This window comes from Sylvia atricapilla, chromosome 3 (assembly GCF_009819655.1).
Source record: "Sylvia atricapilla isolate bSylAtr1 chromosome 3, bSylAtr1.pri, whole genome shotgun sequence".
In the NCBI taxonomy this organism is placed as follows: Eukaryota; Metazoa; Chordata; class Aves; order Passeriformes; family Sylviidae; genus Sylvia; species Sylvia atricapilla.
The window spans coordinates 70,001,358-70,062,305 of record NC_089142.1 but is presented as its reverse complement, the minus strand read 5'-3'; the positions used below and the strand labels follow the sequence as shown (position 1 = coordinate 70,062,305).

Here is a 60,948-nt window from a genome sequence, read left to right as displayed (position 1 = left end):
GTGCCCTATCCCAATTAGCAAGAACAGGCACAAAAGAGCTTGAGAGGTGGCCCACTGTATAAACATCACATGATTCACTCCAGCACACTGCTGGGAAGAGTTTCAGTTTCAAACTGAAACTGAAACAGCGGCATCTATTTCTTTAACATGTATCTCACTAACTGCTAAATGGAAATGCAATTCAAAGGCTTCAACTGTGGCAACTAGCACACCTAACAAATCCGGAATTTTTTCTCCCATCTTTCTAGAACATTACCCTATTACTATAAATATCCCGTTCACTACTCCCTGGGCACATTTCTGAAAACAAAAGACTAAAGAAAAATACTTAGAATTGGCTAACTTCAACAAAAAACCTCCACCCCCTTACAGACAGCAGTTTAACCAAATGGAAATATTGCCATTAAAAAATTATTATCTGAATCTATGTGGCTTTTTATTCATGCACTTTCTAAAACCATACCACTAAATTTCCCTAATATCCATTACACAGAGTTATTTACAATTGTCTCCAGTGAGTACTTTTCAGGCTACAGGTCATTAAAGAATAAACTATTTATCACAAATATCCCAGGTGTGCTATTTGGGCTTTATGATTAATTATATATACTCACATTATCCCCTCTGTTTCATAAATGCAGTAACTAAATAACTTTATGCACATCATAAATTTTGAAATCTAAAACACAACTGGCATTTCCTATTATTACATTCCATTATCACATGGTCCGGTCTCGAGACTTAACATTAATTTTCTTTTCAATATTCATGCATGTAAAACCTGGCTTTGCAAAAGCCTGGGAGAAAAATGGTCCCTAAGTAAGCTACAATACAAATTTGCTTCTACATTAATTCTTTGCAACATAAAACCATGAAATTTTATTCTTGCAGTAACTTTAACTCACTTTAAACCCTTTATTCTATTACTAGAAACTATGCAACTGCCTTTCTATCTCTCACCTAACACAGTGTAGCAAACAGAAGACAGTTAAACAAATAGGCAGGGCAGAGCACATGGACAAGTGTTACACACCACACAGTGAACAGCAGCAGTCGCATTCACATTGCTCCAAAAGAGTGTCCCTTCCAAAGGGATGGTTGGGCATTTCAACAAACAAAACTCCCTCCAGATCTGGCTGGTTTACAAGGGGGCTCTGCTGAAGAAGTGCAAATCTTTGTCCCTCTCCTAAAATAGTTTTCACGTACCAGGATGAGCGAGCCATCTGCAAGGAGAACCAGGAAAGGATGCCCACTACCCATCATTACCCCGTGCTGTGGAAAAAAGCCAGCTCAAGGTAAGATGACAGCTACACCCACCCCCTGAATCGGCTGCTGAGAGGCCTCACACACCAGAGCGAGCACTGGCTACCAGCAAACTCCCAGGAAAGCTGCTGGACATTCTGGGAGGTGCCAGGAAAAACAGTCGGGCAGCTGGGAGCTGCCAAGGGCTCAGTAGCTAGCAGAGTTAGGGTCATCCCAGAGGTAAAATGTCACCTTTGCCAAAACTGCAGGGTGTTACTATGGGAACATATGCCATAGCTTGCAAAACTGCAAAACTGGTCCACACTTCCAGGTGGAATTGATGCATAAAAGGAGACCGTCAATTCTTCAGCATACAGGAAATGCCACCAAGTCCCAAATGAAATAATGGAACCGAGTGTGCTTCTGGATGCTCTTTACCAATGCTGCAGACCACCTGGCTGCCCCCAGGCTTCTCTTGCTCTTTTACCACCTTGACTATGGGTACATTTTTCTTTTGCAGGGCAGTCAGCTCGACTCAGTGACAGAGTCCATTCCAAGAAACCTTTCTAGAGTGGTTTGTACATGCTGAATGAAATCAGTGGACTAGCTCTCAGAAGAAGCCATGCTGCAAGGAAAACTGTCAAAAATGCACTATATGCCTATGCTATCTTTATCAGCCTTCCACCCAGTCACTACCCTACTGTTATGTTATTTAAAGTGTGGCAAATTTACAATGCTGCAAGTGCTCTCAGATCTTTCCCCCCCTAATTCATTAAATTCACAAAGCCTGAAGTAGCTCAGAACATGTACCATTGCTCAGCATTACTGTGATGCCTTAGGAAGGCTGACTGCAACAGAGACTGGACAGAGGTAGAGAATAAAGCAGGTGTTTATTGAAAGGCCTTTAGGATACACCTTGAGCAGGACATGAGCCTGACTAGGACTACACCCAAGGTCACGAAATGGCTGACCGGTCACGAGGTCTTACATTTTTGTAAGTTTTGGTCCATTTGTATAGTGGGTTTGACTGTCCAGTTACAGTTTCAGGTTGTGAGGTCTCATCCTCCTTGTTCCTCCCTTCAGTCCACCGTTTATGCTTTTGGGTCTGAAAGTTGTCCCTGGTCTTCAGCAGGGAAAGGATTTGTTTTGTCTTCACGTACTCTGTGAAGAGAACTTACTGCCACTTAATATGAGGCTCAGAATCTGAAAGCCTAGGCAGCACAGAATCTGAAACACATGAAAGCTAAAATTTAAGGCATCAACTGAACTTGAGTTCCAACTCCTAGGGCTTTAAAAATACCACATGGAAACTGGTCCCAGCCCCAAACATTTTGCCCAGTGATTTTATCCAGCTGTCACTCGTCAAAAGGGAAAGCAGAGACGCTTCGTTTGTGTGTGAGAGACAATCCATTCAGGCACCGCACGAAACTCACGAGAAGAACAGCTGCTTATCGTGTGCTAGACAACAGAGGATGACACCGGAAAATAAACCAAGTACAGAAAAGCGCATCAGGCAACCGATGCTTTTTATGTGATGCTCCAAATGGGCGACCGAGAGGCTCCGGCAGCGCTGACCTGCGGACGGAGGTGTGCCGGGCCCGCGGGGCGGGACAGCCCCGGGCGGAGGGAGGGACACGCGGGGCCCGCCCGCGGCCGGGAAAGCGCCGGGATCGCTTCCGGAGCGCGACCTTGGCGGGCGGCAGCGGGGGAGCGTGGAGCCGTGCGCGGAGCGCGGCCGTGTGCGGTGCTCAGGGCGGCGGCCGGCATGGCGGCGCCGACCATGGAGGAGAGGAAGGCGTGCTGGGGGGCCCGGGACGAGTTCTGGCGGTGCCTGGACAGCCACGGGGATGACGCCGCCCAGTGCGAGAAGCTGCGCCGGGCCTTCGAGTCGCGCTGCCCGCAGCAGTGGGTGAGCACCGGGCGGGACGCGGCCGCTCCTGGGGATGGAGCTCCAGCTTCCCGCGGCGCTGGGCAGCCGGGAGGCGTCCGGAGAGAGCCCTGCCGCCGTGTCAGGGCTCGCTTGGGTTGCACACTTCTGGCTGGCTGGGAAAGGACAGCTCCTGGGCCAGCCCTGACCGGCAACTGAGAAAAGCGGTGTTGAGGCTATAGTACAAAGAGAAAGGAAAACACGGTCTCAGACTTCCGGATAAACACACAGGGTTATGATTTTAATTTACAAAAAAACAAACAAACAAAGTTTTAGAAAATACTAGAAATACTGTATAAGTACCCAGAAATTCCTGTTTAAAGGCCAGTACAGAAGGGAGCTGCCACACAGGGTGTGCATGTGCATGGCATTTTTAAGACTGGCATCTGATAGCTTGTGCATAAGAATACCTTTTTTGCATGCAGTGTAATTCCACAGTAAGGCACCTGCCTGCATGTAACCCATTCATGTGGTTTTCATGAGCTCAGCCTGTGCTCAAGCTGTAACTCTTTTAATAGGCAGTGCCCTTTAGTAAGTGGTGTTTGAGGGTCAGAACAGTCCTGTTGCAGGTGGTAGACTGAAGTAATTTAAAAAGCCTGAGTATCTTCACAGCTGCTTCACTGACACTTGGAACAGAGCAGTCTGCTGGTTGTTCTCTCTGGGGATGGTGGGCTCATCTGCAGTGCCTTGCACTGTGCACATCGGTGGTTCTGGACACTGAACTCAGAGGTTACCTAGGCTGTGATACCATAGAAAAGCTCCTGGACTTACCTTTGCATCACAAATTATTTTTGTTCAAAGCAGCAAAAAGAGAAAAGCATCTAAGGTCCTAATGAAGTAACAGGGTGGTGAACTTAAAAAAAGCTAAAGTTCACTTTCACAATGGTAAAGAACCCCCAAAAACTAAACATGCCACCCTTTAGTCTTCAACAGAAGAAACTCTTAACTAGTGCATTAAAATCCTCCTGAAGTTCGGTGAACAAAGACTGTTTACATAAAGCCCCTTCCTCTTGCTAGTTTTTTAATGAACATCGTTTCTCTTTCCAAACAGGTTAAACACTTTGACAAAAGAAGAGACTTTTTAAAATATAAAAAGAAGCTTGAAACTGAAGGGTTTCAGCCTCCAGAAGCTGCTGGAAAGTCTTAGGAACTCTGCTCTCAAATCAAGTGAGAGTAACTACAGAAGGAAGAAGCCAGAAAAAGCAACAGAAGCTGCTTGAGTGCAAGAACTGGTAATGTAGCAGTCTCCCTGAACTGCAGACTGCTCTTCTTGTTGCCAGGTCTCACGTGTCTGCTAAGAAAAGGGGTCATGGACAGCTTTCTGATGTGTTTAAGTCAAAGAAATATGGTGTAGAGCTGTCCACAAATTTAAGGGTTTGAATGTGTAATTACTAAAATTGTTTCACAGGAATAAATGACTATTTAATACTGCAATGTACATATTCAAAAGAAAAAATGAATGTTTTTCAGTGAGACAGCTTTTTTCTAAAATAAAAAAGTCCATTCCAACTTGCCTTTCTTGTCAAAAGCAGTGGGTTGTGAAATAAAATTTGTAATTGTATTTCAAAGTATTTTAAAATACAGTTTAAGTCAGATATTAATTTATACAACAGTGGTCATTAGAAGACCTAAAGCTATCCTTTGCATATGATGTGTAATTTTCTCTTTTGAGTATGCTCATTTTTTATAAGCAATAGGATTTTTTACATTTGTGATAGGTTTTCAGTCAGTATCTCTGCTAGAACTGTGTCCCGTTATTTCTCAAAATTCTCACATTGTGGCCTTTTGTAGAATGGGATTACCTTAGTCATGCAGCTTTAGTTAAAGGTACTGACTGTTTACAGCAGGATTAATAAATGTGATTCCAGAAGGCATTTAAACAAAGAGCAGCATTGAATGTAAATATGTAAGTGAAAGTGCCTTCCAAAAATCATATAATCTATCATATATAGCTAGGTGCTGCAATCATTCAATACTATGGCTAAAGGCATGACTTCAGTTTCAAGTGCAGTCACTGAAGTGCCTGCAGTAAAAATCCTGTGTTTTCAGTTTGGGATTGTTCACAGTACTGTGCGGACGTTCGGCAGAAAAAACACGCCACACGCAATATAAATATTATTTATTTCCAATGCAACGATTCAAGGAGGTAAAGTCTTAAGGCATTTAGAAGTCACTCTGAACACTACAGAGAACAGAACATGCAAAGTTAAGAATTCTCGTTCGCCCTGAGTTTGTATCTCATCTATTCAGAATTTCCCATCGTAGCACCGTAGGAAGCCGTCCAGCTGTACAGTAAGGCACAAGGCTCTGGGCAGTTACTGCTGTTGTTTTTGCTTGATCACTTGTTGTCGTGTGTACTCCCAGATCAGCAGAGCTCCACTCACGTGGACATTGAGGGACCGAATAATGCCCTGCTGAGGAATTTCCACACAGACATCCAGATGGTGAATCAGGTTGGCTGGGATTCCTTCATGTTCATTTCTAGTAAAGAAGAAACAGTAACTTGTATCTGAGAGAGGGCATTTGTATTCCAGAAAGCAAAAAATGCACATGTCAAAACAGCATCCAAACACCTTTTGACAAATGGTGCATCTGCCTGTGGGGTAACTGGTGACAAGAAATGAATTTTTTAAAAAACAGTAAGACATTACAAAGAAAACATGGAGAGATCTGACTTAAGTTTTGATGTAAAAAACCTGGTGGAAGACTCAGTTTTCAGTTCACTAGTCCAGCAATTGCTGAGCACCCAGCATAAAGACCCTGCTTTTGTTTTTAAACAACAAATATAGTGAAATGACCATGGTATGAAGCTGCTGGCACAGCAGGAAAGCTGAACTGCCCACTTTACATTCAGGTCTTGGCACAAAGGAATGTCAAAACTGAACACACCAGAGGATACTGAAGTTTACTGGTAATTAAAACTACTGTTTTTAATTAAAAGAGAACAAAGTGATTATGAATGCTCCATTCTGAAGACAAGCTATGTATAAAAAAAAGCTGGAAAAAACCTTTGTCTTAAGAGGACAGCCAGGCTATTCTTCCTGGTCTCACTCAGTAGCCCTGCAATGCCAGGAGCTTTCTCATTTGTGTGTGCTTTACTGCAGACTTTCTATCCTCAATGTATTTTATGTATATATAAATAAAAAAAAATATATATAGCAAACAGATACAGATGTATATCTAGATGTGATACAATGTATCGGTCTTGAGCTCCCCACAGCCCACACACGCAGGGCCCCACATAACTAAACTGAACAGATGGTACCTTTAGCACTCCTCTAGCATATATAGAAAAATACAACCCATGCTGTTGCTACCTTCACCTTTATTAAAAGGTGTTATTAGAAGGTGTATGGCTGGGTTACTAAATATGAGAAGGGTCATTCTGTAAATATCAATTCCTCGTGGTCCTTAGCCCATAAAGCCAAGGACTGCTCTTTCCATAATCCTTTCCCATTCCAGAATCACCTTTACCAGTGTCACTTGGTTTTCATATGACCAAACTCTGACTAGAGAAGCTCTGACTGCAAGAGGTAGATTTACAAAACAGTGTGTGCTCTTTCTTACCCCAGCAATAATAGTGATTTCTCTGGGAAGCAATATTCTGTAAGATCAAAACTTTTAGCTGTCTGCTCCACACCAATAATAGTGTAGCCTTCCGTTTTTTTCTGCTCTAAATAATCAACAAGCTGAGATGGTTTCACCTGTGCATTAAAAGTAGGGAAAAATATAAAAATATTTAAATATCACCTTTTGTAAACTTATGAAGTTACTGTAAACAAACCCAAACAATTTACTTGGACACTTTTTAAGATGAATGACTTTTATCCCCCAAAGACTCTATCCATATACATAGCTTTACATTTTAAAAGCTCTTCAGCAGTAGCCGAAAAAGTTATGTAATGCCACAAAATACCCCCACCAATACAATGAAGAAAGATGTAATGACAGCTCACATAATCAGTTTATCACAGCAATAAGAAATTGCAAGTATTTTCTAAATTGTTTTTTATACGGTTGACCCAAAACATACAAGATTGAGTGTCAGAAATAACAGCAGTAGCTTCCATTAAACAAAAAGATAACATTTTCAAGATGAAAAATGTAAGACTGAAGGATCCATCTGACAAACTGAAGATACTGAGTACACTTTTTAGCCATTAAAATGTTTCCATTTACCTCGACAAGGGGTAGCCACTGTTCTGCAGAAACACTCAGATGCTGAAACTGCTTATCCTGTATATAATGAAGACTGCCAACAACTAGTGCAGATGCCCCAAATATTTCACTTGTACGACATAAACCTACAAAAACAAGAAATAAAGTGATTTTTGTGTAGAGAATAAACACGAAGCCAGAACACCAAGTGAAAATTACAAAGAATACAAAAGAGAAATGGCTACATTAGTTATCTATATTTAATTAGTTTCAGGTCTTCCAAGCTACACCTTGTTCCATATAAATTACAGGAAAAAAAATGTTATGTAACTTAGCAGAAAGAGAAAAATTAGAAAAGCACTGTGTCTGACAACATGCTCTTATAATACTAATTACACAAAGTAAGAGGTTAAGTAAGTGTCCAAGCCTTAGCAAGGATGGATGGTTTGACACATCCACACACAAGCTTAAGCTTTAAATCCAGTACTTGTTGAATGAAAGAGGATGACACTTAACAGCATTATAATGCAGACAGCACCAGCTTGTGGGCTTTTCATTACTCACTGCAGTTACTGAAACTGCTAACATCAAACACAATGACAATAAAGTATTTGCAGGATTTATTATGTCACAGCTGACAGATCATGAAGGCAGTCTTACTCAGGAAATGGGACTCTGCTGTCCAACAGATTTGAGAATCTTGTAGGTTTACAAGATTGGTTCAATTGTTACAGAAAATAAATGAAAACAAATAATTTCCTTTGCATACACAGTTGAAAAATGCAATTGTAGAAAATATAGAATCAGCAAGAAACTGAGCATGATTTGCAGCAAAATTACACTTAATTAATGCATACTATGTGTAAGTACTGGGGTTTTTTTCTGAAAATGTAACTGTAGAAGACCCCTTTCTCCGAAGTGGGTTAGGATTTTCTTTAGCTACCAGTTTTCTTCAGGATAATGATTTATTCTTATGAGCAGTACTTAAATAATGTTCTAATTATCAACATAAAATGAAATTAACTTCTATTATTTAAGTGTGCTCCAAGGTCTAAAATAGAAGTTTGAAAATGTGCAATCAACCTTACCGCCTAAATTGGTAGGTTTATCAATAAGTGAAGCCACCACAATCAATCTGCTGTTTGATTTGCCAAGTTTAGCAGCACGATCCTGAAATGCTGTTTCCAAGTCTAAACTAGGAGTGCTGTTCTTCCAGGGTATAATCTTTTTCTGAACATCAGTCCACTCTGTCTGGTTGTCTGCTTCAGCTGAATGTGAACCTGTAACAACAAACTGCACGTTCATATGGATATGCAAGTGGGAGTGAAACTAGTGCTTCAATAAAGAAGAAAATCCAAATTGTAATCCTGGAGATACCATTCGTCATCTACTATTGCTTTATGGGACATGTTCTGCTCACACAGATACAAGTTAACTTCAGCTGAAAACCAGAGATCAGGTTGAATACACAGATGCACACGGCTACTCCATACAAATAATTAAAACTGATACCGACTTGGCTATACTTTACCCATGTCTTGCTGGGACCAGTCACTTGGTTTCAGATCACGAAGCTCCGTTCGGGAATGGCACCACTGAAATGCTGCTGGCAAAGGAATGTCAGTGAATCTGTCAAATTTAGAGAGGGGCATCCATTCATCTTCAGCGAGCTCCGAGAGGCGAGGAAGAGTGTAAAATATCGTCTGCAACGCAACACAGTGTTACCAGCACAGAGTCACTAAAGCAAGCAGAAACAGATAATGAATCCTTGGTAGTTTAATGGAACATGTCTATTATCTAGCCTCCTATGCTTTTAATACTTGTTTTTTCTTGGTACTTAATACAGCTTACCAGTATGTCTCTCAATATTCCTAACATCACTTACAGTGCTATCCAAAACTTCCATAAAACTAGACTTATTCTCTAATTAAACATTTCCTGAGGATCTGCACTGATTACTGTTCTGAAAGTCTAGAATACCAAAGAATTAACACTATGCTTCTCAACACAAGGGTATAGAGAAAATCTTGTAGGTTTAACACCAAAGAGTTTTCAAATACTCCTACAACTTTTTAGTAAAGGATGCAGATTTATTTAGTGTCGAAAGAAAAATAGTTGAAAGCATTAAAATCTTGTGGTAAAATACAGCTCAGCACAACGAATACATCTAGCTAACCATGATTTGTCAACGAGGAAAAAACACACATCCCAAGGGCAAGACTGAGTAAGTGAAAGATTTTAAAACCCAGACTTTTTGTTTATCCCAATGCACCCTTCAAGACAAAGGTGAAGATGCACCCTGAATACATTTAAATGCTTCAAAAATATTAGACTTGCTTTGTTGGGTTTTTTGCTCCTGTTCAGGAGGAAACTTTCCATTTTACTTTCCATTATTTAGCACATTTGTGTTCACAAAAATATTTCACAGAACATCAGTTAAAAGAAGAAACTATTTCTTCTGTCAAAAATGGCACTGTTTCTGCAAAAGCATATATCCCATCCATATCCATGCTTTTCTTGTATTTTGAGCTTGGTTCTGTCTCTTCTAAAGTAATTCTTTGGGGTTTTAAACTAATAATAGTTGATAATTTCATCCCATATTAGAAGCTACCAAAAAGGATAAAAATACAGCTGTAAAACTAGACAAACACTGTGGTCTTGGACTTACCTCTAGACTATAATCCTCAACTGGATGAAATGTTGCAAAGAAGAAGTGATCTTGGATTCGCTGCCTGTTCCTTCTGGCATTCCTGGAAGTGAAGAAAGTAATGTAGGATACATTAAAAAAGCAACATGCTGGATATTTTTAAAAATTCAATCATAAGATTGGCATAAAGCAACCTAATCTATTTACTGTGTATTGTATAAGAAAGAAAATACTTCAACAATTAAGGGCCCATTTTTAAAAAATGAACAGCATTAAGAAAATAAGCTTTATTTATGTTGCAAGAAAGGCCCAAAACACATCACCAAATTCTATGATCAAAAGGAATTTGGCAAGTAGTATCCCATGGAAACTGGACACTAGCCTATGGTTCAGTGTCAGCTTTTAGCTGTGAAAGGTAAGTCAAGACTCTTCCCTTTGCTGCTTTTTCTGTATTGTGTCCCCCCATACTAACTTCTTTTAAAATAGAGATTAAAAAAACCCATAAAACCCCATAAAATTATCAAGTGCCATTTTAGAAAATTTAACTTGCTACAAGTGTCTCAGAAGAACAATGCTAAGCTGTAAAGAATGTTACTAACCCTGTGCCATGCATGTTTTCCACTTGTTGAAGGCTAGATTCAATAACTGGCGTCAGAGCTTCAAATTCTTCCACATGCAGCATTCTGCACATACCCCAGATTTTTTTAAGGGCAATTAATGCATAAAGTCGAACACTGAAATTATGGCTGAAACACCACTGCAGAACAACTATGAGGGCTTTCTTCAGAGCTGGCTTCTAAAGAAATAAAGACAAAGAAGCTTCATTTATGTTGTTTTAATGTACCATTCAGAAGTTATGAGTGGGCCAAGAAAAAATTCCTCAAAAGATACGCTTTTGGAAATCACAAAGCTTTAAAATTATATTGATTTCCTTCTTTCCATCTCATCAGAACAAAATCTACAGCCCCACTTGTTCTTTGATAATGTATTCATTTATTTTCAAAATCATTGTTCTGCCTGCAAGGAAACTTCTACTTACTTCTGATTAAAAGAGCAGGAAGAAAAAGAAACCCAGGTGCATCCACATGTTTGCTTAAAACTGGAGTAGCTATTCTAAAAAATTTCGCAGGTAATCAGGCTCTATGTATCCAGAACACCTGCTAAGTTAGCTAATTTTCCTAAGTCAAATATTTCACAGAGGTGACAGGAAGAGTTAGTGTTTTGCATAAGAAAGGATACCTCAGTAGGAAGTAGGTATTAAAGAGAGATTTAAACCATTTTGGCAGTCTATTTGCAATTCAGAACTCTGATATGCACTGGAAGTGAATAAAGAGCAAACACTCTTCAGAGAAATGTACCTTCTCTGAGGTATTTTGAAGAATGATGTCAAAGTGGGCCAACACTGATAAAAACGTGCAGATGCTTTTCTTAAGCTTTTCTTCATCCTGAAGTAAAAAAGAATGTAACAAGAGATATGCATATATAAAATGTTTTTATACGTTGTGCATTTTCACACCACATCCGCACATGCAATTATATTAACACTATTAAAAATCTACATTTCCACAAACAAATTTATGAAAATACGAGGTCAATATGATTAGTATTTCATTTCTCCTAGCATGTTATTTGCTTTTTACTAACACATCAATCAGAATGAAGTTTATAGTCGTAGAAGTGAGCTAAAATTCAATCCAAGTTCACTGAATTCCCCCAGGAATGGAAAAGGTCAGCACCATTCCACAGCCTCTTGCCTGGGGCTCCTGCTATCCACAGGTCAATCTGCAGCTCATGCTGCAGCTGCACACTGAGCCACCTGCACTAAACGTATTCCTCAACACCAGGAGAGCCTCTGAAAATGCAATTTCTATTCCTGTTTCATAAATCTATGTGTTTTCCGCTTGCTCTGATGGTTTGAATGGCCCCGCTGTGATTTACTACATTTGTTATCAGCATGAAATCACTTTGATCAACAGGTTATCATCTACTAAATTGACAGCAATTCCAACAGGCTGAGCTTTTGGAACAAACTCTGAAGTAGTCAACTCTTCTCAGTGAACCCTTTCACGACTTTTGGGTATCATCACTCAAACCCTGCTTCAGTTTTAAGATCTCATTACAGAACTCCACTGTGAGAGAAGTCCATATTAAAAGCTGCAAATTGAGTATGTATAATGCAGATCATGTTCTCACTGACGAAGCGACGTGACAAAAAAGACAAAGGTGGGCTGTGGAAACCACAAGTAACTTAGACCTTCAGACTCAGGATCCAGGGTGCCCATGTGATGGCTCCTATATTGGACTACTCTGACTCACTATGCCAGCTCCACTCTGCCCAGAATAAAACATCATAAAAGGAAATCTCTCAACAGGAGGAATCGACTTTCCTTTGGCCGTTTTTAGGTCGCAAATTTCTGAGTGTCTCAGAATATTGCTCAGACTCGCTTTCAAGTTGAGCTACTCAACAGCCCACTGTCTCATCTTTCAAAAGGAAGACTGGAATACACAGAAAATAAGATATGGTATGACAAACTGTACCCTCTGTTCAAATTACTCTTCAAGTGAATGCCAAAGGTCTTACTTACATAGCAAAAGCAACCCCAGAATTTTTCAAGGAATTGGGGGTACTTATGTAGACTCAAGATAATAATCCATTCTATGAAGTATTTTACAGATGCCTGATTATTACTGAATCCAGCCTGAAAAACTCTGTCAAGGGTTCCACACAAAAAATTCTGAGAAAACAAAATTAGGCAATCCTTTAGTATATTGTTAGTTATTTCCATGAAGAAAAAAAAATTAAAGAACATTCTTTCCTTTATCATAATATTATAAATATATTTATTATGCTAATTAAAACATTTTAAGACCATCTAATTTCTTAATTATACTTTTCAAATATTTTCTTATAAAGCGGCATTGATGAAAGTAACACTTGTCATTCTCATGGCTGTTCATAAAGCAGCAATGTTTTTACTAAACAAAAAGCTTTCAATCAGATAGTCAGTACAAACTTTTAGACAGCTTTAACAGGAAAAATCTGGCCTCCTAAAATTCACAAATCGAAGAATCAGTTTCCAGTGTCCTCTGGAAATGCATGATAAATCCATGACTTCAGACTGAAAAAATAAAGCTACAAAAAACTTCTACGACACAGAACTTCCACATCAGCTACAGGTTACGTGCCTTTTATACCCTGCTCCAATTTAACATATACAGCTTCCATGACCCCAAATTAGGTCTTGAAAGTAGGTATTTATTTATTTCTTTTATAATGAATAGTAAAAATACCTGGTTAAGCTTTGGGAGAAGAACCAAGAGTGTCTGCCACACCCGGTTTTTAATTCTATGCTGCAAAGAGTTTGCATAATAGCGTGTTTTAGATCTGGATACCACTTCATCCTGAAAGAAAATTAAAAGGTTTATTGCCTATTCTTCCTTTAAATTTGAATACATGTAAATACACTTTTCTGTACTAAGAAAGCAGCATCTACCACACAGCTAAGATCAGCACTGGACATAAGCTTAGGAAAAATTATTTACTTAATTTATTAAGAATTAAATTATGACGCTTATAATTAAATAATAAAAATAAGCAAATATCTTCCAAAGCGCACTTTTCCCCGCTTGGTCAATCTCACAACACAAATATTAATCGTTTTTCTGCAGTACTTAAATGAGAGAAATGAGGGACCCACCCATTCCCAAGTTCTTCAGACAGAAGCAGGATTCAGCAGTGCCAAAATGGATGGGTGATGTTCTAATAGCAGCTGCAGTAATTTACCACTGACTTTAGGCTCCTGCCAATGCATAAGCTGCTATGACATAAATGAAAATTGGACCCCAACCTTCTCTATTATTTCTGTCTATAAAGGTATTCTAAGGAGACAATAACTCAATTTAAGAGGTAGTCTGCAATTGTTAAAGTGAAATGCAGTGCTTCGGAATGCAGCCTGAAGGAGACTCTTAATGGAACAAGGGTACAATTTGGATAATTCTCCAGGAAGCCAAAATATCCACTAAAAAGAGAGAATTGCCAAAAGGCAATTTTTACTATTTTGGTTGAATTAACTTCTGTCTCATAACAAAGAAAGGCATTATTACTTGGCAAATCTAGAGAGGCTACACAAACAACCTTAAATGCATCCTGTAAAATTAGTGCATGTTACAAACTGTATACTAACACTACGTTTATATACCAAGAGAAATTAATTTTACCTTATCAAGTAGTTTGATGAAAATGTCTTCCATAAACGTTTTATGAAAGCTATTTGATCCATCCAACAAGCATAAAAATTTAACAGCACAAATGCGAATGTAGTGATCGTCTCGATTTGTACTGTAAAACATTAATAAAAGTAAAAATCTAACTCTACTTGTTTAGACAAAGATAATTCCTAAATTATAAAAAAAAGCACCAAACATCATCTTGATCATACAGCCATCAAGTTGTCTGCAATGAGACAACAGGCAAATATGCAGAACTGGAACTTTAAAATCTGTTTGTTGTTGGTGATGAAAAAGCTATTGAGTTCACAAGCTGATCCTACCTAGAGTTCTTTAGTAACATCTAGGTGTTTAAAATATTTTTCTATAGAAAAAGCTGTACCAGAAAGGTTTTGAAATTTTGTGCCTATAAACTGTAATCTTTTAACAACTAATTTATGCTTACAGTTTGGTCAAATATCTAGTCCCAAACAACACTTTATTCCTATTAGTTGACTACAGACATCTAGAATAATAAATGGCAAAAGTAAAATTAATGACATTATAGGTTGTGAAAGCTGCAGACCATCACAAGAAGATATATGATTACAAAAAAGCTCTTGGGAGAAAAATACAGTAGTGAACTTTTGCAGCTGAACTTTTTAAAAAGTTTTATAAACTACTCAGGTTTTATAAACTACAATATTTCTGAAAACAAAAATTTCTGATCTTTTTCTCTTACTTTCTTCCACTGAGTAAAAATGAGAGTGAAACTGTACAAGAATTCAACAATCCAGCAGCTAGCATACCCATTTCAAAGGCTGGAGGCAGAGCCTTTGGGCATGTACACATACGAAAAGGGCTTGCAACCAATGTTAAAAAGCCAAGTGCAAAATCTGGCTGCCTTAAAACTTGAGCTTCTTAACTGTCTTACTTACAATGACAAGGTATATATTAGCTCAGCATCCTAAAAAGTATTACTTTATTGAGGTGAGACAATGAGGAAGTAGTTATTTCAGCCACAGTCAGATTAACAAGTGAGATGTATTTTCCTGAAGATGCGTTTATCTACAGTTTGTATTTGAGTTATGAATATAATGTATGTTGTGATTGTACGTGTGTATGTATATGTGTACATGTATATGTGTACATCACATATAAAGTGATGTACAACCCTTTCACCAGAATTTTAAAAGGTTATGAATATATTCCTTGTAGGTCCCTTCCAACTCATGATATTCTATGACTGAGCTGACTTCAGAATCAGTCTTTCCTATCAGAGCATCAACCAAGACAGACACAGTTCACACCAAATACTGTAAGATGTATCCTCAAAAGCATTACCTTTCTATAACAACATTGGCTGCACATTTTTCTCCAAGATTTTCTATGAAGGCATGCACATCCTGAATGTGTCTTCAGAGATGAAAGAAGACAAAGCAACAAAATTAGCAGAATAATGCACAAAAGCCGTTTTCAGCTTTTCAATAGTTATCTCAAAGTTTCAATGAAAAAAAAACCCCACACAAAATTGTAAAATAAAAATCACAAAGATTTATTTTTTATACCTTTGATCTCTCCTAAATACAGTTCCAAAGACACAAGCCTCAGTGATAAGTTCACTATAATTTCCAGCATTTAAGAAAGGATTTGTCAAGGCACTTCTCTCATCAACAGTGGAAAATATCCAAGACTGACAACAATGACTAAGGACTACATTGAAGACTCCAGTCTTTGTAGTGGACAGATCTATGAGCTTGAAAATTATCTGAAAATAAGAAATAAAAGATTCAAAACCTAGTTTTCAGAAGTGCCAGATCTATTAGAATAAAATTGCAGTGATGTCTATTTTAATAGGTCTCACGGTCTTTTGCATCCTATCTCTGGCTCAGGTTAATGTTGTCTTCAATCTATTTATAATTCCCTGATTATAAGAGCAGGTGAATGGGCAACAATTGGCCAAGTATATGCTTATGTTAACAAAACCCAGAACTGAGCTTTGCTTAAACATTTGCTATAATGCCAGATACCTTAAACAAATCCCTTGGTAAGTGGAACAACTGAGCCAGGGCTTATTTCATGAGCACAAACCTAGTGTTTTAATCAACTCTTACCAATTTAGGAATAAAAATAAACATTAAGCATTTTTTTTTACATAAGTAGCCACATCAATAGTTCTGTTCTTTAAGGAAGATTGCATTCATGTCAAAGTTCATATTTAAGTTAGAGTGCAAAAGTGTCTCGGTATCATTTATTTTTTGTTTTTAAGGAAGGCATAATTACAATATTAGGAAGGGCTATCTAAAGCTTCTCCAAAAAGAAGAAAAATTAAACAAAACAAGAAAAGTGGCCCCGAAGTATTTCTTTCCCTTCCTTAGGGTAAGTGCAAGAATAAATTTCACTTACATAGTAAATTTTTTTCTAAGAAATTGCAAGCATTTGGGAGAGGGCAGGGAGATGCAGAGTGAACAGGCAAGGCTTTCTAAGAATTCCTTTTTGGACATCAGTTAGAGCTGTCCATGAAAATGTTTTTTTTTTCAGAAGGTGTAACAGCTCTTAATAGACAAAACTGCTTCACTTCCCTGCATTGAAATGATAGTTTTGATAATGGGACAATTCTTTGACAGGAATGCTGGTTTTATAGGGAAAGTTGTTCTGAATTGCTAAGCATTAAAGCACTAAGAAGCTCATGAAGAACTTAAAACTCAAATACTGCAATGCAGTCTAAGAAACACTTGCTGGAAAGAAAGCTTTACACTAGAAGCATGCGGGGCTTTTGACAAGAATTCAAACCTTTGGTTTTTTTCTAGTGTAAAGACAGGCATTGTAACTCTCCTAGTAATTCCAAAACTGAGCTATTGTTTCACCTGTAGGGAAGCAGCACAGCATTTACTATGCATTTCTCAATCCTGATTTTTTTTTCAACTGTTTCACTTACATAGTAAAAGTTCAGCAAACACAAACCAAATTTAAGATATCTAAGTTCTAGCATAATTAACATAGGAATCATCACAAAGGAAAAAGAAGAGTGCAGCAGAAGAAATTAAGCTCAAGAACACAGTGCTCCTGGTACCTTCTGTGGAAGCCCTTCTCGATACTACCATAGCAGTATTCCCTTTTTTGACTAAAAAATAGCCCTTTGTTCCACCCCTTCCAACTATTAAAAAGACAGAGTGCACTGTGGTAGACAAAATTAAAATTGTGGTTCTGTGACAAATCAACATCAGGCTGTTCCATTTTTTCTTCTCTTTAGCTACAACTACAAAGCCATTGCACAGCGGGTCAATGGCAACAGGAACTGCCAAGGACTGGAATAAGAATATACATAAGTAGGCACTTGCTTGGGAACTTTATCTTCATTTTCTTATGAAGGGGCAGAAGGTGGCTCGACCAGATGCCCTTTGTTGAGTATAGGAGACCTTCATTAGCTCCTTGATGCCTGCTGTCATGGTATGTCCCACTGCAGACAATGGGATAGCTGTCACATGGACTCAACACTCTCAACATTGGCAAAACACAACTCACATCATGACTGAAATACTAATGCTGAAGTTAAGGCAGTAATTCTAAGAATTAAAACGAGTTTTAAGATCAAGAAAAATAAAATACTAGCTATGGCTCATTAGTTATTACAACACTGAGCATACAACTAGATGTTACAGATATTCATTAAAAGTAAAAGGCAACCAACTTCTACAACAGAAGAGATAATTTACCATCTTTACATATATATCTTGTTTTGGCCTGGGCTCAAAGGGAGACTACAAATGCAAAGTGTTAAAATTAGAGAACAGTAACATTCATTTGAAGCAAGTTTTTCAAAAAAACAAATGAAAAAATAAATGGGACTACATTTCAAGGTATTTAAAGCTAATACAGATATATCACAGCCATTTTTAAAAGCTATGAAGTGTCCATTTTTCTGTATTTTATTAAAAATAATTTTGGCGTGTCTGGGCTGAAAATAAATTTGAGCCATTTGCTATTACTTACAGCTATGAATGTGACACCAGGACAGGGTTACTTAGGATGACCTCAAATCAAAACTTCAACCCCTTCTAGTGTGATTTTTGTGCTAAGCCCAAAGCAGCACCCGTGGTAGTAAATTTCAGCAGACAAACATACTGGTAGATAATTCACAATGTATTACTGCTCTAGGTAAAGTCTTGCACTCACTGTGGACTCTTCTGGACAAATATTTAATTAATGCTTAGAGGAGGAAAAAAAAAGAAAAAGTCTCCAAGAAAGATTAGGTAGAAAGAAATAGCTAATAACTTTACAGTGTATAAAGCCAATAGGAACCAACATCCCAGTGCTGACTATGGTTTTCTGGACTTAATCAAAAAAAGAACACTATGTCATAGGCAAAAACTCTTGGGAGTTCTGGCAGCTGCATAAATCTTACAAAAGAAGAATAAAGATTGTATTTTTTTTCTTCTTAACTCTGAAAGCAGGTCTACCATGCAGTATTAAACTGAACTCTACACAACTCTGTGTTTTTTATTTTCTACACCTGGTCCATCAGAGGAAAAGAAGCCTTTAAAGAAGCAGTAAAAATGTTTTAGTCAATAGCATCTACAAAATTTTGAACTATTCTAACTTTTCATCTAAGATAACATTTTCATAAAGAGTAAACTATTAGAAAAAGGCATAATTTTCCCAGAATAGTAATAGTTTGTGACAGTTCAGGTGTCAAATCCTAAACAAAACACCCAAGAGGAATCATTTTACTGTTTGCAGAAGGCACTGAACTGTCTAAAAATCAAAGACACGGTACTTTTCATTTTCTGTGCCACAAGAACAAATAATATATTTATCTTCAGTCTTATTCTCAGGTCTTTTATCTTAACAGTCTCAAACCTGGGCCTTTTCAGAAACAAAAAATTTACAACAATAGCTGAAGACAAAACAAAACATAAAATACATTTTTACATCCAGACAAAGTTTATGTTCCCTTCCCAAAAAAAAAGAATTCTTGAAACTGACCTCTTTTATTTTGGTATATGCTTGACCTTTTGCACTTGCAGCAACAGCTAGAACCTCAGTATCAAAGATGAACTGAACAAAGGCTTTTAGATTGGTCCAAAATATTAGCTGTGTGTTGCTCAAAGAGGATATAATTTTCCAAGTCAAATCAAATGCTTCTATGCAGAGAGCCTCTGATGAGTCCAGAAGCTGTAAATAAACAGATAAAAAAAGTTATGTTTAACAAAAAAAAAAAAAACCAAACCCACCCAAAAAACCTATTAATACCGTGCAGGTTTATCTTTTACCTTGGGAACAAGGACTTTCATGCAGTCAAACACAGGCAAAACTTGGTCTGAAGGAAGAATAGACAGGGCTTCTAATCCAGACTGTAGAATTTCTTTTGACCTTTCAACTGTAGATAGTGACATGACTGAAGTTTCTTCATGCCCCTGAGCCAGTGTTGAAAATGAATTTAAAACGAAACGGAGGCAAATCCACTGGTCACGAACATAGCGAGCAACAATCTTCCCCCATCCTTGAGATGTTGTTTCTTCACATAAGCTGTGCAAAAAACACTTTTCTTAAATAAATAATTGTGGTAACTTTATCCTGCACATTCCTACTCCACCAGGAAGCCCCTAACTGTACAAACTCACTGTACTACTTCAAGTTACTAAGATTTATACAGTTCAAGGCAAGAATGGACAAGTACATGGAAATCTAAAGATGAAGTGGTTCTTAGAAGAGAAAAATCAATTATGGGCTTAGTCAGACACATTACTCAAACACCTCTGAGAGTATTCAGTGGAAACTTCACAATGTGCTGGCTGCGTTTTTTTGTTACCCAGGTATTTGGGTTTGGCTCTCTGGCTTCCCCTTCTGAACAGTAAATAATTTACATTTAAACTTGCTCGTGTACATGTCATGGCTTTCTGCAGTGTATATATATTTAATCTGGCCTAAGGGTAAGCAGCGTTCATAGTCAGCTCTCCCTTCACAGAACTAGAGGACTTAACAAAAGAACCTTCAGCCTGATCAATGACAACTGCTTTAATGTTCTAAAACCTGGATGTTAAGACAAAAGAGCAACTGAGTGAACAGTGTGTGTACAGAATTCCTCCTTTTTATCTGAGCAAGAAGTTGTCAACAAGAAGTTGTCAACATCTTAACCACTGCTTCACATTAATCAAGTTTATTCTAGAGAATTACTGAAGCTTTAGATGTACCTATTTTTTTCTTCAGTGTAAGATGGCTTCTTTACTACTTCATTGAATTGAGAAAAGGAAATGAATTTCTTCAGAGCATCCACAGAAGGCAGAGGTTCCAGGTGAGCTTCCAGCTTCCCATCCATTATCTCACATACAGCTGCAAGTGAAGCCATGCTAGCTACTTTTCTAATTTGTTCCTTAAGTTTTGGCTCCTAAGTAAAACCAAACAATACATGATTGAGCACACACCAACTTCTCACAGGATACAAATAACATACCAATACTTCTAATTATCCTCCTCTTTGCATCACCATCATAAGGTAGCAACTCTGCATCCTTCTGTATTTTCTTCCCCTATGCCTAACACAGTTTGGCTTGGGCTGGGTCAGCACAGTCACTCACAAGTTCCAAATTAGTCACTTAGGCATTAAGTGCAGGCAGCTTGGCTGTGATGGAACACTCCTATCTTGCAAGGTAATAGCTCATACGCCTTGCTGGAGAGCAATTAGAAAAAAAGATGTGGGTCCAGTTAATCAGAAACCCCACAGCAGAAATTCAGAATGTGACACAGTAGCTCCTCCAAACACCCAAAAGATCACAACCATGCCATGGTTATTTTGTGTGATAAACACATATATTCAAAGAGGCATGAAATTTCAGTTCACATTTAAAAAAAAGGAAATAAGCATATAATGCCTCCACAGTAAGGAAACTTTGATGTTATTTAAGTATCTCCAAGTTACACTTGGCTGTCTAGAGCACAGAAAAGACTTTTCTCATCTGTTTTCACTCAGAGTTTTCTTCTTTCTTCTCAAACTGAAAAGGTACCATATACTGAAAAAACCATCATGAAAATATAATTCCCCTGAATTCAAAGTAAGTTGATAAAGGCCCCCAGTGAGCACTAAGTTTGAACCAGAAAATGTTTACTTTGAAACTACTGGAAAAAGTATGTAATTCACATAAATGAAGGGAAAAAATAAAATTAAGTATTGATCTTTGCACCCCTAAGATGCAAACCTAGCTAATCAAATACAATCTTTTAAAGATGTTATAAACTGTTCTTGAACAAAACAATAATACCAAATAATAAGACCAAAGTTTATACACTGCCCAACAAATCTTAATTTAAATCTCATTTTTTTTATAGAAGTTATTAATGTTTCTTTACCTTTTGAAAATATATCTATTTCAGATATAACAGCCTAACACAGACCTATGTGACAATCCACATAACTACATGAAAACACCAAAGCAATGCTGGGTTCTGGAGTTTCTTTTTCTCTATATGTTCCAGATTTGAAGTCAAAACCACAAAAGACATTTTCATTTGTTACTTGATCAGTAAGATTAATTCACATTTGAGGAAAAAATCTATGAGCACACAGTACATAATTAAAGTAAGAATTTTATTTTAGCTATACAGACTTCTAAAGAATGCAATATAAAAAACCAAAGTACTAAAAATCTTAGCTACAAATATTACACATTCATATTACACTGCAAGATGTGTTAGGTAATATATACACACATACACATTCACACAAACTTTCATTTAATTTCACATTATATAAAATATTATCACACATTATAAATATCACAATAGAAATAAGTAATTGCATATTAACTAATGTTATAGTATGTCTGTAAAATTATTAATGCAAAATCTAAATATTATATTGGCATATATTTTAATTATTACTTACTGGCCTGTTTTATTTTAATATTTATTGTTGCAAATAATGTTAAATTACCTTTCCAGAATTTCTCTCCTGAAGATTACGAATAGACGCATTTATCAGGGATGAAAGGAAATTCTTGATAGATGCCATTTTCTTCCAGTTGACTTTCAAGCACAAATTCACTATCTCTGGAATTAAAGCCAAGTACAGATCACAACGCTCCAGGTCACCAACCTAAAAGTGAGGAAACAACCACAATCTGAATCAGTAAGAGGAGGAAAATCAAACTGGAAACCAGAAAGGAAACTACTGGTAACAATGCCAGCAGAAGGAAAACTACTACTGTCATTGCAATTGAACAATTTTTAATTTGAGGGTTTGTTTGGGGGAAGTTATTAACTTCTAAATCTTAAAAATTGACTTTCAGATGCCATTCTCCTGATTCAACTCTAACTTTCACTTTGTTTAAAAAGTCTCAAGTTTCTCTGGTATAGAAACTTAAAAACTGGGCACAGCACTGAGCAAATCGTGTAAGATAGTCAAATAAGATGATAACCAGGCTGAGTACTGAAAGTCTCCAAAACGCCTAACAACTTACATCCACAGCTATATAGGGGATATTATGCAGTGTATGATGCTCAGGATTTCTTACTATATGATTTCTTTAGATTTAAAAAGAAACAAGAAATGCAAACTACAGACACTGAACACTACTTGTGAAAACACTTTTTTCCTTCTTACTGTGGGCATTCAAAACAGTTAACAGAAATCTTTCTATGCAAATTGACTTTCTAGGTGTTCAAAGATTGTATACGAACTTTAGGAACACTGGTAAATGAAACTAATAAGCAAATACCAAAGTATGTCTCATAATCATTACTTACAGTGCTTAACTCATTGGCAGTAAGGCGTCGGAGAACAAATTCAAGGATACTATCCACAGGTGTCACAAGAGATTTCCAGATAAAGAACAGTACTTCATCTGTGTGGAGGAAAAAAAAATATATATATACAGAAATACAATTTCCTTAATAATTTTACTATATCGTGTCGATTTACTTATGTTACAAAGTTATACAGTAATAGTACTCAAATACCAAAAGATAACTTAAACCAGCTCTGTACTCTTCTGCAGTGTAAGCCATAAGGCTGAAAGAATCAAACCAGCTGATGATATTTTCTGAGATGAACAATGTATTACTGAACCAAAACCCACACAAGACCAGAAGACCACAGTCCAATTTACCAATTTTTAATGCACACTTTTGTCCTACTCCTAACCTCGCACAAACAGCTTATTAATGAACTTAGCCTTTAATAAAAACCTAAAGCTTTTATATCCAGCAATTAACTTTATGTGAGGAAAATACACTTTTCCATTCCAAGTATTTATAGACTTGAAAACTGGCTTTATGGACTTGCTGGTTGTTAGTCTAGTTTTTTGCTGTTTAGAAATAATTCACCTTTGGAAACAGTGTAATCTTACAAAATTAATCAAAAATCTTAAGATTTTTGCCCAGTAGCTTCCAGGCTTAACACTGTAAATGAAAATACAAGATTATGACACAAAATGTGGTATTGTACAAGAAAAGGCTAGGCTACCACATGTACATTGCATCTCACAAAGACACAAGTTTATACACAAGCAAGATAGGCCACTCTGCTTAAACATATTTAACCACGAACACACTTTAGTCTGTGTTTCAAGGATAAGGGCTAGCTGAAAGCCAAGTTAATAACATCACAGATGAAAATGGAGTAAAATACTCTACATGGCCACCTTGTTTTAAAAATACCAGTCATTAGCTTCAGTATTCAGGAGAATTACCCAGAGGCTACAGCTGTTCTTTTTTTCTGGAGTTGACCCTGAGTAACATTTCATGTAGCAAAACTATCGTGAATGGAAGACCTTCAAAACGTAAAAATATAAAGGGAAATATTTCCAGATACATATTGTACTTACTTTCATTATTCCCTACTAAGATGGCTCATTGGACTACATTTCTAATGCTTAAATTGTTCAGAACCAACAGTTTAATTACGTCAGATTATCATAATTTTTCATCTTAAGTCTCAAATCACAAAAACATCTTCTACAATTTATATACATAAAATCTTCAGATAAGCATGTTGGACATAAAACCCAATTCATTACCAGTGGCTCTGTAACACTAGCAAAAGATAATTACAAAATCTTGCTGTTTAAAATAATGAAATCTAACAACAGTTTAGACAGCAAGAACTGCAGAAGAATGCTGATGATTTCAGCATGTACTTCAGGCATGTCTACCCCCATTAAAATATTCTTAAATAAAATGCTTCCCCCGCTTGTTATTATTTTTGCTTTACAAGGTTAAATTACTTTATTACTCCCTACCATTTTATTGTTTTCCATTTGATAAACAGGACTTTTCACCTCCCATTTATTCAACACAGAAACATAACTTCGGTATTACACAGCATTACCCTCACCACCCTTCACCTCAGTCAATTCACAGCTGCAGAAAAAAAAAAAGATGTATTACTTGGTTCTCCTGTGCAGAAGGAAGAAGCACAAAACCACTGTATAAAATAATTTTAAGAAAAGTAATCCTTGCTTAATGTAAAACTACAATGCAATTCAAAAAGCCTCTCAAAAGATTGATGATGGGCTGAACTGGAGCATCTCTAGGGACCTTCAAAAGGATGAGGACTCTGCAGTGCTCAGCCTTGCCATACCTTTGGAACTCTGTTAGCAGAGCTCAACATGCTCAAAATTCCCACAGCAGGAGCAATCCATTGCAGGTACATTAGCAAACACATAAAGAAATAAAGGCACACAAGGAAATTATTTAATATTGATACTAAAAAAAACAAATATGTGCTTGCACGTGTTTTGTAGGGTTATGCTTCAGGATTGTTCTACCCTTGTGCTGGAGGCTGAACGCACAGTGGTAGCTTAGTGGGCATTTCTTCCTGTTCAGTTCATTTCAAGGAACTAAAGCTCCACAGTCAGAGACCATGCCGCAGTATGAACTTTAACAGCCTGCATAATTAGTGCTCAGTATTTCACACAAATAGCTAAAATTTAAGGAGGCAGGGGGGGTTGAATGTATACAGCACTTGTTAAATTGAGGGTGGGCATTAATTTTGGGGCTGCATTTAGACATGAAACCTGGATATATTTCAGGATATAAACCTGAAACTATTTTTGTTAAGAAAAAGAGCCTAGATATGGAGCCTCCCCATTCCAAAACTACTCTTCTCTTCCATGTTATAAACACCCCGAAAAAAAATCCAAAGTAATCTAGGGGAGCAGAAACCAAACACCAAGATGTCTCCTATTCCCATTCAGCATGCCAATTCAATGAAAATAATACAGCAATTTTTCATTTGCTCTCAGGAAAAACATTTAGGTCTATTCTGGTTACAAAATGTTCTCTCAAAAGGAGTAGAAAGGACTCCATAGTTTTTGCTCAAATTCTTCTGAAAGGTCTACAAATTCAAGTGCTCCATCTGTGGAGGGCCAACACTCTCAGACAGACAGATCACCAGGCTTGTATTTCAGTGAGAACCTCCTAGCCTATCAGTCAACTCAGAAAACAGGGTGTCCAGCAGGATCACTTTATGCACTCAGGGAAGACTCTGGCTGAACCCCTGCCAACTAAGCAGGGCTGGGTTTCTGTAGTGACTTCTTTCTGAAGTACCTAAATGATTCATGGAATCCATTCATTTGCAAGGAATAGGCCTACAAATACTTGCAATACAGTCGCACTCTTCAAATTTTAACTGATAATGTAATCCTAATGGACAGCAACTAGTTTCTCAGAAGGCTTTCACATGCTCAATTCCCAGTCCTTATGACACCTGGTAAGACTGGACCCATAGCTCAAATTTTATATCAGACATGCCAGATTGACAACTTTTACACTTACCACTTCTAGGCTACTATTAGTTTGACACTATAGCCATAAAACAGTTAAGTAGCTTAGCTGTAGTTAAGACTATAATGAACAGAAGACACAGTAGACTGAAGATGTCACTAACCATCTTGCGTATTGGAACATTTTAACCAACGGGTCTGCAATAACTTCAAGAGAAGCTGAAGGCTTTTATCTGTTTTCAGTGTTGGTATGTAAGCATTACTGCCAAGTTTCATCAAGACATCCAGAAGAGGGTTCAAGAAAGCCTCTAGTTCAATCCACTCTATGTTGCTTTTTCCACTACACAAAAACAAAAATTAAAAAGAAAGTCTTCTTCTGAGCATCTGCCTTAAGTGCTGAAGTTTACTTATGGAAATAAAAAGGACACTTTTCCAAGACACTTAAGTATCTTTAGAATGTTACCCAGTTTGCCTGCAGCAACAGTTGGACAAGGCCTAAGGAATGATCAGGCTGACCAAAAGTCTACAGAGAAAAGAGGACAGCTTCCCAACTTCATCAGGCTTCCCAGCTTCAACTGGATCCTTCAGGAGTGAGGGGATTGAAAAAGACAGAAATGTAAAATAAGGTATTTCATACTTACCTGTATTTATTCTTCATCTGCTCCACGTCAGCAGCCAACAGAATCATTGTTGAGACAAGCTTAGCTTCAAACCAGTCAGGCATAAAGCAATTTTCTCCTGATTAAAGATATTTTAAGGTTTCCACAGTAACTAAAAAATACCTTTGAAATACTTTCTAAAACTTCTGGGTTTATAACTTATTTTAATAAATTAATAACACAAAACCAATTAATGCTAATAGAAGTATTACTACTAATTTTTGGCATTCTTTACCTAGATATAAATTGAACTCTAACACTATTAGCTTTTATGCTCAAATAAATTTTAGGCAATATGTTATGCAGTATTATATATTATGTAGCAGTTCACAACAGACTTTTCCATTGCCTTAAAAAATACATTAGCATATTAAAAATAATTTAATGAAGAAGATAATTCCATTATGCTTCATCTGAAACATCAGCTGTGATTCTGATCACAGAACTAACCACATAAAGAACTAAAACTATGCTGTAAAGAAGAAATTATAAAAAAAACCTAAGTGAAGTTTCTCTTTTTATCAATCTTTTATCCAAAACTATATCACCATACTTACAAAATGTTTCTTAAATAGAGTAAATTTGTTTTAGGGTTTTTTTTAACTGGCATGTTTCCGGCTTTGGGAATTTAGAAAACAAAACACTTTGGAGGTCCAATTCAAGCAGCTGGACCTGGCTGGGTTTTTTTTTTGGTTTGGGTTTTTTTTTTTTCCCCCTCTGAAGAGCTGCTTATTAGTTAAGTTTCATATGAAACCATTAAACCAAGAATTACAAACATCACTTTTTACAAGTGAAATGCAGATGTTTGCCATGAAATTGTATATAATACAGATCAAGCACTAAACAAACATGTCAGGAAGGAGAGAAGATCTGCCAAAATATTTAGCAAACTCACCCTGGAATATCACCAGAGAATTTGCTTACTACTTCTCTAACAATAAGACAATCAAGTGAAGTTTCCTGGTCTGCAGGAAGTTTCTGAAGTTATTTGTGATCACCAAATTCTGACCTAGCCTTTTTATCTCCTATATGTATAATACTTAAAAAGTGTTCAGTTTTGACTTTTGACAATATAAAATTATACAAAATTCACTACGACTGCAAATGCCACACAAAAGTTGAAGTATTAAAAAAACCCCAATTTGCCATTCCTCTCAACGTGTCTGAAAGAAGACACTAACCTGACACTGTAAATCAAAACGTGGCAGTGAACAAGGAAGGCCCTTTGTAATTTATCTGCACATTTATACAGCCTACAAAGAACCTCCCTTGGATATAACATGTGGCAGCTCACCTCCTGCAAGCTGTCCAAGATTAGAAGAATGTAACAGCTTAGGAAGGTGTGCAATGAGCTGACAAGCTGCCTCACTCTGTGGCCTCTCCCTCTACAGAAATACCTGGTCACTTTAGAAACCTCTGCTGAGAAAGGTGACAGAACCTGTGTGGGTTCATATTCCTTTGTGCTTTCCTCTGCCTCTTGCACTCCAACATTTTCAGACACCATCAAAACAGTGACAAAATAAACCTAATAGACAAGCAGCAGAGCAGCACTAAACTGAATATTAAGACTTAATGTTCAATTAATACTGTGGGACTTTAATTTCTAGAGGAAAGTTGAAATTAAAAAATAAGGTTCAAACTTAAGAACTGTGAATACACTGGTTGGGTAGAACTTAAATAGATGCAATATAAAAAAAACTATTTTTCTAAAATCTATTAGATTTTAGAAAATTTTTTTCTAAAATTTTTTAGAAATTATTTTTAAAATATTTTAATTATTTTAAATATTAAAATAACTAGTTCTTTCTATTAGTTATTTTAATAACTAATAATTAGTTTAATAATTTTATTAAATAAAATTATTATTTTAATAGTTTTATTAGTTTTTAATAACTTATTATCCCCCAAACTATTTTTTCTAAAATCCAAGGGATTGCTGTAATTTTTTTAAAATTCCCTTAAGTATAGTGGTTTTTATTAACATACATTTAACTTACTTTCAGATGCAGGCATCTTAAAGTACTCTCCCACAAGACTGTGCACATATTGACATAATGATGATGTCTCCTGACGTTCAAAATCAGAGGCCACAGGCTTCCTGAAGCACCTGTCATTCACTTGCAACCAACTGCAAAGCTGAATTAAGAACAGTATGTTACTCCTTGACCACATCTGGCAGCTGTGCACTGACATCACTGATTTAACAGCAGCACACCAGAGCAGTGTTAAACACAAACTCCCACATCAGCAAACCCACACACTGCTAGAGGTGCTCACCAGAGCTACCTCGAGCCTTAGCAGACTATTCCCTTTTAACTACAAATAAAAAAAGTGTTCTTCTAGAAGGTAGCTCAGAGCACCCCCAAAAAACCAGTGGTACAACAACTCTTAAAATTAAGCAAGACTGGTAAAAATTCCCTTATCTCAAAAGAGTTTCTTCTAATCAAGTGTTATCTAGTGAGACCAGCTTTTTTTTTTTTTTTTTTTGTATGCCAAAAATTAATAGAGCAAAATGAAACGTACAGGATACATGACAAGAAGACACTATGCAAAAAATCACTTTAGCATTATATGGCTGTACAAGTAACCAAAAGTTGGCTACATGATCAGCTGGCTCAAGTATATACTCTATAAAAACTTATTTCATCTTTGAACTTCTCTTCACAGCATCTCACAGCATGCAAATATATAAAATATGTATCCTGTGAAAATTTAAGATTTACAATCCACTCTACATGGTATGCACGTTCTTCCCTTTGAGATTATCCTGCCAGTGATATTATTTCTACCAGTGATGGGTTTGATGAACATAAAACCAGCTTCAGTTCTCACCTCTGTCCACAACAAAGTATCTCTCCTTAGGGACTCCTCTGGTCTAAGGGACAGAAGAAAGCTTGAAACTTCTGAGAAGGACACTTTCTCCTGAATAAATTAATCAAGATACAACAGCTGCCAACACAATATACAACAAATAATACTAACATGACAATTCAAGAAGTTTCAGTAAACAAAAAAAAAAAAATCTACTTTTTCCTTTTCGTGATTCAGACTCATTTCTGCCTCTTTGGGACCAACTTATCAGTACCAAGGAACAAAACTTAATTTTCCCAAGTATTAAAGTCTATCTGAAAATAATGACTCTAAGAATAGTGCTATTCACTGATGACACCTTTTAAATCAATGTAGGTAAATGATTAAGAGTCACTCGTAAGTACTATTTCTGCATTTCTAAAGACAAATTCTAAAGACAGGTTTATAGCCATAACAAACATGCAAGACTTATTTAGAAAGCTAGCTATAAAACAAACAAAACGTGAATACTTCAATTACTGAATAACTACAGTCCTGCTAGTTCAGCACTTATGGTACTTTTATCATTCTGGTATCATGAATACCTTTATTATTAGGACTTACAAGAAAGTCTATTTATTTTCTATCTGTTAAAACCTGAGCTTGTATAGTAGATATGGAATAATAATATCCTGTTATGATAGCTACCACATGAAAACCCTGAAATAAAACATCAACTAATTAAAGCTAATGAAAAAAAATACTTCTTATGGAAAACCAAAGGTAACACAAATATACCATAACTTACATAGCACAATTTAAATAGTCACTAAAAAAATTGCAAATCCAGCAAAATCAGTATAAATCATGTATTTAGCAATTTTTTGATTACTGTTGACCTTGTAAAAGTGTCACTGTATTTCTATTACATCAAGGAAAAAGAGAAAACAAAAAATAAAACAAAACACAAAACCCCAAACTGACCACATCTGTCAAATGCATAGTTGTTTGAAGAAGATAGCACTGAGCAGCACCACGCAACAAAATCTGATGTGTAATCATAGTACACTGGAGGACATCTCTGCAAAGAGGAAAAATGCACACTGGGTAAATTACACACTTAAAAATGTAAACATTTTCATATATCTTTCAATTATTAACAATATTAGATACATCAGATTACATGTAACAGACATATTCTATTAGGTATGGCACAAATACTGCCTGATCAGACCACAAACAACCCAGAACCAAGACTACTGTTACGTGTACAGATTTCAAAAACTGATAATAAAAACTGGATGAGCATAAACCTGACAAAACAATAGGGGGGACAAAGAACAAAACAAAACCTAAAGGAACAATCCCCATGACCATATCATTCCAGACTGTTAATTTAATATTAGCATTTCTGTAATTTTGCCATCAAAAGCATTTTGCCATCAAAATCTCATTTAAGCACAGAACTGAAAGGAATGTTCATTGATCTTTTATCAGCAAAGGCATGTCCAACACCATTTTTTCTCCTTGTAAACTGCTTCTATCCAATATTCCTTCAACCATCAGTAAGATTTTATTTAAATCCTCAAATTTGATTAAACTGGAATGACAATTGATTTTTAGTGGGTCTAGGAAGTGAAAGCAGACACTTAGGAAATATCAGTGAGATTATGGTCCATAGTGAGTCCAACAACTTCTATCTAGAAGATTTTTAGAAACCTTTCTGTTTCCAGCATTGTGGGCTGCCCCCAATATAGCCTCAACTGCTATTAAACCAGGCTGTAAAGTAACTAGAAAAGGAAGAAGTGTGATATGTATCAGCCAGGAAGTGTGGACAACCAGGGAAAAATTATTCTAAAATAGTAGAAACTATGAAGACCTAAAATGTAAAAACTCGATTTTTTTCATTTCATACAGCGATATAAATACATTGATTCTTGAAGTGCTTTCCTCTGCAAATCAGACATAAAGGAGACAGAACCTGATATTCCCATGCACAACCATCCCTTCAGAAAGAACAAACATGAATCAAATTCTGGTTGTCCAGACTGTCAGCACATTTCTTTGGAAGAAGGCTGTAAGAACACAATGCAGTACATATTTTACCTTAAAGCATGAAGTCCTTCAGCACCAAGTACTTTACATGCAGGGATAGATGCCAAAGCCATAGAAAGAAACAAAATAGGAACAGCACACCAATGCCTACTTGTAATCTTCTGAATAAATTTTAACAGGAAGCTACCTTAGAATGAAAACAAACAAAATAATCCTGAGTGATTTTGTGTTCACCAGCTGGAATACTCCAATGCTTTTAAATAATATGAACTCCAGCAGAAGAGTGCTATTATAATTTCTGGCAATTAAATCAAACAGAACAACAGAATAATTTCCTAATATAAATGAAAAAAATACATTCCAAAGAAGTCTATCAGTAAGGTGGTATGATTCAGAGACAAACAGAAATAAACCTAATTTTGACTTTGGTCATCTGTACTAATCATCATGTTCAGGAATGGAATTTTAACTCAGTTGTTTTGAGTACTACACAATGCCTTTTTTAAGTTGCTATTGAGTTTGTGATATGGCCGACCATAGTGATTCAACCAGTTAAATGGATGCTGGAATGGACAGAGCAATCCTCAATGAGCCACCACATCTACAGTCAGTGGAAGTGGGCTACCTATCTCAGGATTCCTAATCACAGACCCCCTGTTCAGTAATAAAATATATGCCTTTGGGCCAGGTAGAGAAATAGGGCATCTATGGCATTACAAGTATATAAGGTGTTTCCTACCAGAATATACCTGTACATCCAGGGTGCTGAAGAGAGCTGATTCTACCCTTATTTCATCCAATTAGATCAGGTGTTAACTTGTGGTCACCTTCATTTTAGCCTACACTAGCATCAAAATTTGGAAGAGTCTCAGAAATCCTCCACCACCCAACCTCACAATAAAAGAATTCTAATTCTATTTCAGTCCTTGGACTGGGCTCTTCTGGATGTGTCATGACTAAAGAAGTCCGGAGATAAAAAAATCTCCACATACCGTTCACTTCAGATTTTTGGAGTTTGTTTGGGCTTTTTTTTTTTTCCATTAATAAAAAGCAAATCTCCTCCATTTTGCCCCTAGAACAATTCTGCAGCTTTGTACTGCAGGATACCTTTAAGTCCCTGAAGGCCTTTTCACTGGAAACCCCACTGTCAAGACAACTACTCCTTTTTTCTCTCAAGTAAACACTTACATGACATACCAAAAAAGGCTCCATAGGTTTTTTTTTGGGGTTTTTTTTTGGGGGGGGGGGGGTTTTTGTTTTCTTATTTAAAAAAAGATAAAGGTGAAACTGAAAACATACCTTTTTCTTCTTCTGGAAGAAGAGCAAGATAAGTAGCCAAAAATTTCTGTAACCTCATTCCCAAAGGAGGACAGGCTCCTACTGTTTGACCTGGTGTCCTGTTGGGTTTTAAAATATTAGACACACACAACTGGCATGTTAACAGCTTTAGAATTAGATGTAACAGCTTTAATCTAAAATCTAACAGCTTCAGAATGTTTAGAATTGCCCCTAACCAAAAACAAAGTGTCAAAAACGAAGTGACACTCCATGAGATCAACAGAGACAACCTATGTCTCATGAGAAGTCTCGGGATCCTGGCTAGTAAGGATTAACGTCATTCAAGAGATTCCGTAACTTTCTCTCAGCTTGATACCAAGTGTAACAACTTTGTGTATTCTCGGTATACTCAAACATGCACCTTCCTCTACATATGCCAACAGGTTTCACCAGAAATACAGAAGCTAAAAGAGAGGATTAAGATCATGAAGTGTTGATTCAACACAACTTTAACATACTAAAGCACTTGGCATTTGCTTCACCTTCTGAATTCCCATCCATGCATGTCCATGGAAAGAGACTGCAGACTGAGATGAGAAATGCATAACTGCTGCAAGAGCCCGCAGAGGTCACATCTGTGCTGCCATACTTAGATAAAACAGCCTACTGTGACTACACTTTATCCATAATCACCTAATCCAAACTATCATCACTAACAGTCAGTTTTAGCCCTCCAAAAATGAACATATTAATCCACTGAACTCTTTGTTTCATGGATTTCTCCCCAGCAGATCAAGACTGTGACCATTAATTCCATCAAGGGGCATTGAAAATTGCAACAACCAAGTCTTCTCCCTGGATCCATACTTCACTTGTTCATAACCACCCATCTTTCCTGAAAATCTCTCTCCATATCAGTAAGTTCAGCAGCACCATTTCCTATTAATGTGTTTTCCTTTAGCTATGACTTCACCCACATACTTAAACCAGTATTATTACAACACATTTGCACAATCCAGAAATTAAATAAATAACCGATTAATTAACCCACTGGTTTACCTGCTGTAGAGGGAACTTTCTGAGAGAGCATCCATTAGTGGTCCAATAACAAACTGAAAAAAGAAACAAGAACAGTGGTGAAACATACATTTCCAAGCCACTGCCACATAGAAGCTAACTAGATTTATTTCACCAGACTTCGAAGGACAGAGCCTGAAATTAGAGAATACTCCTGTATGGTAAATAGAAGCAAAAAGAGGAAGAAACTAAAGAGAAGGGGGACCAGGAGAGTAAACAAGAAAAGAGATTTTTCCACTAGATACATTTCACATAGTATTGCAAAAAATGCAAGCAAATAAGAAATCTTGTTGGGAAACAGATAGAGAGAATAGATTTAAACATGAAATATTAAGATGACGAAGAGCCAACACAGCTAAAAAGGTTTAGGATGCATACTAAGGTTGGCTTTATTTCAAGTTACTCATCAAGAGGCTGACTTAATTTGTATCAGGAATGATAATCTCTGAGGAGAATAGTAAACAGTATAACGCAGATCATTCCCTACTAAAGTGTAGGTTAGTTGACAGCCAATACATATGTGACAGTAATAAAAAAACCTTTTAATATTTCTTCCCACTTGGAGAATATTTTAAAGTGTGGGGCTTTTATGCTTTATGGATACAGTAATACACTGATTATACTACAGAAACAGAATTTGTCCAATTCCAACTACCGAAGCAATTAGCGTTAAGATCTACTGCAAATTAGAACATTTGTTTGTTGTAGCAAGTAACAGTAACATCCTTACCTCTGAGAAACCAAGTGAATTTGGAAGATGCTTTGTTTCATAAAGCTCCAGAAAATGAAGAATCCCTTCCTTTGTCAATGTTTTATTCTCGCTTTCAAACATTCGTCTATAAATGCACACGTGCCATGATGGGTGAAACAACCAACAATCTGCTTACAAAAAAGAAATTCTTCTAAACCGACACCAAAGTAACAGTGACACACTAACACATAATATACTGAAATTCCAGACAGTGCTATAGTCTATTCACAGGATGTTTCAAAAAGGTGACTACAGCTATTAGTTTTACAAAAACACCCTGCTAAATCTAATTTAAAAATTACTACAGTTTTCCAAAGTTACTCTCCTAGTTACAAATTAAAATTACTAAAAAGTGCCACATCCTTCTTCCTGCAACTCTATTTATACCAATGCATTTACCTGCAAAAGTTATACATTAATAGCCTTTCCACTTTGCAAATCTCCAGTATCTTGCACTACCTAATTACATGCACTCATGTGCCCTGGTTGTACTGTCTCAGCATCCATTTTATGTATCCTCTCCTCTAACAAACTGAGTTGGGTTTTTTCCTCTTTTTACAAAATTGTGCAGATGAATTGTCTTCTACAACCCCAAAAATCTCTGGCTTTATTTTATTTTCACATTATCTTAAGTCAAGCAAAATACAGTGGGAAATGACCATTTATTTGGATCTGCTGACAGAAAAATAGTATTCCAAGACAATACAGTAAGCAATAAATATATGGTAGGATTTCTTCTCAGAGCAGGGTGGCCGCTGCCTACGCATGTTTGCCAAACAACTTAAGTATAGAGCAAAAACTGGAACAGCCACCCAGAAAACACCTAACTTGAGAGACGAAACATTACAAAAAGCTGCTACTAAAACAGAAAAAGAAAACATAAGAGGATAACTTAACTAATAATTAAGAGATAAAGTTCCATCTTACCTTTATCCCCTGATATGGCAAGCTCGTATAAACTGTTTAGTTTTGGTAACACTGGCTTTATGACATGGATCTGAAATGCAAATCAGGTTGAAATAGTTTATATCTCAAACCCAGGAGCTGTCAGTTACTCAGACTAGAATTTACTATCAGTAACACTAATATAGCAATTGACAATAGAGTACATTTAAATAAACCTCCAAAGCCTATGGTGTGCAACACTCACTTGAAAAAAACCTGATACTTCAATGCTACCATATTTTAAGAACAATACTTACTAATAACCATTATATTCCTCGAAATTAAAACAGCACAAACATCTAAAATTAAGCGTTTAAATTAATATTACCTCAGTTACAGGACAATCATGTACAAATAAGATGAAATTACTACAGGGAGGTGGGCACACTACTAATAGTTAACACCACAATACCATACAATTATGGAAGCCTGAAGCCAACAGGAATCCTTCTGCCTAGTATGCTGGACTCATAAAACCATTTTATTCCAAGGCCACAAGAACTTTACCATATATATAGTCCCCTCTATCAAAGAGAGGTTATTAGGTGCAATCGCTGGATTTTTCACAAAGCTGGTCTTGCAATTACCTGCACTCCGGGTTTCTATCATTGCATTAACCAGATGTATTCCAATGACAGAGAAGAGTTCTGAGTTTATTCCGAATGAATGACAAACGCCGTGTTTTAAGATTTGAAACAAAAGTAATCCAGTTAATGCTGACTTAGGTATCCTTACCTATCCTTAGGTACCAAAACTCTGTAGGGAATACTCTGCCCTACAAAAGCATTCACGTGTGCCTCAAGCGAGGCAGGACGTCTGTCTAGGATGGAGACAGATTTCACAGCGCTCCTACCTGGTTTCCTTCCAAAGTTTCCATTATCAAAATATAAGTTTCCCAAAACTGTAGGAGTTGCTCGTTCTTCTCAGCGGACCACCAGAACAGACTAGACTCTAAGGAAAGAAGAGAAGGACACGCGTTGCCCGCCGGCCCGTGCCGCCCGTCCCGCCGCCCGTCCCGCCGGCCGTACCGTGTCCGCCGTCCGGGGGGCAGCGCAGCTCGGCGCGCTGGCCGGCGCTCAGGTCCAGCGCTCTCTTCAGCAGGTAGCGGGCCCGCTTGCGGCACAGCCCGTCCCGCTCCGTCAGGCCCTCCTGCACCAGCCGCCAGAACCGCGGGCACAGCCGCGCGTCCATGCCCGGCGCCGCCGGCCCCCGCGGCAGCAGCGCGTCCGCCAAGGCGCTGAGCGCCAGCAGCGCCCGCCCGGCCCGCGGCGCCCCGCCCGCGCCCAGCAGCCCCTCCCAGAGCCGCGGCAGCGCCGCGCCGTTCGCGCCCAGCGCCGGCAGCAGCCGCCCGGCCGCCAGCGCCGCCGCCGCCTCGCCCTCGCCCTCCTCCCGCACCAGCGCCAGCGCCGCCGCCGCGCACCGCGACAGCAGCTCCGGCTCCTCCAGCCGCGGCGCCGCCGCCGCCAGCGCCTCCACCGCCGCCTCCTCGGCGCCCGGCCCGCCGCCCGCCGCCAGCTCGGCCAGCGCGTCGCGGGCGAGGCGCGCTGCCAGCGGCGGCCCGCAGAGCTGCACGCAGTGCCGCAGCGCGCCCCGCGCCGCCCGCGCCGCCCGCACCCGCTCGCCGCTCCCCGCCGCGCCCTCCCCGCCCCGCAGCAGCGGCCGGCACCGCTCCAGCGCCACCTCCCAGGCCGCCCGCCGCAGCGCCTCCGCCTCGCCCGCCGCCGCCGGCCCGCCCGCCGCCAGCCGCTGCAGCAGCAGGCGCAGCGCCTCCGCCCGCTCGGCCGAGAGCGGCGCGCCGAGCGCCCGCAGCAGCGCGGCGCGGTCCCCGCAGCGGGACAGCAGCGTGTCCGCCAGCACCACCTCCATCGCGCGGGGGGAGGCGGAGGAGGAGCGGCGGCTGCGCAGGCGGGGGCGGGCGGGGCCCACGAGGGGCGGCGGGAGGCGAAAACACGGTGTGATTGACTGGTTCGGCTGTGTGTGTGTGCCTTTAAGGTATTCTTCATCTTTAGGTCACAGACCGCCTGCCTGAGTGTTCCCAGCCGTGGTGGCTGCTAAGCACAACCTGGCCCAGCACGGGAGGCCTAAGGGAGGTATCCCAGGTGTGAGCCTCTCGCCTGAGGGAGTGAAGTTCCATCCTTGTGTGCAGTAAAAACTCTCTACACTTCATACGCACTAGAACGCAAGATCGGGCAGTAGTAATACACAAAATGACCAGTTTCCACACCTGTCATATTTGTTCTAACCATTTATGCCAAAAGAAGTTGCTGAAACCAGTCGCTGTTGTCATCACAGCGTACCAGAGGTTTGCCCGAATTCTTTGTGTCTGCCTCAGGCCGGAGGCATTCCTGGATGCTGGCTCCGTGCTGATGGCTTGTTAGAAGGGCCCAGGCCACCAGCACTGAGGCCAGAGAACAACTCCTGTGCAGTTCAATGTACCGGTGCAGCCAAAGCCTAACTCAAAAAATCAAGGTGATTTCTGTTAAAAATGGGCCAGGAGACCTGCTCGTTTGAAAGACCTTCATTAGTCAGCTCTTTCAGTGGGGAACTCGAGGGGTCGCCTGCGCCGTCGCTGCTCCTGTCGCCGTTCTCGCTCGGGCCGCCGCTGAGGAGGAGGTGCTGGTCGAATCTGCTGCTCTCGTCGCAGAGTCAGGAGTTCCAGCCTTACCGGAATCCCCAGGAACTCAGCTGGGCTCATGTGGTCTAGGGGTGTCACCTTTGCTCAGTCTTTTGTTGGTCATGGCGAGGCAGCAGAAGCAGAATCAGTCCCTAGGTAGCTGAGGGTCTTCTCGGTGTTGAGTGTCTCCCTTTTATCTGCATTTTGTGCTGGGTCACGGCTTTTGAGTCCTTTTGGCAGCAACTGCATTTCAGTTTGGAGCGGTGCACCATGGAAGTCCTTGGATTTTCCTATTAGGCGGGGCCGGCAGTTCGAGGAGCCGGCGCGAATGGCGACAGCCTAGCCCAACGGAAGGGGAAGAGAACCCGGGGTTTTAGCGGGGGTATACAACTTGGAATAAGGTTTGGAGGGTACAAATTTTGGTACAAGCAGCATAACTTTCTTTACAGACAGGGTACAACTGGCATAACATTCTAAACAGCATAACCTCCCTAACAAATGACAGACTGTGTCAAAAAATGGGAGTTTCTTACATTTTATTCATTTCAATTTCCAGTAAGTGTAAATTCACCATGCAAGAATTAAAAATTCCCATTAAAAAAATCCAAACAAACGAACTTAGAGATCTGCATGTCAAAAGTCGTGGCAAACTACTCTTCTAGAAGATGTGGTCATAGGAAATGGCAAGCCTGGAACCTTGCCTTTGAAAGCAATGGATAGCAAATTCTGGGCACAGCATGACGTGGTTTCTAATGGGTGTGGGCATTTCTTTGGCCAAGTTGTAGTTGCTTAGAGTCTAATGAACAAGAAAGTCTTACTACAAGTTTTCCAAGTGAGGTTTCATTTAATCACTCCTCTCCAAACCACATGAGTAGTCTCTCCTTTTCCATTTTCTCCAAACTTTTTAAATTTTTTTTTTTGTTTTTTTTTTTTTTTTTTTTTTTTTTTTAGTCTTTGAGAGCCTACTGATTGCAAAATCACTGGATTTTCCTATTAGAATTGAGCCTATACAGTGACTATACATGCAATGTAATCTGGAACAAGAAGGTGGAAATTAATTCTTTTAAACCCTCTAGCTAACAGTTTCCATGTGCCTTACCAGTCTGCCTATGTTCTGTTACACAGAAATTGCAATATCTAGTAAAAGCTCAAGTAAACAGTTCAAAATATACATTTAACTCAATTGTGAAGCAGAACTTAGTACTTTGTATCACACCCACAGAAACATGTATCAGAGGAGGAATTATTACAATGTACTTTAGTAAATAGAATGCTTACAGTTGGAATCTCTTACATGCAATAATATATTTTGTTTTTCTATTTGCCCTTTAGTAATTTTTTCATTTCCACTTATAGCATGCAGTGTGATGAATTGTGGGAGTTTCTTTTATCAGGCTTGAAACAGTGCCAAGCAAGGGATCCCTTCTTGTTATAGTTTTACTCTTCCCTTCCTGGTATCTGTAACAGAATTGAAGAGTTAATGGTCTGCACAACAACTAGTAATCAAAACAGAATCAAATATACTACCTGTCGTGCTGTTTCTTCATGATTGTCTGAATTCTGCTCTGCCTTTAGTTTTATCACAGTGGGGTGCCAAATCTAAAATCTTATTACACCAATTTAAACAATAGCATTTAAATTTGAACTGTTCCACTGTAGATTGTCCAGTCTGACCAAAAGGGAAGTCAGGCTTGGGGAGCTTCTGAGTGGAACGTGATGACAACAGAACAAAACAAACAAACAAGCCAGAAAGGTGGATATTGAGTTAAGAGAGAGAAAATGAGCAAGCATTTTGTAATTTTCAGCAGCGTTTCGTAATTGTTGTGGTTTGAAAACAAACCAAGTGAGAAGCTCTAAGTCAGAAATAAAATTTAATGAGAAGAAAAGGGAAAAAATAAAATAAAATAAATGAAAAATAAAACAAACAAACAAACAAACAAAACAACAACAACAACAACAAAAAAAAACCAAACCACACCGACAGAGCCAGAATACAACCTGATGAGGGTGATGGAAGCAGTCCAGGTGAGGTGGTCTTCCTGAAGCAGTGATCCTGTAGAAAGATCTGGTAGCTCTGGTCCTCTGGAAATCCAGTGGGTGAGAGCTGCTTCTACTGTCCCAAATCCCAGCTTATATCGAGGTGAGAATGCTTGGCTCCTCCCCCTGGGTGGAGCATCTCACAATGGGATGATGAGTCATACAGAAGGTCCTTGATGGCCCATTAAAGAGAGATAGCCCCGGAGGGAGTTATCTATGTGTCATGCACAAGGCATTGATGGGCCATTAACTGAAGATGGTGATAGAATACATCCTAAACTACAACCCAGGACAGTAATCTTCAAGTGTCAAGAACCACACCATTCAGAACTTCATGCCGTAGTTCTTAAGTGTCTTCATGCTCACACTGTAAATTTGTGCTTTCCAACTCTACAATTCCAACACATACCCCTGCATCACCCAAGACCATGTCCTGTTCTGTTTTCTTCACTTTCCAAGCTTATCCCAACCACTTCCTGCCTTCTTCCCAAGCCAGCCCTGCTCACAGGCCTCAAGCCTGCCACCTGCAGGCACCTCTAGGGTCCCAAAGCCCTTCCAGCCTAGGTTTGCTGCACCAACCTCAGCACTGCCTGCCAAGCTCTCACATACTCTGCACTCATATTTATAAGGTATCCTGTATTCCCTGACCTCTCCAGGCCCCCTCCAAACTCAGCATACAGTCTAGATCAAAGCCTGAAATAGCTTGATTTTTTTTTTTTTTGAGGGGACATCTTGTAGATGTTTTCTTTATTTCTCCCATACAAGATATTCTCCCTCAATCAGATTAGTCTATCTTAAAAATGTAAGACTAAGAGGAATTGCCTGAAGCACCAAAAGCACTCCACCACAGTTGCAGACACACCTGAAATAAATGGTCAGTCTGAACACATCCCCTTCAAGGGCCACTTCTATCTATAGGCCACAAAATACTTCTTAGCTCCTTGTAACTCCAGATGTAGAGCTTACTTCACACTCTGCTCCCTTAACCAGGGTCTCTCTGCATCATTTAATACTATTACTGAGCCGAGGAGAGGCAGGACAAAGATGAGAAACATATTACTGTTGAATTTTTTCTGATCTTTGTAGCAGTACCTTTGCTAATGGTGTGGGTTTCCAGCACATGATAACAAGTTGACCAAATTCAGGCTGATTTTACAATTTAAATTCTTTACAATAGTAATTTATTGGTTTTCATCAGGACCCATAATTTTACACCAGTTTAGTAATATAAGAGGATTGAGGCTCCTTCCTAAGACTCGTAGTTAAAAAAATCAGTGTCTTTAGTTACCTGCATATTCTTTTAGACAAATGTATACTTGTTATGTAAATGCTTTTCCCTGTGATCACACAAACAAGCAATTCTGTACTAACTAAAAAAAAATTCTGGATGATAATTTTAGTGGGTTTTTGTTTAGAAAAGGATTATGAACAAAACTACAGTACAAACTGCAGAAAACTATAAGTCTTGGAAATCCCCACTTACAGTTTTGGAGGGATGTGTTAGGCTGTTGCCATAAAGCCACTGCCAAGGTGCTGAAGCACTGCAGACTGTTAGAACCCAGGCCAAGTCTATGTCTTTAAAAAGTTTAGTTTCAATGATGGTTTTAGATCATACAACATACATTTGTTCTCATGGATGTCCCATACTACCACCTGCACATTTACAGGTAATTCTGCATTGTTCATAAGGAGGAAGGCTCAACTAACCCTGTGCCATCACTTTTTTTTTTTCCTTACAGGAGTATGTGAGAGTGTGTTTGCACAGTGTAAGGTCTCTGGGGGGACCAGGTACATAGCACCTTCTTCCCTCTCCCACTGCATGCAGGAGGAGGAAATGGGAAATTTCTGAAATTATGCAGAAAATTTCCCACCACAATTCTCCCACACAATAATGAAATCAAAAGCCCAGATGTGCTCCATGCAATAAACCTTACCAGTTATTATGGTTACACATTTTCATGTTCTCCTCTAGATTTCCTCAGTGCTGTTGTGCAAAAAGACAGCAGCACACATGGCTTTTATGGCTGTCACTGTGAGACAGCACTTCCCCTCTCTGCCAGGGGAAAAGGAAAAGAAACTTACAGGAGGTGAGAAAGGAAAAGAAGAAAATAATTTTTGTCAGTTAGCCCTAAAGTCCTTGAACTCTCTTGCTAAGAGAGATAGAGGCAGAAGTCTTCTAACTGAAAGAGGAGATCATTGATATGCAGTCAGGAAAGCTCGTCACAACAATTTCCACAAAGTGGTTGTGCTGTTATCTCCTGATCCTCCAGTGCTTGGTTCATTTGCCTCCTCACCCCCACAATTCTTCCATCTCTTCCACTCCACATTGCAAACATGTATTAATCTTCATCATTTTAAAATGAGATTCAGCTTGTCCTTCCAGCTAGTCCCTTCAGCCATCACCTTCTCTCCCTCCTCCCTTTCATATCTGAACTTACTACCCACATATAGTGAGCCTGGAATTTCTCCTCTGTGGCATCCCTGATTTGTATGTCCCAGTTTGGCTATCCTGTCTACTGTTATTACAGTATACCAGCTATGACTGCTCACAAGCTTCCTGTTGAGTTTCTAGCTCCACATTGCTATCCCCAAACTTCTTTATGAAAGATGAATAAACCCTTTATATTGTAAAGTCTGTCTGCAGAATTTCCTCAAACAGGCACATTCCTATCCACTCACATACTTAAAAATTACAGTCTGATCTGTTGGTGTATCACATCCACATTCCCTTTCCTGGCTTAACAAAAGCAATCTTACCCTAATTAGATCTTGATGTTGTAAAGATCTGTTTCTTAACTTGCTGTTTTGACCTTGCCACCTCTCCATTTATGTCCCTCTGCTGCTTCCCTCTTCTGTGCAACATCAAACACATGGTTTCTTTTCCCTTTCCGTTTCCAGACCCATTAGTCTATCCTTCCTCATCCTCTTATCTAATACCAAGACACTGACTTCACACTGACCTACCCATGCTGCCAGTCTGAATTGTCCATATATTAGTCTTTCAATTAAGACTTAATGTTTACCTTGTGCTAACTCCCACCTCATTTTCCTCCATTATGCCCCAAACAACCCTTTGTTGTCACAGTGACACAATTTTTAGGTAGCACATGTTCTATGATCTGTGATCTGTGGCCCTCTAGGTGGACTGATAAGCTGATCCCCTCTCTGTGTGTATCTTGTCATCTACTGTGGTTGCATATATTCCCTGGCGACAATTAGTACAGTACTATTGGTAGAGAGTAAGGAAAGCACTAATTGTGATAAATAAATAAATGAACAAATCCAGAAACCATCAATGTGTTAAGCTGCAGGGAAGGAGCCTAACATTTGCAACTGAATTTTTATGAGAGGAATAAAAAGATAAATGTAAAGGTGTCTCAGAGAGAGAAGCGCTATGGGAATTCTTTGTTGCCTTTCATACACACACACTGCCCCACATACATTCAGAGTTGTTCAGACATTGAAACTCGTGAAGAGTTAGTTCAGATCCAGCAGCAGCTCTGGATCTTCAGACCCATGTCTGAAGTACTCATAGACACCAGAGTGAAGCCTTCGTGATCTCTGCAGAACAGAAGATGGTGCTGTTGTCACTGACATGTGCCTCTCAGGTTTTTTCTGGTTAAAAAAAAAAAAAAAAAAAAAAAAAAAAGCAAATGATAGCTAAGAAAAGGAGACGAGATAACCTAAAAGGAAAGGTAGAGGAAGAGAAGTAACTGCCATTTCTTGTTGGTTTTTTTTTTTTTCCCCCACTGGAGAAATTTAGAGACTCAAAGGAAAGAATGATAAATGCACAGAAAACCAAAAGGACAACCTAAAAGAGCAATTAGGAGGAACGGAGAGGGCAGCATAGATCGATCATTTACTGGATACACTGGATACACTGGATACACTGGATACTGGATACACTTTTCCTCATTTCTCTGAAGATACTGTAAAACTATGCTTAGGAAGGTGCTGAATACCCTCAGTTCCTCAGTGAATCCGTAAGGAGCTATAACTGGTTGTCAGCACCTGGGATCATCCAGGTCAGTGCGTCTCAAGCCAGGTGTTTGAAAACCAAGGCATCGAAAAACAGTGGGAATTTTTAAAAATAGCATTAAGTAATGGAGTGGAGAAGAAGAAAGGGCAGGATCAGGCAGGCAGTGAGGAGCTATGACTGCAGCACGGACTCTCTCGCACTGAATCACGGACTGCATGCTTCTAGCGTTATCAGGGCTGTGCTACATGGCTTCCTCTCTTTATCTGCATGGGGAAAACCAGCACAGGAAAGAGACAGCAAGGTATCTTAAGGACACTGCTGTTAGTACTGTCCTGTGAGATTGTGCACATCTGTGTAAGAGATTCCAGTGTGAAATTCTTCTTTGGCTGAGCAGGACAGCTACATTCACCAGAAACACTACAATATTCCTGGGCTTTTAGGACGTTTACTTTAAAATGAAGTTAGAGTTCTATTGTTGTAATGCTGTAAACATCCTGTGTTTAGAAGCAGCATTTAAGGGCAGTTGATGAAAAGCAGTTGTGTCCAATTAAACATTCCTAATGATGGGAAGTTACAAATCTACTATGTAGTTTGTCACTGTAAGCTACAGAGTGAAAGTTAAGCTGGTAAATCTCTCCAGTTAGACTGAGTGCAGTGGAATGGTCAGAAAAACATGAATTAGAAAAAAGAATTAAATATAATCCTTTGCCATCTGTCTTTATTTTGCAAACCTACTTGACAGGATACTACTGAAATCTGCAGACATTTTTTATCTGCTCCATGTAGCTGAAGAACATTTGCTGTACAGACTTGAATTAAAAGTGCTTCCCAATAATAGTCAGTCATCCCACTTATTGTCCTCGTTTTCTTTCCTTATTTTAAAAAAACCCAAACACTTAGGATTTTCAATTCAGCTTAGGCTGCACCATGAATTTTTGACCCCTCTCCTTCACTAGGACTCAGAGCTGAGTGTTAAAGGCTAAACAGATTTTTCCATCGGTTTTACAGGGAAGCAAAAGGGCTGTTGAAATGTATGTACTACATTCTTCTCCAGCTTCCAGCCTGAAAAGCATATGTAGATCTGGAAGAAATGTGACAATCGAGAGGATGTCCATATGGTATCACAGTTTGTCCATAACAGTTTTTTGTCTATAGGTCTTCATTTAGAAAACCATGTAAATATGAGCTTATCTCTAAGCACACGCCAGAGTATTTTGCTGCCTCTGGATTTTAGTGTACAGGGGATTCTACTGATAATGAACCAGATAAGAGGATCTACTAGAGTGGGGAAAATACTCTGTAGCTTCTGCATGAAAATTTATCAGTGGCAACCCTGGGAGCCTTTAGTCTTTTTAAAGCCCTGCTGTTGTTACTGGGAATAATGCTACAGGCAGGGGGATTAAAAAAAAAACAAAACACAAATATAACCAAAACACAACACAACAACTAATCTGGTTCTTACTTACTTCCTTGAGAATACAGTAAAATGCCACTTTTCTTTTCTTTGTTTTTCTCTTTTTGTTTGTTTGTTGGTTTTTTTAGCAGTGAGGGTGGGTGGAAAGGAGGAAGGAAGGAAGGACAGAGGCAGAGAGGAAACTTTCACTTTATTTCCAACCCTTATGTATTTTTCTTTGCAAATGTTAAGGTTTGCATGTCAGTGTCCTTTCAGAATGCATGATATGAAGAGCTTTGTAGCTCTTTGGCTTCAGAAAATAGAGCACTGATGATTAGCTTTTCACAGATGAGCTAAAGTTAATTTGTCCTTTCTGGAAGTGTAGAGATAGCCTGCTAGGTACAAAGAAGTTATCTTTGGTTTTCAGATCAGTAGAGGAATTTGGCAAGCACTGGTTGAGACCAAGGTTATTTCCTCAGTGGGAATTCAGATTATGAAAGGCCCACACCATTGCTGCCTTCCATCTTTCACAGTCTTTCACATCAACGGGGAGCAAGGGAAAACAGCTTTAAAATATTCTCCTTCATCTTCCATAGTGCTTTAGATTACACTACTTTGACTAGCCTCAGAAGGAAAAAAAGTGCCAATCTGTTGTGCTAAGATGTAATTTTCACATTTTGACTTGTGCATCTCACTTCAAAGAACTTCTTCCAAGTTTATTTCGAGTTTCCCGTGCTAAAAATAAAGACACAGAACAAATCAGTTCAGTTTAGCTGAGAGCAGCAGTTTTGGAAGCATTAGGCAAGAAGAAGCTCTAGTGTTTTCAAAACAGCTCCTAATGCTGTTGTCTTTAATGGGGATGGCTAATCCTCCCTGTTTTCTCATATTCCAAATGATTCTCTCTAAGTGGAATCCTGCCAGTCATTCTGCAAAACTCCTGACTCATTCCGACATCATTTAGGGCCTTCCTAATTGATTGCAGGATATCTTCAAAGTCAGAAGAGGGCTCTTTTTTGATGCTGTAAAAGGTTTGCCAAAAGGTTCCAATCTCTTCTGTTTCTGTAATTTACTTTAAAGACAGTGGAATCAAAGAAAGAATCTCCAGACCAGCTAATTTTTAGAAATACCTCACTTTTACAACTTCATTATAAAGACAGTGGGTGTTAGTTAAAATACTTTTCAATTATTAATTAGTTCATTTACCTGGGTCTTGAAGGTTTAGTTTGGGTTCTTTTCCTCCTGTCCATACATGAACAGCAAAAAGAAGCACTCGACATATTGCCACATTGCTTTTTTCCTTCACCCCTTTAATCTCCATCTTGTAAAAAATTATAGTAGTAGTCTTTTGCACATTTTTGAGGTCTTCCATTAATGTCTATTTGAGGCATTTTATAGACAAAAATGTATGAAACCCCAAAGCACACAGCTGAGGTATTTATTACCACTCAGAAGAATGTACCACAATAATCACACAACTTCAAGACCAGAGTAACTAGTTGTCAAGTTTTGGGTGAAAAGAAATACTTTCATGGAGCCCAGTATTCAGAAGCTGAAACATTTTCTAGAAGTGTGGCTCTCTTCTAGTAGCTGCCCAAAAATTAAGGCATCCAAAATAACTCTCCATCTTCAAGAATCTTGACATTAAGATGTTTTCTTCGACCTCCGCCTCCTGTCACTGCATCTAATTAGTTCTTTTTTTTAATCGTGTTGCATAATTCTGAAACTTTCCACTGTAGAGGCATAACACTATATTGTAAAAACTTTGCTTTCTTCAGAAAAAAAAAAAAAAAAAAAGAGAGATGCCATTTTCCAGAAGCTATTTTCCAGAAGCATTTGGCCTTAGCCTAGACTCTCTTCTAGTTTTCACTGAAAATTGAACATATATCAATGCTGAGCAAAGCCATTTCTTGGGGTAATTTTTTTCATGGGAAACTGGTTTTATAATACATGCTTGTATTGGAGTTACATTTGTAATCCCTCTCTATGGATCTCTGACCATCTGTGCTTTTAAATAAATGGTGCTTTCAGATCATAGTGCAGTTTTCCTCACACAAGCTCACAGTTTTTGGTTAGCTCTGCAAGGAATTTCTCAGACAAACTGTCATAATACCTGTTTTAGATTTAGCCAAAATTCAAATTCCTGCTTTATCTTTCATGTGAGTTCCTCTCACATACCCAAAAAGGCATATAGTTTCTGACAGTAAATATATAAATGCTGGATAGTTCCATATTCTGGACTGTAAGGCATTCTAAAATGTGCTGCAACTAAGAAAAACAAGTCTAAAAATAACAAGGAGGTGTGTGTATGTTTGACTTTGTGTGTGGAAGGGGAATACTGCATTTCTCATCTCCTGATAAATCTATGTAAATATACCCAGTTTATATTATAAAAATACTTTCTCCACCTAAAGGTATTGAGGCAGATTCATCCTGGACTCTTAAAAGAAGAAACATTTGTGTAGATTCTAATTTGTGAATCACTGTTAATAAATAACTTGTTGCAGGAGATACTTGGTTAGTCATTGCTTATGGTATGAAGTCCAAGCCAAATTCCTGTTCATCCTGTTAAGATCTGTAATACAGAATTAAAGCGGAGTCTGTTTGGTACAGGAAACAATCTACAATCAAAATGTCAGCAAAATGTTTTTTCACTTCAGAAATAAAACTAACCCAAAATGGGTTTTTTTCAATCTTTACAAAATCAGAGCAAATCTTTCCTTTATCTTAAAAAAACCCCTCTTCTGGCCATTAATCTGGTAGATACATTTCAGTAAGGATTAGCAATACTGCTTCATTCAAAGCCTCATAAGTGACAAAATAAACATGAGAGATGAAGGACAGGAGTAAGATTAAAACAAGCAATATTGTTCTTAGAAAAGAACCTTTTAGCTCCTGTAATAGCAAAGGAAACCCGGCAGATGGTGCAAGGAGACCACAGTGCCAAAGGAGAACACTTTGCATTGTGCTGGTTCTAGACATTGGTCCTTAAAGGAATTTACTGACTTATTTTTCATAATACCATCTAAGTGTTTAAAACAACAATAGGACCACAATTGTTTTGGCTATGCATTTTGTGTCCAAAAATGTCATGATTTTGACCAATATGGCAAATGTATTCTTTTTCACTATGGAGCTGAGGCTTTGTTTTAAAGACGATTGACATCTATGACAGTAAAAAAATCACTTAACCAATAAAAATGCTGCTGCCTGCTTTTATTTTGTGCTACAGAGGTATTGTACTTGTATTTTGTTGGTTTGTTTGTTTGGGTTTTTCTGGGAGGGAGTGTTTTGTTTTGCTTTGGTGGGGGGAGTTTTTACTTTTCCAGCATTTTGATTTATTATTCAGGTGCTGCTGAAGATCATATCTGCATTACCCAAAGCCATAACTAGAAAAAAAAGACATTACACTTTTCAGATCATATTTGCACTCTGAGTGACAAGACCCTGCAGAGTTCCCTATCTGCAGCAGCTTTCTGTCATGAGTGCCAGTGAAGACCTGGAATCCAGCAATATGTCTGTTCTAATCCTAAGAAATGTACAATTGGAGGCTGACATCTTGTTTTATCTGGTTCATTCTTTAAATATTCTCTCTCTCTCTCTCTCTCTAACTTCTATGTCTGACTTATGTCATATCAAGATAGACATTAAATACCTGAGAGATGATCCAGATCAAAGGCACCCCAAATTTTCTCTGTAAAGGATCAACTGTTATATAAAACTATCGTTGTTACTGCAATTTTGGTGACATTTCAGTAATTAGAATGGGCTTCAGAAATGTGAGGACAGAAATGCTAGCAATAGGGAACCCCTTTTTAGGAATGCTAGTGCAGAAGCACTGCATGACAAGCGGTAGCTCTGTCATCAGTGACAGCATGACACACCTCTTCCTACTCATCCTTTTGACACCCAAATCCCACAAGCACCCCAAGCATTTCTTGGCCTTAACAGAAGACCTATAAAAATACATTCTCCAAATAGTTTTCAAACAACCAGGTTTATCTTATTACAGCAGGTAGAAAATAAAACTGTTTAGACCCTTTTTTGATTAGTGGGAATCCTATTGTTTTTTTGGGGGGAGAGGGCATGTATGTCTTGCTGAGTGACCCTAAGTGGGCTTATTTTTTGGGGTATCTTTTGCAGACTTGGTGGCCAGGTGCTCAAGTGCTCAAGCTTAGAAAGGTTGCTGTAGGCACACAGTCTATTATGCTCTTCAGAACGAACAGCAGTTGCTTACTCCTGCTTTCAGTGCAGTTCCCCAAAATGATGTGTTTTTAAGGTGTACTGCCAGGGCCACTAGAAATGTCACTCCTCCTGTGCTCCTCAGCAGGCAGGGAATCCTCACTGCCCAGGGTTGTGCTCCCATAGGGACTGGGACTCTGCTTCTCCCTGCCTCCCACCCTGACTGCAGCTGCCTGCTACCTGCAGCTCAGCCTTTCCATGCTGCAGGTTCATCCCTCCCCCTGTGCCTCCCGTGCTTCTCATTCACCGCTGCCTAAGGTGACACTATCCTCTGCCAGAATATCCAAGTCCCAAACGGGTGCTTCAGTGTAGTAGATTTTAGTCACCTTTGAGACCACACCATTAAACATGAACAGCATAACCTGTGAGAACCTTTACATGTACATTCTTATATGTCTCTTTTTATAGCTAATGTGCTGGGCTGGGGGGTTTTGTTTGCGTTTTTTCTCTTCACTTCTTGTGAGAGCTAGGCTATTTTCCTCTGTGTCTGAAGAGGCTGCTCTTTCATGCCTTGAGTGTATTACCTGGAAGCAGCCTTCATGTTGGAGCTGGTGTATTGCTCACTTGTGAGCACAGGTGACTGCATTCTGCTTGAGCTCTTCAGCAATGTATTTCTGGGGTATCACATCTATCCCCACAGTCACTGCTCTTTTGCTTTGATCTGTGCCCTCTCAATCAGGTCTGCAGAGTGCATAATTCACTGTTATCTCTGTGTCTTCTGTGCACAGCAACTTAATGTATTTGAGATTTCAGGGAAATACATATTTACAAATGCTATATTACATGAGCAAGAACTTTCATGTTCAATAAAATAGTTTGCATCCCAGAACATGTTATGTCCAGCAGAAATAATCTGATAAAAATACCTTGTCCTGCTGGTAGTTCTGTAAGGTCTTTATTTCATCAGTCATAGAAGGCTTTGGATTTCACATGTTTCTTCTGTACGTGATTACTTTCATTGCTGTTAGTCACATTACTGATGCCACTGCTCACAATATCAGATGATGGAAGCACATTGAGCTGGGCTTCCTATGAGATTGTTGCTCCATTCAAGAACAGAGATGCTGTGTATTTTGTTCATGTCCTTTGGCATTAATAAAATTTCAGGCATTTTAAGTGCTAATTTGACTTTGCGACTTGGTGGCAATGCTGTGGTGGTAAGTAAAGGGAATCTATTTGAGGATGGATTGCAAGCAGATGTGTTCCCATTGCATAGGAGATTCTGCCTATTAAAGTACTTCATTGCTTTAAACTCACCCACTTGACTGGATGTCTGAGTAGCAGCCCGAATAGCCAAATTTGGGGCTGGGAGGCAAACTTGTGTTCTCTCTTTGGATGGTAGAAAGAGCAGTGTGCTTCCACTTTTCATTGCTGGTTGCCCTAAACACAGCACAAAAGACCACCAGATGTTGGCTAGCCTCTGTCATATTTGGTCAGGACAGAGTATTTCTGGCTTTCTCTGCACAGACTGCAGATCCAGAGGAGAGCCGGACAATTCCCAAAGAAAATGTCTGTCATCTGGGCATTGTGATTACCTTCAATCTGTTTTAGTAGATCCAGTAGTCCTGAAAATGGAAACATTTCCCCCTCCTTTTTGGCCTTTCCAATAGAAAAAAAAAGTTTCTGTTTGGAGGTATCCCCCTGTTCTGCCGGAGATACTAAAATTAAGCTGTGGGTTAGCAAGAGGAACATGTCTTTTTCTAAGGTGTAGAACTGCAATATGCTATGTATCTGCCTCTTTATTAGAAGCAGGAAAATTAGATGTCTGTCTTTTCACATGGGTGATGGTTATATTCTCTGATGACAGCAGTTGTCCATATTGCATCTTTGTTCAGGAGCTGTATCAATGACTTGCACATATGTGAAAGCTGTGGGAGAAAAGTTGTCAGATAGGTTGCAAATCCCAACAGACCCCGGATGGATTGTGTGCATGAGAGCAGGAGGCTTCTGTATGCTCTAAATTGCTGAGGTTGGTCCCAGCTCTTGGGAGATCAACAGATGTCTCACAGAGGATACTGTAAACAGTCCCCACACCAGGATGGTTTTATTCAGCACCAAGTCTGTTCCCTGACTTCTTCTAACTGACAGATGAAGGTGGGATCATGGTGTGTCACAGCTTCTGCCACATGATCTCTGTGTCCATCCCCAGAACACAGCAGCCATTGCACTGATCCCTCAGAGTCCTCCCAATACATCTTGCTGACAGCACTGACACTCTACTACTACACATCTGATCCCAGCAGTGCTCACAACCATTTGCATATGCTCTTCTCCTGGATGTGGCGAGGTAGTTTCTTTCTTTCCCCAGAAGTTTTTGTCAATACCCTATGTACCATTAATGTCTCTGTTCTCACCAACATGGATATTCCCTCCTGTGTAGGAATTCCGTTGAACAGCCTTTTCCTGCTTGTTGAAGGTACTTCAGGTTTCAGAAAGGGGTAGGTTGTCTGGCATCTCAGCATCCATGCTGCTCGTGTGATTTGTTACTTAACATTACTTAAAAATGTCTTCCTTTTCCGTTCCCTCTACTGCTCCAATTATTTTTTCTTTTTATTCTGTAGTCACTCCTGGAGGCACAAATTGAAAAGATAGAAATAGATGAAGGCAATTGTATGCCTGGAAGACATCCTCCCCCTCAAACACTTCTCAATATGCCTCCCAACAGCTTCGTTGCAAGGATGCTAGCAAATACTGCCAGCTCGGCACATGTAATTATTTTTTTTTAATTTGTTCTGCCTCCATTGCCTGCATGAATTGTTTGCTTCAAACTTAAAGCCCCTGTGTGGTGACAATTTACTGGATGCAGCCAGAAGTATAGGATTTGTTATTGCCAGCATCAATGATTCAACCTGCAATTTACTTTGCCTAATGGCATGGGGTCATTGCATTGCTTTAATTCAGCTTTGCATGGTTACAATTCCTTTCCCTCCTTGGCATAGCTGCAAGGAAGCCTTTGCATCCTAACACACATAGTAATGTCCTACTGTTCTCTGCAGCATTCATTTTTCTGACTAAGTGCTGCTGCTCTCTCTTGGCACATAGCTCAGAGTTTTGTTTTTGCCCTTTTGCACCATATTAATGTCATTGCTGTGCATTCTATCATGTGCACATTTGTCTCATAGCACTAAAGGTCTTCCCTGATGTCTTTTGCTTCATATTTATGTATTTGCCTTTGATATTATTTTTATGCTTCTCAGTTCTACCTTCTGAACTAATCGTGTCTACCCCACCTACATTCTGCTTTGCAGCAGCTTTAGACACTTCTGTAGTATAGTATCAGTGAGGACAGCTTCGCTTTCAGCAGTCTCTTTGCATTTTTTTCCCCACTTATGAATCTAACACTAATTATTTCAGGTTTAAGATTGCATACTTGCATGAGTCAGCCATTTTCTGAGCAGTCTGGCAGCATACCAATTTATTGTTTCTCTAGCTTCTTGATTATACAACTGTGGGGAAGATACCTTCCCTATGTGTCATTTTTCTGTGGACTGGAAGTGCTTCTGAGACATTTCTAGGATTTTGAATGGAGTTCTTCCAGTCTGCAGTTGGGGTACATCCAGATATTGCAGAAACACATGGGAGTTTTAGTCCAGTACAGCTAACAGCAGGAATGGGCTTATTTTGGCTTCCTATTTACCCAGCCCCACAGCAATGGGTTACATACCCCATGTCACTCTAAGGGAGGAGTAGCAGAGCTACTGCCAGTGCTTCCTCTTCTTTTTTTGCAGCTTTGGGGGAAGAACCTGCTGTGAACCCATGATGTCTTCTCTGTACATCTGGGTTTGGGGGAAGTGTAGTGTTGTCTCTCTTTTTCCAGTCTTCACAGCTGTCTGTAACACATGGCTGCCTAATCTCTTTTGCCACAATATTCGTTGTCTACTCTGGCACTGAATATGGCACTGAGGAAGAACCAAGAAGCCAGTGCTGGTTCTTATCTTCTCCCCTTTACCTCCTTCTCTGGGAGTGCTTTGATTGCAAGGAGCTCTCCTGCTTTTCAGCAGAGCTACCTTCTCTTCTGGAGCTCACACAGCTGGTCCCAAAAGGAAATTGCCAGGTCTTCCTTTGTTGTGCCAGGACAGAGAGAGTCCTTCTCAACTAGAGAAGGACTGCTGTAATGGAGACTGTGGATTTTGTACAGGAGTCAAAGCAAGAGACAGCTGTGCAGCATGAAAGATGATCAGAAGGTAAAATGACAAAGGCTGGATTTCTAAAGACATTATACTGCCAATTAAAAGTCTGAAATCTTCCTGGCTTGCCCTGCCCCAGAAATTCAGATCAAATCATTCACTGAGCTGCTCCCACAAAAGGAACTAGAAATTCAATAGGTCAGATTGTCAGCTAGAATAAGTCCACTGACTCCAGGGGAAATACTCCACTTTCTGTCATCAGAGAACCTGGCCCCATGACCAAGAGCTTCAGATTTTCCTCACAGCTGTTTCCTTGGGACTTACATCATCACCCTGCACAACAAGGAGAGTTCAAGGTGACAGTGAAGGAGGATTTTTAAAGAAGCAAAACAACGGACCCAAAAGAGCTCAAGTTCATACTGTGCCTCTGCAATACCACGTGGTATAGTAGACCTGGGGATCAGTATCTTCCTCAGGTTCCATGTGATTGATGCCATTTCTCAGTACTAAGTCCTTCAACTCAGGACCAGAAATTGTGGAGGTCAAGGACCCACAGAGCAGCTGTGCTATAACTTTGCTTTTTGCCAGTCCCATCCTGTCTATGATACAATACTCATGGCATTAGGGTACAGATAAGGAATGCCTTAAAAGTGTTAGTTTCCCTTACTGCTTTCTGCTAACCTGCTGTTCATTAATACAGAAAGGAATATCTTTTATCTCAGTCTTACAGTAAGAACCCAAATCATAAAATAACATGTAGGGTTTCTAGGATGAGCAATGACAATGAAAACAAGTTTTAAGAATTCTGCCTGAAATTTCCAAAGCATGACATTCACTCCCAGGCAGAAAGCCTGCAGACAGTTCTGTATATCAATTGAGAGGTGCTAAGTCACTTCTTCAGCTTCATGTGGGCTGCTCCATCAGTGAGATTCAGCTAAAAATCAGTTAGGAAGAAGAACATCAGTGCTGCTATGAAGAAGAACGATCATTACCCAACACACCTTTTCTTGCAAAGGTATGAGTTCAGTAATTTACTGGCTCTTTCCCATTACTGACTACTGTGATCTTATATGCTGTATATCATATTAACAAAATAAGAGCTTTGGTGCTATGCCTTCCTGTCCTCTGCGGTCATCCCAAACCTTTTATGAGTGAGGACTGAAAATCTAAACTGATCGTTTCAAATTTGTCAGAACAGCAGGGGTAAAAACTCTTTAAAATCAGATACTAATTATTAATGTGAATGCTTTTCACATCCATCTTCTACTAACTACCTCAATGGAATGATTCAGTTGAACATTGCTCAGTGAGAAGATCCATTTCTCACACTTCTTTAATTTTTTATCCATTTGTAAAGTTTCCCAAGACCTCGCCAGCAATAAGACAGTAAAGAAATTGCCCAAGGCATCCTCTTAAAGAAGCAGTATGGGCTGGGTTTTGTTCTGCCACAGATTAGTCTAAATTGGTAGTTATTCCATGATGTCAGTGAAACTGAACTGCCGAAATGCAGAGGCGAATCTGGCCCCATGATCTAATTCCATGATGAAATTGCTAGTGTAAATAAATGACTGCTGCTGTTCAGTGCTTTCCCCCCCACTCCCCAAAGTGCTCTAATGAATAATGAGTTTTATGAATAAGCCTTAATGAATGACTGAATACATTTTAACGGCCCAACTAATAAGATCGTAAGTTAGAACACTTTCCTTCACACTTTCCTCTGCTGCCTTCCTTTGCTCCCCTGAACCAGAGAATTGCCCTTTTAAAGTACCTGTCAATCACACATACAATTACCACATCCCAAAAGGTGTTATCAAACAGCAAAAGTGGCCAGTTTTTAATTCCAGGAAAGGCACTCCACATTTGTTTTAAACATCTAACTCAGGTTTCAAAATGCAAGTGCTGAAAGAGAACAAACCTCTGAGCATTTAATCCTTCCTTCCCTCCACCCTCCAAGATTAAAATCCATTCATTTCAATCAAGTCATTCAGAGGAAGGCTGTAAAATGAATTACATAATTAGACACTTAATATACTGCATATGGAATTTTAATTTCAGATGAAAATCAGAGAGGCTTTTCTAAAGCTCTTCACTGAGAGAAAAAAAATAGTGGTATTTGAAGACAGCTACTGCTTTTCAGTTTAGTGCTACTTTTTTCTGAGTTCCCTAATACTCTCAGCATTACTGAATAAACCTTCTTGAGTTCCACCAGAAGGGGCAAATAAGCCCTTACAGAGGGAAGAAGTCACGAAGACAGTGAGACTAAGGACCTAGTTTTGCCAGGTTACAATGCAATCACAAAGAAGAAGTGACTGCTTTCTCTGACTGAATCGTATGGGAACCAGTTTGGGGCCAATTTTCTGAAACGTCTTCCAAGAGGCTGAAGCACAAAAGTCAGAAATGAAGGCACCTCCAAGTGGGTCTGTACGTCTGAAAATACTCATTCAGACACCCAAAGTCATATGAATAGTATGTATCTGATCCAGAAACAGTTTTAACCAAACACCTGCTGACCAACACAGTGGGATTTTTTGGCTGTAGCCTAAATATTAATCAAAATTTAAAAAAACCAAACCAAACAACCACCCCACAGGAGAGCAAGAAGGCAATTGGACAGTTTGCTATCTGATGAACTTCACTGTCTCTGTAACCAGTCCATCCTGTTCAATCCTGTTGGCTACTCATTTCTGTCCTGCTTGTATTGACATATTCTGCAGGCTGTTGGCCACGTTAGTGAGTCAGGCAACACCAGAGGATGACCCATTAGCCTATTAGATTAAACAAGAAACACTAAACAGGAGATAATAGTCAAAGGGGAGGGAATGGGAACAAGTCAACATTACTCAAGGGTTAGGAAGATGTTCCGAAATGTAATCTGTGTTCATTACCTTGAGTAAATATACAGTCAGCCTCCATTTGCACAAGCTTTAATCACATGAAGTAATAATTTCAGGGGGAAAAAACCACATTCCACCAGTATGGAATTTGTGCAATGAAATACTCTTCCCCACATGTGCTCCTCCCAGACTTTGGGAGCAATTTCATTTACCTGCATTACTTTCACTGCTCGCTGATGACTTTCAGATCCATCTGCCCATACCACAGGGAATGCAGCAAGAAGTACAATGGTTCTGCTGTGGAAAAAAAAAAAAAAAGTCTCAAGAAAACATTGGAGACGAAAGGAAAGGTTAAAAAACTTGTGATTAAAGTATTGAAATCCTCTGGCATTGGTCTACATCCCAGACTACCTCAATTGTACTCTTCCCTTTTTTTGTTTTGTTCTTTTGTGAAAGTCAAAACAACTGTATTAAAAATATACTTAGCAGTATAAAGCCATAATATTTCTATTCTTTTTGTTTGTTTGTTTTTGGCTTTTTTTTTCAAGGATTGAACCAAATTTTTAAACCTGATTTGCTCTCTGGGTTGCACATGAGAATTTTTTTCTTATTTTGGTCTGAGAGAGGAGCTGAGGAGGAACCTCCTGATCCTAATGGAAACCTTTGAGGGTTCTCTCATATCACATTGTGCCAATCCCACTTTATTAGATGCATAATTCAAGTCACTGCAACATTATTCTCAGCCTAGGCTGGCATACGTCATGGATGGTGGAAAAATCAAAAGCAAATCTGCCTAAGAAAGCAGAAGAAAACTATTATGGAGGTTTGCAGCATCTAAACCCTAGAAGATTGTGGGGCTGTTTTCCTGAAGAATTTTTCTTGTTGAACAGGAGGAGCACAAAGTCTTGTACCACAACTGGCACACACAAGATGAAGATGTGCACCAAAATCTTGGCTCTTTCTTCCATGTCCCATAGGCAGTTAGAAACAAAAGAGTTGTTAGTTCTTTGGAGAAGAGGCGTGGGCTTTCCAGGACTGATGGAAACCCCTTCCCAGAACACTTGTCAAAAAGCTTAGGCCAGCAGCTTAGAGTCACATGCCATTCTTTCACTTTGATTGCTACAGAGGATTGATTGGGAAAGAGAAGGGATCTGTCCGGTTTTTCCAGTATTCCAGCTCTCAGCCTTTTGGGGACCTGATGCTGAGGCAAGAGCCATTGCTCTGATCCTTTGTATAATCAGGCTGCTGGCCCTGGACCCTGGCACCCTGTTAACCTCTGGATCCCCACTGCCTCTCACCTGGCAGCTCTGCAGTACAGTCCTCTGATGCTGAGCTTCAGACCTCACATGGAAATGCAAATGTTTCATTTTTAGTTGTTTATGAAGCCTCTCACAACAGCTCTGGCTTCATATAATGCTCAACAGAACACAACAGCAAAGACCGCAGATAGTTAAGTCATCTCACTGCAGAGTTAAGTTGAACAAAACCACCAAATTCGTATTTTCCAGCCTGAGCCAAGACAGAACCTGGCCCTGCACTCTAGCAGGAAGCAAACAAAGGACCCACCACTGATGCCTGGCCATTTTGGAAGTATAATGTTACAAAAACATATTAAAATCCATCTCAGAGTGTCTTCCTTCCACACACCACTTTTTTTCTCCTTTAATTTTTTGATGTTTTCAGCTGCAGGAAACACCCCCCTGCCCTTGGAACTAAAGCAACTGTGTCACAGAGATCAACCTCCCTTTAAAGTTCATGTGGTTACAACATTGCTGTCCCACTTCTATCACAAACAGTGTCACTGCACATCTGGTCTGGCTGTGCCTGTTTTCTGCATGCCCTTTCCTGCCTAGGGATCACCTTGAGCAGATGTCGTCCTCCATCCAGCGGCTGGTGAGCAGCCATGGTGGCACTGATCCAATGAAGGAAACTGATGAGCCATCATGTTTCCCCATCCAATGCCAGCAGGGCCCTGGCTTGATTGCCCTCTTTAAAATGCTGCTTCCAGATGGAAATTCCCACTTGGAGAAAACGCTCTAAAATGCACATACCCATAGGACATTACTGCGTGAAAACAAGCAGAGGAGCCTGTTTGTGTCTCTAAAGCCCGTGTCCCCACTAATCTGACTCCAGGCCTCATTATTCCTGCTGTGCTCGCTGCAATAGCTTACACTGTCAACAGGAGGATATATCAGGGCAGCCAAGCACTGACTGACTCAGCACAGTCAGAGCTTAAGAATTCCCTGAGGATGGATGGACAGAAGTCAGCATGGAGGACAGAGTCACCAGCACTCAGCTTGGAATGGCTGCAAGGGGAAGCTCTCCTACAAAATACAGTGCAGCAGCAGGCCAATTTAAACTCTTTTCCCCAGCTACAATCTTTCTCTCGTTCTAGACAAAGATTAGAGGCTATTTCAGTCTGACTGGTGTCTAACACTCCCTGGCCCACTGTGTGATATGCAAGAGACATGCACCATGGCAACATGAAGATTCAATGAGCTGCTTTCCCACAGTACTGAGTCTTGAACTATACAGATTATGCTTTCCCCATTTGCACCACACCTTCTGAGCAGTCAGACCCACAGACTTTCTCTGCTCCCCTCCACACTACAGATCTGCAACAATGCCCTAATGCTCCTGCCGAAGAAGTCAACAAATAAAAAACTTGTGGCATATCTTCTACAATAAACACACTTCTCATAATGGCAGGTATAGAGAAAAGATGTAGAGAACACGGATGAGGTTCTTTGAACACTGCTTAGCTGGGAGGACATAATTTCTGCATATTTTCCAGAGCTGTCATTTCAAAGATGATGCTTTGAGTGGGATTTGTCTCACTCTGCTTTAGATATCTACATCTGAGCAAGTCACCTTTCATATTCAATGCAGAGAAAGAGGCATGTATGTCTGGGGTGTGAATCATCTGATTTACTTTATACACCTCCTTTAGACTAAGATGAATCATACTCCAGAAGTGCTTATTTTTCTCTATTGACTATAAAGGGAATCAAGATGAATACTCAGAGAGAGACACCTACGTTTGGTCAAATGACTCTTATCCTGCACCTGCTGAGACACATCTTCAGGTAACATCCTCCATACAGGCAATCATTACACTCACTCTCTCATCACCCATGCCAAAGCCTACAACCAAGACCACAATTCACTTAAGATCCTGCTCCAAAATCTGCTGCATATCCAAAGCCACTACAGGGATCTGAACATCACTCTTTGCTACAGAAATTAATAGGGGAAATAAGTGAGAAATATATTACTGTATTGAAGGAAGCCCCAGAATGGGGCTAGAATTGGGTAAAATTGGAGTAACATGCCTGGAAGGAATTACCATTATTAGCATAGAAGATGGGATCCCATCAAAGACACTTAGTCCAGGGTGGGGTCTGGGGAACATAATCATTTCCATTGGCAATTGCAACAGCAGGAATCACAAATCTTAAAAATGAGAAGTTATCAACTATTAGTAGCTTTTGAATTTTTCACAAAACCCAAGAGACAAAGAAAAGGAAGTATCCATTTGGAGAACACCTGCATTCATTCCTAGAGGGCTCTGTATCCTCACAGCAGATACCCATTTCAGTCCATAGCCATCAGCAGCCTGTGAATTTCTCTGAAGCCCTGGTTCACTTGTACCCATTCTACATTTGTATTATATTCTTATTTACCTTCTTTTATTCCTATGTTCAGCCATGTTCTACTTGTATTTATTGTAGGCAAGCTGGTTGGAAGATTTCATTGAGAACCAGCTCATCTCATGAACATGATACCTGGCACATACTGTGGTTTTTCAGTGAAATCAGTTAGAAACATTGCCTTGCTTGAGAGAACACTCATTACCCACAGTAATGTTTCCTTGAGCCATCGGGGCAGGTTCATAGACATCCTATCTGGATGTCCTCAAGGTTCAGAAATCTCCCTGTCTCTTGTCCTGTTCACATCCATGCCCTCAAGAGCACTCACTTGCTGACAGAGGTATCCAAAAATACAGCATACACTTCTCACAAGAGGCACGTACTAGCCAGAAATAACCAGTATTTCCATTCAGCATGGCTATCTGCCCTTTGGTCTCCCAAGCATTCACTATACCCACATTCTGCAGCTACGCAAGGAAACATTCATTTGCTCCTTGTCCTGGCCCAAGTCTCCAGCAAGAGATTTCCTAAGTGGGGGCATGGGAGGACAAGCTGGACTTCTGCAACTGACATATGGAGTCATAGCACTGTGGATATCCATTAGCACCGACCTATGAAAT

General features: G+C 39.3%; 2 protein-coding genes across 2 annotated transcripts; one reads left to right on the top strand and one right to left on the bottom strand.

Moving 5' to 3' along the window:
* Nucleotides 1-2,965: 2,965 nt before the first annotated feature.
* On the top strand, nt 2,966-4,683 carry COA6 (cytochrome c oxidase assembly factor 6). Its single transcript, XM_066315712.1, has 2 exons — nt 2,966-3,151; nt 4,221-4,683. The coding sequence occupies exons 1-2, from the start codon at nt 3,008-3,010 to the stop codon at nt 4,314-4,316; spliced, it is 240 nt and encodes a 79-aa protein (XP_066171809.1). The 5' UTR covers nt 2,966-3,007; the 3' UTR covers nt 4,317-4,683.
* A 589-nt stretch (nt 4,684-5,272) lies between these two features.
* On the bottom strand, nt 5,273-37,604 carry TARBP1 (TAR (HIV-1) RNA binding protein 1). Its single transcript, XM_066315711.1, is given in 33 exon segments — nt 5,273-5,650; nt 6,737-6,873; nt 7,349-7,473; nt 8,416-8,607; nt 8,859-9,030; nt 9,996-10,077; nt 10,574-10,770; nt 11,333-11,419; nt 12,560-12,709; nt 13,266-13,376; nt 14,193-14,313; nt 15,525-15,596; nt 15,749-15,948; nt 19,167-19,355; nt 19,454-19,709; nt 20,375-20,568; nt 22,111-22,272; nt 22,923-23,020; nt 26,065-26,240; nt 26,542-26,638; nt 28,557-28,695; nt 29,392-29,481; nt 30,334-30,430; nt 31,456-31,591; nt 32,704-32,801; nt 33,742-33,794; nt 34,490-34,638; nt 35,438-35,507; nt 36,309-36,406; nt 36,484-37,339; nt 37,341-37,397; nt 37,400-37,486; nt 37,488-37,604. Coding segments are annotated over 33 exon segments (5,016 nt in total). The 5' UTR covers nt 37,590-37,604; the 3' UTR covers nt 5,273-5,484.
* Nucleotides 37,605-60,948: the final 23,344 nt, after the last annotated feature.

Coding starts and splice junctions, on each gene's coding strand:
- COA6 (XM_066315712.1), top strand. CDS start 3,008: ATGGCGGCGCCGACCATGGAGGAGAGGAAGGCGTGCTGGGGGGCCCGG. Junction 3,152..4,220: donor CGCGCTGCCCGCAGCAGTGG/GTGAGCACCGGG, acceptor CTTTCCAAACAG/GTTAAACACTTTGACAAAAG.